The sequence below is a fragment of the Molothrus ater genome, chromosome 35 (assembly GCF_012460135.2).
Source record: "Molothrus ater isolate BHLD 08-10-18 breed brown headed cowbird chromosome 35, BPBGC_Mater_1.1, whole genome shotgun sequence".
Classification (NCBI taxonomy): domain Eukaryota; kingdom Metazoa; phylum Chordata; class Aves; order Passeriformes; family Icteridae; genus Molothrus; species Molothrus ater.
Genome location: NC_071662.1, coordinates 460,459 through 530,929, shown reverse-complemented (window position 1 = coordinate 530,929; position 70,471 = coordinate 460,459). Strand labels below are relative to the sequence as shown.

At 51.9% G+C, this 70,471-nt stretch overlaps 3 protein-coding genes across 3 annotated transcripts in view; 2 read left to right on the top strand and 1 right to left on the bottom strand.

The window, feature by feature from the left end:
* Positions 1-15,880: 15,880 nt before the first annotated feature.
* On the top strand, positions 15,881-21,907 carry LOC118700730 (olfactory receptor 14A16-like). The gene is made up of 2 exons (XM_036405322.2): positions 15,881-16,803; positions 21,877-21,907. The coding sequence occupies exons 1-2, from the start codon at positions 15,896-15,898 to the stop codon at positions 21,905-21,907; spliced, it is 939 nt and encodes a 312-aa protein (XP_036261215.1). The 5' UTR covers positions 15,881-15,895.
* Positions 21,908-31,700: 9,793 nt separating this feature from the next.
* Positions 31,701-32,654, bottom strand: LOC118700707 (olfactory receptor 14A16-like). The gene has a single exon (XM_036405303.1). It carries the CDS (start codon positions 32,652-32,654, stop codon positions 31,701-31,703), a length of 954 nt encoding a protein of 317 aa, XP_036261196.1.
* A 28,357-nt stretch (positions 32,655-61,011) lies between these two features.
* The window catches only part of LOC118700706 (zinc finger protein 268-like), a 260,704-nt gene continuing 251,244 nt past the window's right edge, over positions 61,012-70,471 (top strand). Inside the window, 3 exon segments of the mRNA XM_036405302.1 lie at positions 61,012-61,026; positions 61,449-61,799; positions 61,801-61,861. Of these exon segments, the coding sequence (XP_036261195.1) occupies positions 61,012-61,026; positions 61,449-61,799; positions 61,801-61,861 (427 nt within the window).

Below are 70,471 nucleotides of genomic sequence, written 5' to 3'. Positions count from 1 at the left end.
GGAAATGGTGGGGAGGGGATAAGGACAAAGTGTGATTGATTGTCAGCCATGAAGGGTCTTGATTTTCATATCTGTTCAGAGTGCATGAGGAGGTGCTGGGGGCCAATATCTATTGGACATTGCTGATATCAATCTATAAACAGGAAAAGAAAACTTCAACAGGCAAAACAATTCTCTCCGCATTATTTTCAATATAGCATATTTACTTTGAATACACTTCTGAAATATGTCTATTTAAATACAGAACAATTGAAAACTTCAATTATTCCCATGGGCTTTTCTTGTTCAGGTGTTTCAAACCAATATTTATGAGCTTTTCTCACTGAATTCCTGAAATGAAGAGCTCAAAAAAGACAAGGCCTCTGGAGGAGTAAAATTCATCAGCAGCCTCCGAGTGGCTGAGGATCAATGCCCATCAGAGCAGCAATGAACAGAAATGGGCACAGCTTTGTGGCTGCCCCAGCTCTGGGATGGACCCTGGGCCTGGAGCAGGAGCAGCTCTTGAGGGCCCCAAGGCCGGGGCTCTGGTGCTGCCCTGGGCAGATGGGATGGCAGCAGGTGCTGCAGAGCTCTCAGCACCTCAGGCCGAGGGGAGCAGGGCAGCCAGGGAGCCTCCTTTGGCCTTGGCCAAGCACCTTCCCCCATGGCTGGGGCTGAGTCCTGTGGCAGCTGCAGCTGCTGCTGTGCCCTTGGCAGGGGCTGAGGCCGTGGGGCCAGTGCCCAGAGCAGCCTGGCCTGAGCAGAGCTGTGGGACCAGAGCCGGCTGGGCTGGGCTGGGCTGGGCTCAGAGAGGCCCTTGGTGCTGCCCAGAGCTCAGGGCAGCTGGCAGAGCTTGCAGGGAGCTGGGCTGGGCTCCGAGAGCCTGGCCCAGAAACCATCAGTGTCCATCTCAGCGTGGCTGAGCGTGCAGGGGCAGGACTCAGGCCAGGCCTTGTGGGGCAGGGCCAGCGCCTGTGCAAGGCATTGCAAACAGGCAAGTGGCCCAGAGAGGAGGCTGCTCTGTGCCCTTGGTGGCAGGGACAGAGCAGGGAGGGGGCCCAGGACATTTGTCAGTGCCAGCCTCTGTGCCCATGCGTTGGCAGGCCTGGCTGCTGAGCCCAGCTTTGGCCTGGGCTGAGTTTGGCTGTGGCCCAGCTCCATCCTCCTGCGGGGCTCAGGGCCTGTTCCCGGCCATGGTCAGCCCTGGCTGCCTCTCTGCTGGCCCAGAGGCCGGCAGAGCCCGGGGCAGGGCTGTCTGTGCAGCCCCACAGGTGGCACGGGCTCTGCAGGAGCTAGCAGAGGTTGCCCAGCAGGGAGGCCATGGGGCACAGAGCCCCAAGGCTGCTGTGGGCACCACGGCACAGGGGCCGTTCCCAGCCGCAATGCTCCTGGCCTGGGCTGGGCCTGCACAGGGGCTGGGCCACCATGGCTGGGCCGGCACAGGGCCACAAAGGGGCCACACAGCTGCTGCCGGGGCTGACAGCAAGGCCAGGCACACACAAGCAATTGCTGAGCATGGCCTGCGCTGGCCAGGCCTGACTGTGCCAAAGGCAGAGCTCAGCTGCCCTTGGGGGCTGCAGCAACACTCCAGAGCCCAAAGAGCCTCCATGGCTGGGCTGGAGACCAAGGCTGCAGCAGGGAAATGCAGGGCTGCTGCGGGATGGGGAGGCCATTGAATTCCAGCACACACCTCAGCTCTCTGATGATCCCAGCACCAAGCTGGGCCCTGTTTCAGACTGGAGCAGAGCAGATGTTGATGGGACAGGAGCCCTGTGGGGCTGTCAGGGACCTACAGCTTTCAAGGTGCTCTGCTCTCCCTCAGGTGCTCTCAGAGAGATCCAATCCCAGCTGGGCACCTCAGGGCACAAGTGGCGCTGCCTGTTCATAGGCACACAGCTGATGTCTGCCTGGAAAGGGGCACAGATTTTAATTCCTGTAAATTTCATAATTAAAAAGCAAATCTTTATTATCTGGGTCACTTGAGTATTTTAAGAAATGGCAAAGTATTCCCAGCAGGAACAGGAATTTCCTGGATCTACTGGATCCTTCTACTGATGGCAAGGGAGGAAATACAGATCTTCCCCTCTACCTTTGCCACTGACATTCAGTCTAATATTTAATGATCCCCTTCCTTGAGGTGTTTCCAGCCTCCTGTTTAAATGCCTGTGTCTATGGACATCTCTTCACTTGATCAGCTGGATCTATGTCCTTCCCGCTGCTCCCAGATTTCCTCCTCCAGATGCTCTCTGGTCATTTGAGCGCCTCTCAGCTGACTGGTTTCATGCTTTGAACTTCAGGGAGTGGCCAAATCTTTCAAGTTAAAAAAATATGAATTGAGTATCTCACTGTGGTTATACCTATCACAGAATTTCCATTTCTTATGTATTTGCTTAAAAACTATTCCTGTTCAGAAAGCCGTTGGGGATGGTGGACATGTCAGATGCTGCTGGGACATCCCAGAGAGCTGAGGGAAGAACTGTGATGGTTCTTAAACTGTTCAAATGTTCAACTTGTGTTTGTTGGCAAGAAACCTTTCTGTGCCTCTGAGTGTCACCAGGCCCTGAGCCCAAAGGACACAAACCTGATGAGTTGTGGTTCCCTCTGCAGGGGCTGCACTTGGACCTTGGCTCTGCACAGGAGAGCTCTTCATCTCCTTTCTCTCTTTTCCTCCCTCTGGGCATGGAGGGAGCTCCTGACTTCAGTGTGTGACTCGTGTGTGCAAAGAGCAAATCTGGGCAGAATCGGGGCAGGGAGGGTTTGGGGGGACCTTGGGATCTGTGCTGGGCACAGAAGGTGTTTTCCACTGCTCTGAGACTGTCTGCTGTGCAAAGTGGATTTAATATCCAGCAGAGGAATGACTTTGGCATTTGATGGAGCTGTGCCTTCCCTTGGCTTTGTTGGCTGACAAGAAATGAACATCCCTCTGTGTCTCGGGCAGCTCCTTCTCCAAGGAAAGCAGGTGGGAGTTGGAGCCAAGGAGCTGAAAGCTGCAGGTACAGCCTGGGCTGGAGGGAGCTCAGATTTGCACAAGGCTGCTCTGAGTGCCAGGGCTTGGATGGGGGAAATGGTGGGCTTGGGGTAGGGACAGAGTCTGATTGATTGTCAGCCATGAAGGGTCTTGATTTTCATATCTATTCAAACTGTATGAGGAGGTACTTGGTTTCAGTGTCAATTGGAGATTGCACATATCAATGAATTAACAGGAAAACAAAACTAAACAGGACCTAAAAAATCTTTTCTCACTGTCTTTTTAAATATCATGTATTCAGTTTGAATGCACTACTGAGATCTACTTAACCACAAAGGATTTGAAACTTAAAATCAAATGATTCCCAGAGGCTTGGCTTGTTCAGGTGTTCTGAATGTTCATGAGCCCTGGGACACTGAATTCCTGCACTGAAGAGCTGAAGGCTGAACAAGCCTCTGGAGCAGTGAAATTCAGCAGCAGCCTCCAAGTTGCTGAGGATGTCAGCAGCCCCCAGTGAGGCCATCCCTGCCCAGAGAGCGTGGGGGAATGGGCAGACAAGGAGAGCGTCCCTGGGGCTGGGGCAGCACAACTCAGAGGCACCAGCGGCTCCAGCTGGGCAATGGAGTGTGGAATGTGGCTGGGAAAGCCCTGCCTGGGCTGGGCCAACCAGGACACACAAGCCCTGACCCCCATCCCCCAAACAACTCTCTCAAGGAGACAGTTAGAAGGAATTGCAATTGTTTGTGTCCTCTGAGTTGGATGCACTGGAGAAATACTGACAAGAAATCCTCAAGAGGTCAAAACAACCAAAAAGCCTTTACTGGCAACTTCAGAAAATCAGAGAAACTTGGCAAATGGTTTAATGCCACATTCAATCAGCAGAAAACACTTCTCAAAGCATTACCTTGGCCCATTCAATTTTATAAACTCTAAGCCTGTTCCATTTTAAGTTACTCAAAATTTGCAAGAGGACAGAAATAGAAGAAGACACAGAGAGAGCTAAAGACAGAAAAGATGCAGAGAAGCACACACACAGCTACCAGCTCCTGGATTCCAGCACTGTTCAGATGGAAATTCCAAGAGGATGCAGGGTCAAGATATGTGCTTGCCTTGTGGTCAGCCTTCAATACCCCTTGGTCTCCCTGGGCCCTTCCCCCAGGTGGGGCTTGGGCTCATTTTGTCCCTCAGGAGCTGGGCTGGGGCTGCAGAGGTGGCTGTGGAGCATTGCCTGTGCTGGGCCAGGGACTGGCAGCCACTGCTGGGCTGGGATAGAGGCTCTGGGGGGATTGGGGTTCCAGGGCAGGGCAGGGCTGGTGTTCCAGGGCAGGGCAAGGCTGGACCTGCTCCTTCCTCCCCCACACAAAATCTCCTCCAGTCTGTCACAACAGGCAGTGTTGGAGGCGAAATCCCAATTCTGGCCATGTGTACCTGGCCGAGAAGGACAGTTCTTTTCCATAGGAAGGAAAGCACAGAGCTCCAGTGTTTGGAAGGAGGGTGAGAGCCTCACTAGGCCAAGGCCATTCAGACTTGTCAGAAATGACATGTTTTGTCTGGGAGCTATCATTGGATGTAGGAAATTTAGGAGGTGGAAGTCCAATGTCGGCCATGGGCACCTGGAGAAGCAGGACAGTTCTTTCCCATGGGAAGGAAAGCTCAGAGCCTTTCCCAATGTTTTGGGGACAGATGGGAGGTGACCCTTGTAAAACCAATGCAAGACAGACTTGTCCTGGCAATATTCCTATGGGAACAGTCCCTGGATATAAGGAAATTGGGAAGTGAAATCCCAGTTCTGGCCATGGTTGCCTGGTGGAGAAGGAGAGTTCTTTTCCATTGGGAAGGAAAGCACAGAGCTCCAGTGTTTCAATAGCAGATGAGAAGAGACCCTCAACATTCCAGGGTCATTTGGACCAGTCAGGCAGTCAATGGGAGGCCCGACCAGCCAGACCTGTTCTGTGTTCCCTTGCTTTTATGATGTCCTGCAGTGTCACAATGGTCCCTTGGTTCCATGGGCCCTGTGCTGCTGCATTCCCCCCTCCCCTTCTCAGGCCACCCTGCCAGCTGAGAAATGCTCCTTGGGGCTCGGCCTTGGCCAACAGCCCCTGGGCTCAGCTCCTCTGCAGCTCATCACAAACACTGTCTGCTCCAGGCACTGCTGCTGCCCAACTAGCGCCTGCTTTCTGGAGGAGCAGCCCTGGGAACTGGTTTTGTTCCCTCCCTGGCATAACATCCCTGTTCTCACCCTGCCAAAGAAAGCTGTTGGTGCCAAGTGTGGCCAGGATGAACCATTGCTGGGACTGAAGCCCCTCTCTTGGGGCCCTACAAACAGCGCTCCAAAAGGAGCCCTTGGAGCTCTCCTGGGCCAGCAACTCCCTCTGAGTGGGGCCTCTCCCAGCCGGGAACTCTCCCGTTTGCTGCACTCGGGGATCCCCAACAACGACGGACCTTGGCCGATCCCCCCACTCCTCCAGGCTCAACCCTTCACCCGCTGGGGAGATGCCAAAGGATCCACAGGGAGCATTTCCTGCCCTCAGGGGAATTTCTCCCAGGTGCCTTGCACTGATTCTTTGTGTCTGTGTGCACACAGGAGTGCCTGTGCTGGGGAAATGTGGCAGAAATGCTGCTCTCTGAGGGGTTTGAATGCCTTGGACAGCTGAGTCAGTCAGGCCTGTACGAAATGTTCAGTCATGATGTATGAGCTAAGTTAAATGCTCCTGAGAGTTGTTCTTTTGCTAAGTTGTTATTTTAATGTAAGTTGTTAGGCTAAGTTAAATACTGTTAGGTGTTATTCCTCTGTTAAATTGCAAAGTCATAGGTTATAAGTTAGGTTAAATACTGTTAGCTGCTCTTTTTGCCTGAATTGTTACATTTAAGCTATCAGTTATGGTAAGTCCTTTTAAGTTTGAGCTCCGTTAACCTTTTGGGCTGTATTCCTTTTATCCTTGCCCTCACAGTCCTTGTGTCTCACACACACACACAGGGACAGTTATCACTTGATATCTGGTTTGGTAGCCTGGATTTGGTTTGGTTTTGTTGTTGCTTTGTTTCCTTGGTGTGCCTGAAGTGTCCAGTCAGGAGCAGAGTGACTCTTGCCAAAGAACTTTGTGCTGCTGTCCCTTAATATTAAATCTGGTTTTTGCTGCTCCCTGGCTGGGGATTTTTTCGAGGCTCTCAAGGCCTCATTGGTACCAGGGCAAAGGAGCCCTGGCCCAGGCTCTGGCCCTGGGGGACACGGGGATGCTGCTGGGGGGTCCCTGTCCCCCTGTGCCACCCCCAGGGCCCTGGCCCCCCGTCCCCGTGTCAGGCTCTGGGGTCAATCTCGTGGAACATCCTCTGGGGGAGGCTGTGGGGCCGGGGGCAGGGGGACCCGGGGGGACAGGGGACCCCGCTGGGCACGAGCAGGGTTGGATTGCTCTGGGGGGAACTGTGAGGGGGGCCAGGGCAGAGTGACCTCCCCAGGGACCTCACACAGCCCCTGTGATGTCACACAGCCCCTGTGATGTCACAAAGCCATTTCTGTGATGTCACCCTATGATGTGATTCAGCTGCTCTGTGATGTCACAGAAGCCTCTGTGAGGTCAAAATGTCACCTTATATTTTCACAGTTTGTTCTGTGATGTCACAGCCAGCTCTATGATGTTACACAGCCACTCAGTGATGTCACAACGCACTCACTGATGTCACAGAGCCACCCGCTATGATGGCAGGATTGACTCTATGGCCACACACCCTACTCTGTGATGTCACAGACAGCTGTGTAATGTCAGAACTCCCTCAATGATATCACAAAACCCTATTTGTGATGTCATACTGCCACTCTGTAATGTCACAGCACACACTCTGACCTCACAGTCGCTCTGTGATGTCATACAGCCGTGCCATGATGGGCACAGACTGCCCTGCTATGTCACAGAATCCCCTCTGTGATGCTGTAGCTGCTCAGTGACCTCACACAACAAACTCTGTGGTGTCATAGCCCAATCTGTGACCTCACACAGCCCACTCTCTGCTGTCACACAGCCCCTTGGTGACATCACAGCTTCTCTGTGCCTCCATGACACAGCCACAGAGGAGCTGCTGTGACACAGCCCCCTCTGGGACATGCCACAGTCCCTGCCAGTGCTGAGCCCCTGGGAGCTCTGTCTGTGCCCTGCTGGTGTCCCTGAGGGGCCCTGGCAGTGCCCCAGCCCTGCTGGGCTGTGCACAGGAGCTGCTCCTGGCCAGAGCTGTCTCTCTGCAGCTCTGCTGCCCTTGCCAGGAGCTGCCTCTGGGCCAGGAGCCCGGCCCAGCACAGCAGCACAGGCACAGCACAAGGACTGTAATGACCCTCTGGGGCTTTGGTGCCCTTTGCATCAGACTCCGTCTCTTACAGAGTGCTCAAAGAACTTCTCAGGGACTCAAAAAGAGAGTGAAACAATGAAGTTTCTCATACTTTAAATGGATCCATCTGAGGGACAGGACTAAAGAAATGTCCGTAGGTTCCAGGTCGAGCAGAACACTGGTGGCCGTGATGACAGGTGGGGACAAGCAAGGCAAAGGTGTCTCTGGTGCTGAGCAAACCTGCTCCTCTGTCTCTGCAGGCTGTGGGCATCCCCCGGCTGCCCCACCTGGCTGGGCCCTTCCTTTGCTGACAGCTCTGCCTCCTGCCTGCCCCTGCCTGCCCACACAAAGCCTGGGGCTGCTCCAGGCTCCTGCTGGGGGACGTGGTGCACCACAGCCCTGCCCTGGCAGGGAAATTCCTTTCTCCTGGTGTCCACTCTGGGCCTCCCCAGCTGCCTTTGGTGCTATTATGTCTTCTTCAGGCTCATTCCCACTAGGAAGAAAAGCTCCAGCCTCTCTGAAACCACCCTTCCATCCTTCCCATGCTATTCCTGTTCAGTCTCCACCGCACTGACCCCAGAGCCTGCAGACTCTCCCTGCTGGTTTTGTGATGAGACCTCCAAACCCCATTGTGGGAGATTTTTGGGTCCTCTCCAAGGTCTGTGAAAATGGAAAAATAGTGATCAAAGTTATTTTCTCCCAAATCTTGCAGTCACAGAACAAGGGTCAATATCTCTAAGCTAAATGAGGGCAGATTTACATTTGTTAGAAGAGGAAATATTATACGATTATGAAAGAGGCATGAAACTGCAACTGTTTTTCCTGAAGAGTGGATGCCTCATCCCAGGAATTGTACAAGAGCAGGAGCTTTGTCCAACCTGACCGAGTGAAATCCTCTGCCCTCCCCAAGGATAGAATTCCTGTAGTGTGGGTTCTCTGCTGTGCTGGGTGCCCTCACAACGCTTCTGGCCAGAATGTCTGCTGAGGGCAGCCAGGCTGCTGCAGGGGCAGTGCCCTCACAGCCATCACCATGGCAGCCCTGTCCCCTTGGCCTGGCTCTCCCCTTTCCTCTGCCCCTGCCTTGTCTCTCCTGGCATGAAGAGTTTTGTCTGATATCTTGTCCCCAAGGTGCCGGGGCCAATGGCTTCCCACTCAGGCTCCTGGAGCAGAAGTGGCTTTTCCGAGGCCAGCCAGGAATGAGCCCTGAGGCAGCAGCTCTGCAGTGGTGGCCACCAGGCCGGGCTGCCAAGGGAGGCTTCTGGCCATGGCCTGCAAGCAGCTGCTGCTGCCAAGGTGCCTTTGGTGCCTCAGGCTCTCCCTGGCACAGCTCCCAGCACGGCACTCTGCCCTTGTGCCCGAGGCCTTCCCTGTGCTGGGGCTGGCCTGGGGCTTTTCCTGCAGCGGGACCTGCCCTGCTGATGGCACAGGAAAGGCAGTTCCTGCTGGAGCAGGAGGCTCTGCCTGCAATGGGCTCCAATTACTCCAGCAAGGCCCTGCTGACTTCAAAATTGCTGCCTAGAGGACTATATTTTAATAATTGTTACAGCTCCTGAACTGTGGAGTAAATAACTCTGCTTAAGATCTTTCTGTCTGATCATCATCAGAATCAGTCAGAGCCATATTTATATAAATATATCCAGTATTCTATCCTGGAGGCAAAGATCCTGGGCTGCGAATGCCCCAAATGCCGGAAGAGCTTCATGCACCGCTCCAGCTTCATTCCCCATTTGAGACCCCACGTTGGGAAGAGCCTTGGTGATCCATGTTCCATGAGATTCATGCTGGGAAGACACCTGTACCTTTTCCTGCCCCTGCCAATGATGTGACGTGGGATTGAAGAAAATGACGGTCTGGCCATGGCCCTGTCATTACATTCACTCCCACCTCAGAACACTGCCAGGGGCAGGAAAGGAACTCTCTCTCACACTCCCCATAGAGAAGGGTGTTGTTTTCAGGCAGGGGAAATTGGGGCCGGGAAGACCCAGTGATGTTGTAGTTTTCTCTATAAATAATTTTTCCTTTGCCTTCTTTTATCAATATCCTTTCTGTTTGTTCCTTATCCCATTGCAGTTCCAAATAAATTGTTCTTATCCCAGCCCGGGATCTTTGCCTTTTGTGCTTTCCATGGGAGGCAGGAGGGCAGCGACGGCAGCGCGGTTTTAGCGGGAGCAGAAAATTGGGGAATCCCATTCCTTAAGCCCAGCCCGTGGAAAGCGAGCATCCCAGCTGGTGGCAGCCCTGGTGGCCATGGCAGCAGCCTTGGGAGCGGGTCCCTGGCTGGGGCTGTGGGAACCTCTTCCCTCTGGTGCCCAGGGACAGGAGTGGAGGGAGCGGCTGCAGCTGAGTCGGGGCAGGCTCAGGTTGGTGTCAGGAAAAGGTTTTTGGCCAGAGGCTGCTGGGGCCCTGGCCAGGCTCCCCAGGGAAGGATCCCAGCTCCAGGGCTCTCTGAGCTGCAGCAGCGTTTGGCCAGCGCTGCCAGGCCCAGGCTGGCATTGTTGGGGTGTCCTGTGCAGGGCCAGCAGTTGGACTGGAGGATCCTGATGGGCCCCTCCCAGCTCAGCCAATTCTGTGCTTCTGGGATCCCATCAGCCTGGGGATGGGGCTGCCAATGGTTGCCATGGCAACAGGCTCTGGCTGCAGGCCTGAGCTGGTGTCCATGGCCACCAGCCCTGGCATGGGGTCTCCATGGAGCTGCCAAGGGACTGAGCATAGCAACAGGGGGCTGGGGATGGTTGCCATGGAAACTGACCATAGCAACAGGGGGCTGGGGATGGTTGCCTGCTAAGGATCAGATTTGTCACAGGCCCTCAGAGGGGTTCCATGGGGACTTTCCAAGAGTCTCCAGGCTGTTCCAGAGCTGGAATGTCACAGGCAGAGACAGGGGCTCCATGGAGACCTCCCAGGGCTTTCTGGGATGGTAAAGAGCCCTGTGGTCAGAGGCAGTCACAGCCATTCCATGGTGACATCCCAGGGTATCTTGGGCTGCAAAGGCACTGATCAGTCACAGGCACTCACCGGGGCTCCACGGTGACACCCCAGGAGTCCCCAGGCTGCCAAAGAGCTGGGATGTCCCAGACACTCAAAGGGGTTCCTGTCATGGGCATAGTGGGAGCTTCTGGCAAAAGCTTTTTGTCTTTATTGGAGAAACTCCTGCTGGGTCATGAGGTGGAGAAATGACACCCAGCAGCCACCATGGATCCTCAAACCCCTGCAGGGGCCCTAGACTTCTAAAATTCCTTCTAAGAGAGGAGATGTGAGTGGCTGGATCCAATCCCAGCCCCAGACTTTGTCAAAGGTGTAAACGATTGGACAGGTGGAATTGAACTTTTAAGCAATTTGTCCCACAGGATTAAAGAATGAATACCAGAAAAATTTATTTAAATACAGCTCTGATTTTTTCTGATCGTGATTAGACAGAATGGTTCATTTACACCACAGAGTAAATGAAGAAAAGGAGTTATTGTTGTGGTCCATGGTGGTGGTGGACACAACCTTGTGCCAAGGGGCAGGAACCATGGGAACACCAGCACAAACAGATACACAGCACACAGACACACAGACAGACACACAGACAGACACACAGACACACAGCCACACACAGCCACACACACACACACAGACACACAGAGCAGCCGCTCGGCAGGTGAGACACGGGAGCGTCAGGGCATGGAGTTCTAACGAGGATTTATTTGGGTCAAATGCTCCTGGGTCCAGGGGTTAAAGGCAAAGGAGGGTTTAGAGTATAAATACAGGAAAAGAGGGGGTGGAGGAGTGTAGGAGCATCAGAGGGTAGGACGGTTGGGAGGGACAGAGATGAGAGATCTCTGAAGCCAGGACTCGGAACTTGTGGTTTATTGCAAAGGGTGTGGGTGCAGGGGCCTTGTTTGGAGCTGCCAGCCACAGCTCGGAGCAGGCCCGAGAGAGGAGCTTGAAAGAGGCGCCCAAAATGGATGCCCAAAAGAGGAGGGGAGTTCCCGTTACAATACAATAAATCATCTTCTGTGCTGCATATTCTAATTTTCACTAACCAATTAGGTACAAGATACAAATCTTATAGCATTTACATACAGCCTAGAAGAATCATTACATTACCATACTGTGTTACATTTTAAACCCTAAAAACTCCTCTTTATACTCCTTCTGCCAAGCTAGTAGGGTCTGCTCTGCACCTTGGACCTGTCTGCAAGCAGAGGGTCTTGTTTCATCAAAAGAAGATTACCTTCAGCTGACCATATAATTTTTTCCCTGTTGTTCACTAACTAAGGCTTGGTATCTTAAAGCTTGCTTTCATTTCAATCTCCCTTATAGTTTCCATATTCTCAAAATCTTTTGCCAGGCAATCATATTCATAAGGCTTTCCTGTTTCATCTTCCCCAGCATCTGCTCCTTTTCATTATCCCCACCCTTGCCCTGAAGTTGGGGAACCAGAAAGGTTTCTCACAGCCACCCTCATTGCTACCTTTGGTGCCCGAACAGGTACCCTGACATTCAGTCACGTCAGCTGGGGTTAGCTGATGGATAGGCCAGCACTCCCCGGGATTTTGGATTGTGCCAGGCTGGCAGATTCATCATTGCTTCGAGGGACCTCGGCCAGGATCCACAGGGACAACAACGGTTTCACCTGCGTAGGATTGCAGGTGGTTTTGGGGAAATGCAAGACATTTATTGCCCATTTTGCCACTGTGTTTTTACAATATGCATCTACATCCCATAACTGACTTGGGGTGTTCTGCTGGCTCTTCCCCATAAGGCAGAGAAAGAGAAAAATGGGCAGCCAAATGTCCAAAGTAGACAGGAGCATATATGGATGCTTTAATTCTCACTGATTATGACAAATTATGTTCAAAGAACGAATCAAAATCAATCATGAGGTGGATCATTAAAAATTTTCCAGACACCTCTGCTGATGAAATCCATACCACTGAATTTTGGGAGTCAGTGAGAGTTAAACTGTACAACCTTTTGATCAAAATGGACCCCATTGCACCCCACATGCTCCTCATCTTCCACACCACCCTTGACCAGCAAGCAGTGTGCTGAAAACTCAATCCGGTTGTCACTCCTAACTCAGGAGCTCCCCTCAAACCTGCCTTTCTCAGACCTTCCATGATGATCGAAGATGGCAAGGGCCACGCAGTCTTGGAGCATCATGCCCTGGAGACTCAAGATGGAAGGAGCCCGAATGTGGCTCGGGAGCCCAACCATCCTCCCTCCATCTTGGCTCCTCCACTTCCTCTTACCACAGTCTTCTCTTCCGCCCTGAATGAACCTCCAGACTCCACCCCCACAACTGTGGGTCACGCCCTACTGTCAATCATTCCACCTCCTCCCTGGGCCATGCTCCAGAACTCCAGCCCGGAAGTCTACCGTCCTAAATCAAGGCCCAGAACACCTGACAAAATGGCAGTGCCCTTTTTCTCACCCTCTAGCAACAATATAACCCCATGATCACAGATGCTAAGCCCAACTGTCACACTATTTCTAATCCAAATATTTCTCCCCCAAGTTATTCTTCTTCCCCAGAAAACGGTTTGGAATCCCCAGAGCCACCTGGCCCCTCAACCCCAGAAGATCCCTAGGAAAAGATCCGGAAAGAAGCAGTTAAGGAAGGAGACTGGCGAATAGTCTCAAAACTCCTTGTTGCCCCCGTATGTTATGAAAGAAGGGGGCAGAATACCAGGGATCAGCCATTGGTTTATGGGGAAATCAAGGATCTGTGTAGGGCACATAAAGACCATAGGAAGGACTGACCTTGCTTTAATGGCCTAATAAGGGCCATGTTTACAGCACATGTCTTAACCCCCTATAATTTAAAATATATTATGACCATGTTGTTGTCACCTACAGAATACACCCTGTGGGAAGGGGGATGGAAGTGTTTACTAAATCAATTAATAGCAGACTATGCTAATAATGAGGCAAGGGTGGAATTGACAATCAACCATCTAGCTGGAGAAGGACAACACAGCCTACCAGATGATCAAGCAGCAGGTATCCCCAGAGAAGTATTGGATGATATCAAAGAGATGGTTTTGCAAGCTTTAATCCAGGTATCGGATGGTAGCATCCCAAATTTGGACTACCTTGGGTGGCTGCAGCTAAAGCTTTAGGGCACTCAGACCATCCTGGGTGCCTGTTGAGTAAGCAAACCAATGCTGCCTCCCTCACATTGAGTGGCTGCTCTCAGACACAGAGACCATCAGACACGCCACCTTGCAGAACAGCGATAGAGTTTTTACTCTGGGCACATGGGCATGGCTGTGTAGACTCTGAGGGCATGTGCTGCATGAACCTCTCCAGCCACAGCGAGTCAATCCACAAGAGCATTCAGGTACTGAAGGAAGGCTTCAAGAAGCTTCAAGTGGAAAACAAAGACTGGTTCAATAAACTCTTCCAATCCAAGGGACTAAAGGATTGGATGATGTCGAGCTACAACAGGACTCTTCATTCTCTTAGTGGTTGTTGTTGCATTGTTAATTCTCCCGTGTTTGTTTGGATGCTTCTAGAAAGTCTTACAAAATTCTTTCAATTCCATCTTTGTTGAAAACAAAAAGGGGGAAGATACCCAACACCGGCTCCTCATGGACTCCTTGGAGGAGAGAATTGGAGGCCAGGATGGCACAAAAACCTCTCAGAGACTCAGTGAGGAAAGGAAAATCCTTTAAAGTACCTAAAATATTCTTAAATCCATGAAGTACCTTAAAAACCTAGAGTATCTCAAGGCATTAATGAGCCCCACTGAGTCTGAGTACAAAGCTCTCCAGGGACTCATTAAAGCAGATAATTGGGGCCATGATTGCACAAACCTCTCACAGAGTCTGTATCAAAAGGGAAACACCAAGTACCTTCAAATAACTGAAGTACCCTGAAGCATTAATGAGCCCCACTGAGTGTTGTTACTGACAAAGCCTCTCCAGGGACTAATTACAGCAGATAATTGGAGGCCATGATTGCACAAACCTCTCAGAGACTCCAAGGCAAAAGCCAAAGCCAAAGTCCTTTGAAAAACCTGCAGTCCCTGCAGGGAGCATGAAGGAGCCCCCAGGGCCATTGCTGAGCAAGGCTCCCCAGGGACTCCTTGCAGCAGATCCTTGAGGCCACGGGGATGTGGGCTAGGGGGGGATGCTGAGGGCAGCACAAGGGGCTGACAGTGCCCAGCCTGGCTGGGGCTGTGCCAGGAGGCCCCAGGGCCTCAGGACAAGGTGTCTCCTCCCAGCCCTTGGTGGCACAGACCCTGCTGTGCCCCAGGGCACCAAGACTTGGCTTCTCTTTGTCCCCACCTGTCATCACTGCCTGCAGTTCTCTGCTCTGCCTGGGGCCTGGGGACACTTGCTCAGTCGTGTCCCTCACTGGGACCCATTAAAAGTCCAAGAAACTTTGGAGTTGGATTCTGCCTTGGAGTTCTGGAGAGGTTTCTTCAGCTCCTTCTCAGGGACTGATGTTCAGGGCCTGAGCACAAAGCCCCAGAGGCTCATTAAAGTCCTTGTGCTGTGTCTGTACTGCTGGGCTGGGCTGGGCTCCTGGCACAGAGGCAGCTCGTGGTCACCAAGAAGAGCTTCAAAAGCACATTTCTCTTGATGAGCAGCTCTTGTGCCAGCCCAGCGGGGCTGGGGCACTGCCTGCAGCCAGCCTGGGCACAGCACAGAGGCACAGAGAGCTTCAATCAGTCAGGGCTGGGAAGGGGCTGAGAAGTGCCTGGGGCACAATCACTGCCAGCCCTTGGCACAGGAACCTCTGGCTGCAGGACAATGCAGCTGCAGCTCCTGGAGCCATCTCCTCAAGCTGGAACATGCCAATGCCTGCAGAGCCTGTGAGTACATTCTCTGCTTGTCTCTTGTGCAGAGCACCCAGGGGTGCCCAGGGCTGTCCTGCAGAGCAGGGTCCTGCAGCCCAGGGCGCTGTGCTGGGGCAGGGACTCTGCTGCCTGCCAGGGACAGCTCTCAGCCAGCCCTGGCAGCTGCTCCCAGCACTGGGGGACAAGATCTGGGTGGCAGGAGACAGCTGGTGAGGCTTGGGAGTGTTCTCCTTGTGTGGGGAGGATGCTGCATTGTTCAGGACTGCTCCCAGCATGGCATTTAACTGCAGAACATTTCCAAGTAGATTATACAGGGAGCACAGCAAGGGAGGACCTGAATAAAAGGGCAAATCTGTTTTTTAATCTACTTCTCTGGGTTACATGGTTGGGAAATTGCACATAGATATTCATCTCTCCATTCAGGTGGAAAAAACCAAATTTCTCTCCGATCGGAATAAAGCAGGCAGTTACAAAAATCAGCATAGAGCCCCTTAGAGGCAGCATCAGTTTCACTTTTCCAGCCTCCTCAGGGTTGCTCTGACGTTGCCATCAGAGCCTGCAGAGCCAGAGCTGTCCCTGAGCAGTTCCTGAGCTGGGAGGGCTCTGCAGGGCAGAGCTGAGCCCCCAGGGCTGGGCTGGGCTCTGGCAGCACTGGCAGGGCCCAGCCCTGGGCACAGGGAAGCAGCTGCTGGCAGGGACAGCTCCAGGCAGCAGAGCCCTGGGCAGGCAGTGGGGGGAAAGTGGCCCCAGGCTGTGCTGGGATATTTCAAGTCCTCTCCAAAGCCAACTATTCCATGATTACTTTTCTTACAGATCCCCATGCCAAGGCACAGCAAATGTCCAACAGCAGCTGCATCAGGCACTTCCTCCTGCTGGCATTGGCAGACACGCGGCAGCTGCAGCTCCTGCACTTCTGCCTCTTGCTGGGCATCTCCCTGGCTGCCCTCCTGGGCAACGGCCTCATCATCAGCGCCGTAGCCTGCGGCCACCACCTGCACACGCCCATGTTCTTCTTCCTGCTCAACCTGGCCCTCAGCGACCTGGGCTCCATCTGCACCACTGTCCCCAAGGCCATGCACAATTCCCTCTGGGACACCAGGAACATCTCCTACACTGGATGTGCTGCTCAGCTCTTTTTCTTTGTTTTCTGCGCTACAGCAGAGTATTTCCTCCTGACTGTGATGTGCTACGACCGCTACGTGTCCATCTGCAAACCCCTGCACTACGGGACCCTCCTGGGCAGCAGAGCTTGTGCCCACATGGCAGCAGCTGCCTGGGCCAGTGCCTTTCTTTATTCACTGCTGCACACGGCCAATACATTTTCTTTGCCCCTGTGCCATGGCAATGCCTTGGATCAGTTCTTCTGTGAAATCCCACAGATCCTCAAGCTCTCCTGCTCCAAATCCTACCTCAGGGAACTTGGGCTTCTAGTAGTTACTGCTAGTTTATCATTTGGTTGTTTCATGTTCATTGTTTTCTCCTATGTGCAGATCTTCAGGGCTGTGCTGAGGATTCCCTCTGAGCAGGGACGGCTCAAAGCCTTTTCCACCTGCCTCCCTCACCTGGCTGTGGTCTCCCTGTTCCTCAGCACTATCATATTTGCTCACTTGAAGCCCCCCTCCATGTCCTCCCCATCGCTGGATCCTGCGCTGTCAGTTCTGTACTCAGTGGTGCCTCCAGCCCTGAACCCCCTCATCTACAGCCTGAGGAACCAGGAGCTCAAGGCTGCAGTGAGGAGACTGATGACTGGATGCTTTCAGAAACATTAAACTGCTGGACAGTGTTTGCAAATCACTTGTAATAAAAGTAATTTTTGATATTTCTTGTTGGTTTGGTTGTGGATTTCTTCCCCTTCTTTTTTAGTTTTTTCATATTGTCCACAAACAAATGTCATTGCTTCTGACATTTCTCATTTTGTTTCTCTCCACCTTCCCTATGGCCAAAGACTGTCTCAATGAGGGGCTTCACTCTCCATATATCTATAAATTCCATATATCCAAGGATTCCTCTATGACAAAAGCTACCAAGAAAAACAGGTCAGGCTGACTTGGCCTCCCAGGAGCCACCTCTCTCCTCATCTGCCTTTGAAACACTTGGGCTCTGTGCTTTCCTTCCTTTGGAGAGGAACTGTCCTTATTATCTACACAGAAATGGCCAAAATTGGGGCTGCACCTCCAAAATTCCCTATATCCAAGGGTTGCTCCCAGGCACAATCTGCCAGTACCATCAAGTCTGGCTGGCGTTGGCCTCTGGTGGCTGCCCCTGGAACACTGGGGCTGGGTTCTTCCCTTCCCATGGAGATCCCTGGGACACTGTGGGGACCTCATGGAACCAAGGGGATCCTTGTGGCACCACTGGAGCCCATGGAACCAAGGGGCCATGGTGGCACAGCGGGGCTTCATGGAACCAAGGAGGCCATTGTGAACCAGCGGGCGAACCTGCTGAGACAATTGTGACACTTCAAGGGCCACTGTGGAGCTGCAGGGCCTCGTGGAACCAATGAGACCATTGTGACATGGCACGGCCTCATGGGAGCAAGGGAACATTGTGACACTATGGGGCCTTGTAGAACTGAGGGGCCCTTGTGACCCTGTGTGGCACCATGGAACCAAGGAGAGCACTGTGACACTGCAGGGCTCCGTGGAACTGAGAACTCGTGTGGCAGGGAGGAGCCCAATGGAACCAAGGGGCCATTCCGTACTTCAGGGCTTCAAGGAATCAAGGTGCCGTTGTGATACTGTGGAACCAAAAGAGACCATTGTGACACTGAGGGGCTTCATGGAGCCAATGAGACCATTCTGGCACTCTGAGTCCCCATGGAACCAAGGGGCCATTGTGACACCACAGGGCCTCATAGAACCAAGGCAGCCACTGTGACACTGCAAGGTCTCATGGAAACAAGGGGCCAGTGTGACACTGCAGGTCCCCATGGAAGCAAGGGGCCAGTGTGACACATCCAGGCCTGGTGGAAGCAAGGGGGCATTGCGATCCTCAGGAACCCATAGAAGCAAGGAGCCATTTTAAGACCACGAACTCATGGATCCAATGGGCACATTGTGGCTTTTCCCATGGAAACAAGGAAACCATTTTGACACTGCAAGGCCTCATGGAAGCAAGGGGCCATTGTGCCACTGTGGAGCCAAGGAGACCATTGTTATATCACTGGGCCTCATGGAAACAAAGATCTGTTGTGATCCTACAGATCCTCATGGAACCAAGGGGCCACTGTGATGCTGCAGGGCCCCAAGGATCCACGAACATGGAACAGATCTGGCTGGCTTGGCCTCCTGGGGATATGCCTGACTGGTCCAGCTGACCTTGGTATGTTGAGGATCACTTCTCATCAGCCACTGAAGCCCTGGAGTTCTGTGCTTTCCTTCCTGTGGGAAAGAACTGTCCTTTTCCTCCAGGGGTTCATGGCTGAAATTGGGATTCCTCCTCCAAATTTGATTATATCCAAAGATTATCCCTCTATGTCACCTATCAGGACAGACAGCTCCGGCTGGTCTTGGTTTTTTGGGGGCCAACTCTCATCTGCCTTCAAAAAAGAGGGGGTCTGTCCTTTTCTTCCCATGCAAAAAAACATCTTTTATGTCCAGGCATCCATGGCCAAAACTGAGGATCAACCTCCAAAATTCCTTATATCCAAGGATGGCTCCCAGACAAAAGCTTCCAGGCCTGTCCAGGTTCCCTTGGCTTCCTGAGGGCCAGCTCTCATCATCCTTTGAAACACTGGGGCTCTGCACTTTCCTTCCTATGGAAAATAACTGTCTTTCTTGTCCAGATGCCCATAGACAAAAGTGTGGTTTGGCCTCCCAAATTCTGTCTATCCAAGGATTCTTCCCTGACAACAGGTCTGGCTTGCCTTGGCCCCCTTGGGGCTGCCTCAAATCACCCTTTGAAACACTGGGATCCAACCTTCCTTCCAGGAACCCACGGCTGAAATGGAATTCCACCCCAAATACTCCCCAAATATCCAAAAGTTGCTTTCAGACAAAAGCTGCAAGGACAGGCAATTTGAGGTGTCATGGGACCAAGGGTCCATTGTGAAACTGCAAGGCCCCGTGGATCCAAAGGTCCATTGTGACTTTGCAAGGCCTCATGGAATCATGGAGACACAATTAAGACACATCACAGCCTCATGGAACCAAGGAGACCAATGTGACACTAACGGGACTCATGGAATCACGGAGAGCATTGTGACACTGTGAGGCCTCATGGAACCGGTGAGACCATTGTGACCCTGGGGGTCCCCACAGAACCAAGAGGACCATTGTGATACTGTGGGGCCTCCTGAAACCAAGAGGCCTTTGTGACACTGCAGGGCTGCATGGAACCAAAGCTCCAGGGTGATACAGAGGGGCCTCCTGTCATCAGTGGTCCATTGTGACACTGTGGAGCCAAAGGAGACAATTGTGACACTGCAAACCCCCAGGGTCCAAAGGTCCATTGTGACACTGCAAGGCCTCATGGAATCTTTGGGACCATTGTGACACTGCGGGGCCTTCTGGAGCCTAGGGGCCATCGTGACACTGCTGGACCCCATGGGATCAAGCCACCATTATGGCACGGCGGGGCCCCATGGATCCAAGGCACCATTGTGGCACTGTAGGGCCCCACAAAACCAAGGGAACACAGAACAGATCTGGCTGGTTTGGCCTCCCAGGGGCTGCCTGACTGGTCCAGCTGACCTTGGCATGTTGAGGGTCTCTTCTCATCTGCTGCTGAAGCACTGGGGCTCCGTGCTTTTCTTCCTATGGAAAAGAACTCTCCTCCTCCTCCAGGCATCCATTGCCAGAACTGGGATTCCACCTCCAAATTTCCTTATTATAACAGAGGAAATGTATTGTATTTGAATATCTGTTCATAGGCTTTGCCCGGCAGGTCCCAGTTGTCCTTGATGGGCTGCAGCCTTGATGTCCTTAATTGGGCTGCAGCTGTGACCAATGAAGATAACTGGGATAAAAGGGAGCGGGTTAACCAGACAGGGAGAGCCTTGGGGGTGCCCTGAACTGAGAAAGATGCAGAAGAAGGGGTCTGTGCTGTGAAGATCTGTAGCCATAAGAACACACCAAGGAGGTATGGACTTTAGAAATCTGATAACAACAGTATGGGACTCCAGAAATAGAACAACAACACCTTATATCCAGCGATTGTTCCAATAGGAATATTCCCAGGACAAGTCTGTCTTGCAGTGGTTTTACAAGGGTCACTTTGCATCTATCTCAAAAAACACTGGGGAAGGCGCTGTGATTTCCTTCCTATGGAAAAGAACAGTCTTGCTTCTCCAGGTGCCCATGGCTGAGATTGGGGTTCCACCTCTAATATTCCCTATATCTGAAGTCTGGTCCCAGACAAAATCTTCCATTCCTGACAAGTCTGGCTGGCCTTGGCCTAGTGAGGCTCTCCAAACACTGGGGCTCTGTGCTTTCCTTCCTATAGAAAAGGACTGTCCTTCTCAGCCAGGTGCCCGTGGCCAGAATTTGGGTTCTACCTCCAATATTGCCTGTTGTGACAAATTGGAGGAGATTGTTGGCTGGAAACATTTCATGTGTGGGGGAGGAAGGGGCAGGTCCAGCCTTGCCCTGCCCTGGAAGCCCAGCCCTGCCCTGCCCTGGAACCCCAATCCCCCCAGAGCCTCTATCCCAGCCCAGCAGTGGCTGCCAGTCCCTGGCACAGCACAGGCAATGCTCCACAGCCACCTCTGCAGCCCCAGCCCAGCTCCTGAGGGACCAAATGAGCCCAAGCCCCACCTGGGGGAAGGGCCCAGGGAGACCAAGGGGTATTGAAGGCTGACCACAAGGCAAGCACACATCTTGACCCTGCATCCTCTTGGAATTTCCATCTGAACAGTGCTGGAATCCAGGAGTTGGTAGCTGTGTGTGCCTCTCTGCATCTTTTTTGTCTTTTATCTCTTTCTGTGCCTTCTTCTGTTTCTGTGCTCCTGTAAATTCTTATTAACATTAAATTGAACAGCCTTAGAGTTTGTGAAGATGAATGGGCCAAGTCAATGCTTTGAGAAGTGTTTTTTGTTGATTGAATATCTGTCATAGTTTGACAGATGACATGACAAGAATTTTTAAAAGTAATGTAAAATGTTTTGTGTTACTGACAATCTGTTAAACCACTGAGATACTGAACACGCCTCTGTTAACCACATATGCTAAAGATGAAAAAACCCAGGAGCCTCCTCTTTCTTTTCCAGTCAACAAAGAAGCAGCGGGCCCTGGCCCCAGCCCCCAGCTCAACCAAACTAAACCAAACCAAACCAAACCAAATCAAACCAAACCAAACCAAATCAAACCAAGCAACCCTGCCATGGGCTGAGCCCCTTCCTCCTTCCCCAGGCCACCCCCTCCCCATCGGCCCCACTCTGACCAAACCAAACCCCAACAACTCCCAAACAGGAAAACAAAAGAGGCTACAAAACCCCAACCAGAACAAAGCCAGCCACAGCCATTAAAATCTCACCATCAAGTCCCCTCCCCCCAAGACAACTAAAACAAAAAACCCCTACAACCCACACAAAATAACCCTACAACTAAGATTAAGCACAAAAAACCCCAAATAAACGAACCATAAAACCAATCCTAACACAACCCAGCCACAACTTCCACCACAAGTTACTGGCAGGTCAGGTGTTAACCCTTTCAATACTTCAATCTTCCCACACGTAAAAGAAAAAAACAAAATACAAGCATATAAAAAACGAACATAAAACCATCAAAGTCAGTAAAGAAAAAATTAAATCCCAAATAAAAAAGAAGAAAAAATAGCTTAATCTTAAAACTAAAAACCTCTTAAAAACTATATAGAAAAAATTCATTTTTTATAGCACATACAATTAATAAAAAATAAAAATATTCAAATTATTATCGAACAAAACCTCCATATTAAAAGAAAGAAATGTTAAAATTACTGTAATTTAATCAAAAGTTTAAAAAGGAAAAGAAAAACGTAACCCAGTACCCCCAGGAGAAGATCCCTATTCCCAGAGATAAAAATAATTTTAAAAGTAAGTAATAGAAATTTTTACCTTTAAAGAACTCATCTTTAAAACAATACCCCATAAGTTGACATGGCCCATCAACAAGCTGTAAAAAAGCTTGTAGCAATAAAAACAACAATAACAAAGTTCCCAGACAACTGTAATCCATGACAAAATTAAGAACCACCAATAACCTATTTTTTCCTCTTGGAAAAAAATCTCCATAACCTTAACAAGAAGAACTTCTCTCCCTAAGTAAACTTAAAAACCTATTCTAGAAATAATAAACTAAGTAAAAATTTTAAGTTTACTTTCTCTACATTGTCAGTAAAATGAAAAAGTTGTAAAGACAAAAATAAAAGTGTTTGAAAGAGTTTATTTTAATTTACTATGTTTTCTTTTTAATTTACTTTCAATGAAATTTTCTTAATACCCTTTTAAAATTTTAGGCCTACTTTACCTTTCTTGTAATCCTGTCTCACAACAAAATAAATACATAAATAATTAACCAACAATAAAACCCACCACACTCATCAATACATTAATTAAGAAATCTCAAGAGTAGAAAAATCTTAAATTAACAAACCGAAACCACTTCAATGTCATAATAAATCTTTTGCCAAAGTTTCCCTGATTTTCTAAAGTTCCCAGTAAAGGCTGTTTTATAGTTTGGAGCTCCGGAGAATCTCTTGTTGGTATTTCTCCTGTTCAACCAATTCAGAGTACACAAACAAATTTAATTCCTTTTAAATGTCTCCTTGAGAGAGTTGTTTGGGGGATGGGGGTCAGGGCTTGTGTGTCCTGCTTGGCCCAGCCCAGGCAGGGCTTTCCCAGCCACATTCCACACTCCATTGCCCAGCTGGAGCCGCTGGTGCCTCTGAGTTGTGCTGCCCCAGCCCCAGGGACGCTCTCCTTGTCTGCCCATTCCCCCACGGTCTCTGGGCAGGGATGGCCTCAGTGGGGGCTGCTGACATCCTCAGCAACTTGGAGGCTGCTGCTGAATTTCACTGCTCCAGAGGCTTGTTCAGCCTTCAGCTCTTCAGTGCAGGAATTCAGTGTCCCAGGGCTCATGAACATTCAGAACACCTGAACAAGCCAAGCCTCTGGGAATCATTTGATTTCAGTTTCCAAATAATTTGTAGTTAAATAGATCTCAGTAGTGTATTCAAAGTGAATACATGATATTGAAAAAGACAGTGAGAAAACATTTTTTAGGTCCTGTTTAGTTTTGTTTTCCTGTTAATTTATTGATATGTGCAATCTCCAATTGACACTGAATCCAAGTACCTCCTCATGCAGTTTGAACGGATATGAAAATCAAGACCCTTCATGGCTGACAATCAATCAGACTCTGTCCCTACCCTCACCCCACCATTTCCCCCATCCAAGCCCTGGCACTCAGAGCAGCCTTGTGCAAATCTGAGCTCCCTCCAGCCCAGGCTGCACCTGCAGCTTTCAGCTCCTTGGCTCCAACTCCCACCTGCTTTCCTTGGAGAAGGAGCTGCCTGAGACACAGAGGGATGTTCATTTCTTGTCAGCCAACAAAGCCAAGGGAAGGCACAGCTCCATCAAATGCCAAAGTCATTCCTCTGCTGGATATTAAATCTGCTTTCCACAGCAGACACTCTCAGAGCAATGGAAAACACCTTCTGTGCCCAGCACAGATCCCAAGGTCCCCCCCAAGCCCTCCCTGCCCCGATTCTGCCCAGATTTGCTCTTTGCACACACGAGTCACAGGCTGAAGTCAGGACCTCCCTCCATGCCCAGACGGAGGAAAAGAGAGAAAGGGGATGAAGAGCTCTCCTGTGCAGAGCCAAGGTCCAAGTGCAGCCCCTGCAGTGGGAGCTACAACTCATCAGGTTTGTGTCCTTTGGGCTCAGGGCCTGGTGACACTCAGAGGCACAGAAAGGTATCTTGCCAACAAACACAAGTTGAACATTTGAACAGTTTAAGAACCATCACAGCTCTTCCCTCAGCTGTCTGGGATGTCCCAGCAGCATCTGACATGTCTACCGTACCCAAGGGATTTCTGTATAGGAACAGTTTTTGATAGAGACATAAGAAAAGCTAATTCTGTGATAGATATAAACACAAATAAGATGTTGATTCTTCATATATTTATTTCAACTTCAGAAAGATTGGGCAACTCTGTGAAGTTCAAAACATGAAGACTGGGAAATGAGTGGCACTTGAATGACCAGAGAGCATCTGGATGAGGATATCTGGAAGCAATGGGAAGGACATAGATCCAGCTGGTCTAGTGAAGAGATGTCCTTAGACATGGCCATTTCAACAGGAGAGCTGGAAACACATGAAGTACCAGGGATATGATATAATAAACAGAATATTGGTGATGCAAGCAGAAGGAAAGGTCAGTATTTCTTCTCCTGCCATCAGTACACTTCCAGGAAATTGCTGTTCCTTGTGGAAAAACTTTGACATGTTGTAAAAGTACTCAAATGACCCAGGTAATGAAGATTTGCTTGTATATTATGAAACTTACAGGAATTAAAACCTGTGCCCCTTTCCAGGAAGACATCAGTTTTGTGCCCATGAACAGGCAGTGCCACTTGTGCCTTGAGGTGCCCAGCTGGGATTGGATCTCTCTGAGAGCACCTGAGGGAGAGCAGAGCACCTTGCAAGCTGCAGGTCCCTGACAGCCCCGCAGGGCTCCTGTCCCATCAACATCTGCTCTGCTCCAGTGTGAAACAGGGCCCAGCATGGTGCCGGGATCATCAGAGAGCTGAGGTGTGTGCTGGAATTCAATGGCCTCCCCATCCCGCAGCAGCCCTGCATTTCCCTGCTGCAGCCTTGGTCTCCAGCCCAGCCATGGAGGCTCTTTGGGCTCTGGAGTGTTGCTGCAGCCCCCAAGGGCAGCTGAGCTCTGCCTTTGGCACAGTCAGGCCTGGCCAGCGCAGGCCATGCTCAGCAATTGCTTGTGTGTGCCTGGCCTTGCTGTCAGCCCCGGCAGCAGCTGCGTGGCCCCTTTGTGGCCCTGTGCTGGCCCAGCCATGGTGGCCCAGCCCCTGTGCAGGCCCAGCCCAGGCCAGGAGCATTGCGGCTGGGAACGGCCCCTGTGCCGTGGTGCCCACAGCAGCCTTGGGGCTCTGTGCCCCATGGCCTCCCTGCTGGGCAGCCTCTGCCAGCTCCTGCAGAGCCCCTGGCACCTGTGGGGCTGCACAGACAGCCCTGCCCTGGGCTCTGCCGGTCTCTGGGCCAGCAGAGAGGCAGCCAGGGCTGGCCATGGCCGGGAACAGGCCCTGAGCCCCGCAGGAGGATGGAGCTGGGCCACAGCCAAACTCAGCCCAGGCCAAAGCTGGGCTCAGCAGCCAGGGCTGCCAACGCATGGGCACAGAGGCTGGCGCTGACAAATGTCCTGGGCCCCCTCCCTGCTCTGTCCATGCCACCAAGGGCACAGAGCAGCCTCCTCTCTGGGCCACTTGCCTGTTTGCAATGCCTTGCACAGGCGCTGGCCCTGCCCCACAAGGCCTGGCCTGAGTCCTGCCCCTGCACGCTCAGCCAGGCTGAGATGGACACTGATGGTTTCTGGGCCAGGCTCTCGGAGCCCAGCCCAGCTTCCTGCAAGCTCTGCCAGCTGCCCTGAGCTCTGGGCAGCACCAAGGGCCTCTCTGAGCCCAGCCCACCCCAGCCGGCTCTGGCCCCACAGCTCTGCTCAGGCCAGGCTGCTCTGGGCACTGGCGCCACGGCCTCAGCCCCTGCCAAGGCCACAGCAGCAGCAGCTGCAGCTGCCACAGGACTCAGCCCCAGCCATGGGGGAAGGTGCTGGGCCAAGGCCAAAGGAGGCTCCCTGGCTGCCCTCTTCCCCTCGGCCTGAGGTGCTGAGAGCTCTGCAGCCCCTGCTGCCATCCCATCTGCCCAGGGCAGCACCAGAGCCCCGGCCTTGGGGCCCTCAAGAGCTGCTCCTGCTCCAGGCCCAGGGCCCATGCCAAAGCTGGGGCAGCAGCCACAAACCTGTGCCCATTTCTGTTCATTGCTACTCTCATGGGCATGGATCCTCAGCCACTTGGAGTTGATGATGAATTTAATTACTCCAGAGGCCTCTTCTTTCTGGAGCTCTTCAGTTCAGGAATTCAGTGAGAAAAGCTCATAAATATTTGTTCGAAACACCTTAACAAGAAAAGCCCCTGGGAAAATTGAAGTTTTCAATTATTCTCTGGTTAGTTAGACAAATATCAGAAATGCATTCTAATGTCCAAATGATATTGACCCCCAGCACCTTCTAATGCAGTCTGAACAGATATTAAAATCAAGACCCTTCATGGCTGACATTTAATCAGACTTTGTCCCCACCCCCTCTCCACCATTTGCCTCATCCAACCCCTGGCACTCCTGTGGATCAGGAATGGTGTGGTCAGCAGGAGCAGGGCAGGGATTCTTTTCCTGTGCTCAGCACTGCTTGGGCAGCACCTCGAGTGCTGTGTCCAGTTCTGGGCCCCCAATTTAGGAAGGACCTGGAGGGGCTGGAGTGTGTCCAGAGAAGGGCAACAAGGCTGGGGAGGGGTCTGGAGCACAAGTCCTGTAAGGAGCAGCTGAGGGAGCTGGGGTTGTTTATCCTGGAGAAGAGGAGGCTCAGGAGAGACCTCATCACTCTCTACAACTCCCTGACAGGAGGGAGCCGCCAGGTGGGGGTCGGGCTCTTTTCCCAGGGAACAGGGACAGGACAAGAGGACACAGCCTTCAGCTGCACCAGGGGATTTTTAGACTGGACATTAGGAAATATTCTCCACACAAAGGGTGGTTGGGCGTTGGAATGCGTTGGGAGGGTAGATAGCTGAGTCACCGTCCCTGGAGGTTTTTAAGGAAAGACTGAGTGCCATGGTCTGGGTGAGAAGGTGGTGTTAGGTCCCAGATTGGACTTGATGCTCTCCAAGGTCATTTCCAGCCTGGTTGATTCTCTGATGATTGTGACACTGCAGGGCCTGGGGAAGCAAGGGGCCATTGTGACAGTGCGGGGCCTGGTGGCACTAAGAGGACCATGGTGACACTGTGTACGACATGGCAGCACAGAGCCAAGGGGTCATGGTGACACTGTGGGGCTGAATGGAAGCAAGGAGTCCATGGTGACAGTCTGGGTCCTGGTGGAACCACAGAGGCCACTGTGAAACTGCAGGGCCTTGTGGAACCAAGGGGCCATTGTGACACTGCAGAACCAAGGAGGGCCTTGGGAGAGCCTGGGGACAATGGAATCAAGGGGCCATTGCTCCATTGCAAGGACTCTGGAAACTGAGGGAACAACTGTGAAACTGTGGTGCCCCATGGAACCAAGGGTCCCTGGTGACACTGCAGGATCTTGTGTCACCAGGGCTCCATTGTGACACTGCGGCACCAAGGAATTCATTGTGGCACTCTGAGGCCTCATGGAGCCAAGAGGCCACTGTGACCCTGCAGGGCCCTGTGGAACCATGCAGAGCATTGTGACAGAGCAGGACCTGGTGTCATGATGGGGCCATTGTGAACCTGCAGGACCCCATGGAACCAAGGGGCCAGGCCTGGTCCTCAGGGACTCCTGGAATGAAGGAAACATGTTTGACACCGTGGTGGCCCTTGGGACCAAGAGGCCATTGTGACACCGTGGAACCAAGGAGAGCATTGCTACACTGCCAGACCTCATGGAACCAAGGATCCATTGGAGGGGCTGGAGTGTGTCCAGAGAAGGGCAACAAGGCTGGGGAGGGGTCTGGAGCCCAAGTCCTGTGAGGAGTGGATGACGGAGCTGGGTTTGTTTATCCTGGAGAAGAGGAGGCTCAGGAGAGACAATATTTGTTCGAAACACCTGAACAAGAAAAGGCCCTGGGAATAAATTAAGTTTTCCATCCTTTTCTGGTTATTTAGACAAATTTCTGAAGTGCATTCTAATGTCCAATTGATATTGACCCCCAGCACCTTCTAATGCAGTCTGAACAGGTATGAAAATCAAGACCCTGCATAGCTGACAATCAATAACTATCAATCAGACTTTGTACCCACCCCCTTCCCACCATTTCCCTCATCCAACCCCTGGCACTCCTATGGATCAGGAATGGTGTGGCCAGCAGGAGCAGGGCAGGGATTCTTCCCCTGTGCTCAGCACTGGTTGGGCAGCACCTCGAGTGATGTGACCAGTTCTGGGCCCCCCAGTTTAGGAAGGACATGGAGAGGCTGCAGTATGTCCAGAGAAGGGCAACAAGGCTGGGGAGGGGTATGGAACACAAGTCCTGTGAGGAGCAGCTGAGGGAGCTGGGGTTGTTTATCCTGAAGAAGAGCAGGCTCAGGGGAGACCTCATCACTCTCTACAACTCCCTGACAGGAGGGTGCAGCCAGGTGGGGGTCAGGCTCTTCTCCCAGGGAACACTCGAAGGACAAGAGGACGCAGCCTTCAGCTGCACCAGGGGACATTTAGGCTGGACATTAGGAAATATTCTTCACACAAAGGGACGTTTGGCATTGGAATGGGCTGCCCAGGGAGGTGGGTGAGTCACCATCCCTGGAGGTGTTTAAGGAAAGACTGGATGTGGCACTCAGTGCCATGGTCTGGGTGACAAGGTGGTGTCGGGTGCCAGGTTGGACTTGATGCTCTCCAAGGTCTTTTCCAGCCTGGCTGATTCTCTGATTATTGTGGCACCGCAGGGCCCTGGGGAAGCAAGGGGCCATTGTGACACTGCGGGGCCTGGTGGCACTAAGAGGACCATGGTGACACTGTGTATGACAGGACAGCACAGAGCCAAGGGGCCATTGTGACACTGTGGGGCTGAATGGAAGCAAGGGTTCCATTTTGACAGTCTGGGTCCTGCTGGAACCACAGAGGCCACTGTGAAACTGCAGGGCCCTGAGGAACCAAGGGGCCATTGTGCCACTGTGGAACCAAGGAGAGCATTGGCAGAGCCTGGGGACAATGGAATCAAGGGGCCATTGCTCCATTGCAAGGACTCTGGGAACTGAGGGAACAATTTTGTTCAAAAACAAAATTGTGACACTGTGGTGCCCCATGGAACCAAGGGTTCCTGGTGACACTGCAGGATCTTGTGTCACCAGGGCTCCATTGTGACACTGCAGCACCAAGGAATTCATTGTGGCACTCTGAGGCCTCATGGAGCCAAGAGGCCACTGTGACCCTGCAGGGCCTTGTGGAACCATGCAGAGCATTGTGACAGAGCAGGACCTGGTGTCATGATGGGGCCATTGTGACACTGCAGGGCCCCATGGAACCAAGGGTTCCTCAGGGAGTCCTGGAATGAAGGAAACATGTTTGACACCGTGGTGGCCCTTGGGTCCAAGAGGCCATTGTGACACTGTGGAACCAAGGAGAGCATTGCTGCACTGCCAGACCTCATGGAACCAAGGATCCATTGTGACACTGTGGGGCCCAAGGATCCAAGGGACTTTGTGACACCAAGGGTTCACATGGAACCAAAGGGACATAGTGACACTGGGAGGCCTCATGGAATCATGGTGACAGCATTGGGACACTCTGGGGTCTCATGGAACCATGGTGACACCAAGTTGTCTGAGAGTGTGGATCTGCTGGAGAGTAGGAGGGCTCTGCACAGGGCCCTGGACAGGCTGGATCCAGGGCCCAAATCCAACAAGGTGAGGTTTAACAAGTCCCAGTGCCAGGTCCTGCACTTTGGCCACAACAACCCCTGCAGCACTACAGGCTGGGGACAGAGTGGCTGGAGAGCAGCCAGGCAGAAAGGGACCTGCAGGGACTGATGGACAGCAGGCTGGACATGAGGCAGCAGTGTGCCCAGGTGGCCAAGAAGGCCAATGGCTCCTGGCCTGGATCAGGAATGGTGTGGCCAGCAGGAGCAGGGCAGGGATTCTTCCCCTGTGCTTGGCACTGGTTGGGCAGCACCTCGAGTGCTGTGTCCAGTTCCGGGCCCCCAATTTAGGAAGGCCATGGAGGGGCTGGAGCGTGTCCAGAGAAGGGCAACAAGGCTGGGGAGGTGTCTGGAGCACAAGTCTTGTCAGGAGCAGCTGAGGGAGCTGCTGGGGTTGTTCATCCTGGAGAAGAGGAGGCTCACAGCAGACAAGGCAGTGTCAGGGCACAGGTTGGACTTGATGATCACCAAGGTCTTTTCCAAACTTGCTGATTTTGGGATTCCCTGAAACCACCCTTGGAGCAGTTGATTGATGAGCCCTGGACCTCCTCTTCAGCAGCTCCAGCAGCCCAGGTCCCTCAGCTTCTCCTGGCAGCCCCAAAGCCCATCCTGTCAGTCCTGCAGAGCCTCTGCAGCTCCTCCTCATTGCCCAGAACAGGGAGCCCCAGAGGCAGACACAGCAGCCCAGAGGTGCCCCCCTGGCCTGGGGTGCCTCTGGCAAGGGAGCAGCAGCAGGCACTGCAGGAGCCTGCAGACAATTCCTGCAGCACTTGTAGGATGATGCTGCTGCCCAAGGGACGTTCCCATGGGGCCAAGTCAGGAACTGCAATGGGGAGTGGGGCCAGAGCCGAAAGGGCAAAAAAATATAGGCTGTTTGCAGGGGAGGGAACAGGAGTAGGCTAGGGGAAGAAATTTGTAGCAGGAAGAGTAAAGAAAGCAAAGGTGAAGCCAAGGAAATGCTGAGGACAGTTTGGGGGTGGCTGCCAGGCAGCCCTGGCTCTGAGCAACAGCGTCTGCAGTGGCACAGGAAACTCCCAGCTGATGGGAACAAACTTTCTGGCTGAGTGCAGAGGCCAGGACAAAGCTGAGTGGTTTCCCTGGTGTCCCCCAGGCCTTGCTGGCCACAGGGGCTGATGGCATTTGTGCTCCCTCAGGTTCATGTCCCCACAGCAACAGCATGGGGGTGCTGCCCCTGCTGTGTGCAATGCAAACAGGGGCTGCTGAGGCAGTGCTGCCGTGTCTGTGCCTGCAAGGATGGGGCACCTGTGTGAGCTGGGGGAGAGGCCAGGGCTGCAGAGGGGGGATGTTGTTGGCAGCTGCATGAGGACACTCTGGGACGCTGCCCTGGGCTGTGCAGCGCACTGGGCATGGATCAGCCCCTGCTCTGCTGCTCCTTCCCGTCTGCCCCAGGGCCCTTGCAGAGCCCCAGCCATGCTGTTTGCCCCCAGCCTGCCCACGGCCAGCCTGGGGCTGCTGACGGGGGTTTCTGTGCTGAGCATTGGCCTGGCCGTGTTCTTGAGAGAGCCTGGGCAAGGAGTCTGGAGCTCCCAGGGCCTGGCCTGAGGCATCAGCGCTGCCCCAGCAGTGCCCATGGCCTGTCCCTGCTGCAGCCCCGGCACTGCCACCCCCAGGGCTGTGCCCGGCCCCGAGAGCACTCAGGCCCTGCAGCAACACCAGGGCCACCAGGGCAGCGGGGCAGGGCCACGGCAGCAGCACTGGCAACACCAAGTGCTGCTGCTGCTGCTGCTGGGCACAGCTGCTGGGCCAGCCCTGATCTGCCCCAGCTCTGCACACAGACATTGCTGCTGCAGCTCCAGAGAAGGCAACAAAAGGGCATCTCTGCAGAAAACTCTGCTCGGAGATCCTTTAGTTCCTTTAAAGCCACTGAGAATGCAGCCCCTCACGGACACAGTCCGTGGCCACAGGGAAGGTGGAGAGAAACAAAAAGAGAAATGGCACAATGACATTTCTTTGCGGAAAATATGAAAAACCTGAAACAAAGAAATAGAACCTCTGAAACCAAGAAGAAATATCAAAGTTTACTTTTATTACAATCTATTTACAGATATTCGCTATCAGTTTAATGTTTCTGAAACCAGTCATCAGTCTCCTCACTGCAGCCTTGAGCTCCTGGTTCCTCAGGCTGTAGATGAGGGGGTTCAGGGCTGGAGGCACCACTGAGTACAGAACTGACAGGCCCAGATCCAGGGATGGGGAGGACATGGAGGGGGGCTTCAGGTAGGCAAACATGACAGTGCTGACAAACAGGGAGACCACAGCCAGGTGAGGGAGGCAGGTGGAAAAGGCTTTGTGCCGTCCCTGCTCAGAGGGGATCCTCAGCACAGCTCTGAAGATCTGCGCATAGGAGAAAACAATGAACACAAAACAACTGAGTCCTAAAAAGGCACTGACAGCCATGAGCCCAAGTTCCCTGAGGTGGGATTCTGAGCAGGAGAGCTTGAGGATCTGTGGGATTTCACAGAAGAACTGGCCCAGGGCATTGCCATGGCACAGGGGCAGGGAAAATGTATTGGCTGTGTGCATGAGAGCATTGAGAAAGGCACTGGCCCAGGCAGCTGCTGCCATGTGGGCACAAGCTCTGCTGCCCAGGAGGGTCCCGTAGTGCAGGGGTTTGCAGATGGACACGTAGCGGTCGTAGCACATAGTAGTGAGGAGAAAATATTCTGCTCCCGTGAAGAAGATCAGGAAAAAAACCTGAGTAGCACATCCTGAGTAGGAGATGTTTCTGGTGTCCCAGAGGGAATTGTGCATGGCTTTGGGGACAGTGGTGCAGATGGAGCCCAGGTCAGCGAGGGCCAGGTTGAGCAGGAAGAAGAACATGGGCGTGTGCAGGTGGTGGCCGCAGGCTACGGCGCTGATGATGAGGCCGTTGCCCAGGAGGGCAGCCAGGGAGATGCCCAGCAAGAGGCAGAAGTGCAGGAGCTGCAGCTGCCGCGTGTCTGCCAATGCCAGCAGGAGGAAGTGCCTGATGGAGCTGCTGTTGGACATTTGCTGGGGCTGCACATGGGCACCTGTTCATGGAGAAAGGACAGTGAAGAGTTAGAGGAGATACCTGTCAACAAAATCAAAGCCTTTTCTCATACACCTACCCTGGAACACACATAGATACACTTGTGTTTTTAAGAATTCTGGTGTTTACTTTAAAGCTTCCCCATACCTCTGCTGGTGTTCTTGAATATCAGAAACCCTCACCATTTCTACTGCCCTTAGGGAATAGAGAGAATGTTCTGAGAGGCAAAGTGATAAGTGGAGAGCTAGTGGAGATTGTCTGTCATTCTGACCTGTTCAGAATTTCGCTGGGCTTTAACCTTTGTCAGTTGGAGGGTGATCACCTCCCCATGTTTCCCTTTAAAATTCCCCAGGTACTGCTGAGAGCAGATGTTTCCACCACAGCCCAGCTCCACATTTCTAGCCAAGGACTCACGTTGCTCATTTCACCAACCCAGTAGCATTTTCAGTGTCACAACACCTCTGCCTTTGCCCATCAATCTCATATCTCAGAGATGCTCTGGGACAGGTTTGCACCCTGGATTGAAGCTCCCAGCTTGGACTGAAATCTCAGGGAGACTTCCAAGTGTCCTTCTGATGACATTGGATGAAGGGAGATGCAGCTCCTTCCCTGGCTGCACTGACAGCATTGCCCAGAGCCGGGCACTGGGGACAGCGTCACCCTGAGCCAGCTGTGCCCCCTGCCAGAGCCCCCAGGGCCGGGCAGCTGCTCCCAGCCCTGTGCTCTGCAGAGGGAACTGGGCCTGGGGCTGCAGAGCTGCCCCACGGCTCTGCTGCAGCTCTGCCTGCACAGCAGGGGCTGCACGCCTTGGAGCCCCGGCCCTGAGGGCAGAGGCTTGGCTGGGGCACAGGAGGGAGGGGGCTTGTTCAGAGGGAGGGGCTGCACTGGAGGGGCTCCTGTGGGCATCTCTAAACTCTCCCTGCCACAGCATTGCTGGGCTTTGTTTTCTCTCCTTCCCTGATCTTCTCTCTGCTTCCTGCAGATTTCCCTCCTGCAGGTGTTTCCCTGTGCCTGATCTCTCCCTGCCAGCACTCACAGACCCCAAATCTCTGTGCACTCTCCTTGGCCGTACAGAACCCTGCCTGTTTGCAGGGCACTGGCTGGGGGCAGGTTCTGTTTGCAGCTTGGAGCAAGGACAGCTCAGACTGAGCCTGATGGCTCCAGCAAAGGTGATGCTGCTGCTGTGCATGGGCAGAGTGGCTGAAAGCACATTAGGGATCTCCTGTGAACCTATTGATAACTAAAAGGAGCACTTCAGATGTCTGAAACTCCTGTCAAAATCCATAATTAATAATTCAGAATTAACCTTTAATATGTATCCCCTCCTCCCTGCCATTCTCCAGTAGTAGTAAACTGAATACCTAGTCTTAGGAAATTTCCTCATTTTGAACAAAACCCTTGCCCTGGAAATATTATATGACTGATCAGAACCCCTCAGCATGTCAGAGCTCCATGAGCATTTCACCTCCCCGGCACCAGAAATACCCAGAGTTGTACTCACAAGGTCTGGAGGCATTGGGATGTTCCAGCTTGAGGAGATGGCTCCAGGAGCTGCAGCTGCACTGTCCTGCAGCCAGAGGTTCCTGTGCCAAGGGCTGGCAGTGATTGTGCCCCAGGCACTTCTCAGCCCCTTCCCAGCCCTGACTGATTGAAGCTCTCTGTGCCTCTGTGCTGTGCCCGGGCTGGCTGCAGGCAGTGCCCCAGCCCTGCTGGGCTGGCACAAGAGCTGCTCATCCAGAGAAATGTGCTTTTGAAGCTCTTCTTGGTGACCAGGAGCTGCCTCTGTGCCAGGAGCCCAGCCCAGCTCAGCAGCACAGACACAGCACAAGGACTTTAATCAGCCTCTGGGGCTTTGTGCTCAGGCCCTGAACATCAGTCCCTGAGAGGGAGCTGAAGAAACCTCTGCAGAACTCCAAGGCAGAATCCAACTCCAAACTTTCTTGGACTTTTAATGGCTCCCAGAGAGGGACACAACTAAGCAAGTGTCCCCAGGCCCCAGGCAGAGCAGAGAACTGCAGGCAGTGATGACAGGTGGGGACACAGAGAAGCCAAGTCTTGGTGCCCTGGGGCACAGCAGGGTCTGTGCCAGCAAGGGCTGGGAGGAGACACCTTGTCCTGAGGCCCTGGGGCCTCCTGGCACAGCCCCAGCCAGGCTGGGCACTGTCAGCCCCTTGTGCTGCCCTCAGCATCCCCCCCTAGCCCACATCCCAGTGGCCTCAAGTATCTGCTGCAAGGAGTCCCTGGGGAGCCTGGCTCAGCAATGGCCCTGGGGGCTCCTTCATGCTCCCTGCAGGTACTGCAGGTTTTTCAAAGGACTTTGGGTTTGTCTTTTGCCTTGGAGTCTCTGAGAGGTTTGTGGAATCCTGGCCTCCAATTATCTGCTGTAATTAGTCCCTGGAGAGGCTTTGTTAGTAACAACACTCACTTGGGCTCATTAATACTTCAGGGTACTCCAGTTATTTGAAGGTACTTGGTGTTTCCCTTTTGATGCAGACTCTGTGAGAGGTTTGTGCAATCATGGCCCCAATTATCTGCTTTAATGAGTCCCTTGAGAGCTTTGTACTGACACTCAGTGGGGCTCATTAATGCCTTGAGATACTCAAGTTGTTTAAGGTAGTTTGGAATTTCCTTTCTACATTGAGACTCTGAGAGGTTTTTGGTCAATCCTGGCCTCCAATTCTCTCCTCTAAGGAGTCCATGAGCAGCCTGTGTTGGGGATGGACCTCAGTGGGACCCATTCATGCTTTGAGACACTTTGGGGTTTTCTTCTGACTTTCACTCCTGGAAAGGTTTGTGCAATCTCCTCTCAGGCCCTGAGGTTCAAGGGCTCAGCTCCAAATGCACCACAGGGTTCATCAGGATGCAGCAAGTCCTGACAAACCATGGCTCTGCCTTGATTTCCCTCTGCTCTAATGCAGTTTATCAGGAATGTATCTGTAGTGATTTTGGTTTGCTAATTTGAGATTTCTCAGCCAATGCATCTATTAATGCAGTGGGATCAGTGTTGGCTAATTACCATTGCACTCACTGGAATATATTTACTCATTTCCTGCTGTGAGATAGGATTAGGAGAAAGGCAAAGTAGGCTCAAAATTTTAAAAGTGTATATAGAAAAGTTTATTACCAGTAAATAGAAGAAAGAGTAATAAGAATCTGAACACTTCTCCTCTCCCTACAAACTTTTCTTTCTTACTGACAATGCAAGGAGACAAATCCTGAAAGTTTCAGTCAGTTTACGCCATCTAGAACAGTCTTTCTTCAGTTCACTTCGGGAGAGGAGTCTCTCTTTCATGCTATGGAGACTTCATAAGAAAAAAGTTCTCTCGTGGCTCTCAATTCCCACGATTAGCAGCTGCCAGAAAATCTGCAATCATGAAGTCCCTCCCATTTTTCATAGCTTTTCCCACAGCTGTTTTTATGGGCCATGTCAACTTATGGGGTATGAGTTTAAAGATGAGCTGTTCAAGAGCAAAGATTCTCTTCATCTATTTCTGAAATCATCTTCATCTCCGAGAACAGAGATCTTCTTCTTCTCTCCCTGAGGGCACAGGGTCTCACCACTCTTCTCTCTTTCTCTGTTAAAACTTCTCATAGGATCACAGCTACTTCAACATTTGCCTACTTTAGCATGGAGGTTTTTGCTGAACAAGTAATCTCCCCATATTTTCAATTACATATAGGGAAAAAGAGAGTCTGACATATTAATTACATCCTTCCCCATAGCTTTTCAAGAGGATTTCAGTCCCAAGATCAAGGCATCTCCTCATCCCTCCCATCTGGGACTCAACTATCACTTCACTGACCTCGGGATCTTCATGTTGCTCCTCTGTGTGCCGGCACTTTGTCCTTTTCTCTCACTGGAGGGAGGATGGAAGCACTGAAAGAGTTCATATTTCACCCAGGGCCTGCAGATGGTTCCGTGCCCCTGGCTGGGCTCGGTGCTTGTGGCCAGAGCTGTTTTACGATGGAGGTTTCTGCAGCGGCTGCGCTGGGGCTGTGTCAGGATGGGCCGCGCTGGGGCAGGGCAAGGATCTCAGCAGCCAGGCCAGAGCACAGCAGCAGCACGGCCGGGGGCCGATGGCTTCTCCTGCCCCTGCCCGGGGCTTGCGGCTGAAGCCCAAGGGTGGCAGAATCTTGGCTGAGCCGGCCCGGCCCGGGGCTGCTCCTGGGGCCCGGCGGATCCTGGCTGGGCCCGGGCTGGCGGCGGGGCAGGGCTCAGCAGTGCCCAGATGTTCCCAACTGCAGCCATGGCCCGGCCCGGCCTCGGCCCCGCAGCCTCCCCTGCCCTGCCCGGCAGCCGATGGGGCCTGGCGGGGTCCCTGGGAAGGGGCCCAGCCCCACGGCAGGAGCCGCCCGGCCCGGCCTGGCTGAGACGGTGCCGCGTCAGCCTTGTTACCTCTGTGCCAGCCAGAAGGGAAAGAGACCCTCCCAGGCTTTCTCATCTTTAACATGTGTCTTCACAGAGGCATGTACAGTTTCCTTCATGGTTTAACAGATTGTCAATTCTCAAAGCTAATTACTGGTTGTTTTTTTTTCAGACATGGAGGAAACTGCTAGCAGCTTCTCCTAAAACATCACTTCCGTGATGCAAAACCACCACAACTGCACAGAGCACAGAGTTCCTTTGTCCATATTGTGACATACAAAGCTGTGTTTCGTGTCAGGTACAAACAGGCAACGTGTGTATTTGTGAATGCAAAATGTGTGGACCCCGACAATGGGAGAGCTGTGAATTCTAATAATAACTTAGGAAAATAAAGCATGGAAAAAGGCCTTTGAACCTATCTTTTGTTTGCAATTAACCCTGGTTGATTTAGGAGCATTGGAATTAAGGTGTTAAGGATGTTGCTTTTTGCTTGCATTTAATCCATAAAGAGCTCTGCAATAATAACCTTTTGAAGTATAATTTTAGAATATTGCTTGTATCCTCGAAACTAGAGCTTTGGAATATATAGAAAGGAAACATGCTTATCTCACGCCTTAATAAAGCAGAGAAAAACAGCTTGAGAAAGGAAGATGACCATCACCTCAAGGATTTATGGTTTCGACCAAAGGGAAGCTGGAAATCACTGTTGTTAGATTTATAGTCTTTGCAATTAAAAGGAGGACACATCTGGGGAGCTGGACCTCACCAGATGGGATTCTCTTTCTTCTTTCGGAAACTGGACCGCCATCATCTGGGATCCTCCTTTTGAGATACATCCTGAGAAACTAAATCACAATAGTGTATAGAATTGTGATGTAATAATTTGGAATAAAAATTGCTGATGAGTAAAAAAATTGGACATAGAAACTGCTGAAAAAACTGATGAGTACCCCTGTAAATACCTGTAAGCCTCAACTATGGGTGTACAGTTGGAGGGAAAACTTCCCCCACTGTACCCAGCGCTGTATTGCTCATACTTGACCATATTAAATAATAAATTGATTGCTGCTTGAATATTGGCCTAGTCAAGCTTCTTATTCATAACAGATTTGGTGCGTTGGCCGGGAATTTCCAAATCCATTGAGGGAGACTCCTGATCTCGGGGAGGTTCCCCACCTGGGAGGCTTCTGCCTCCGGTGGCCCTGAGTGACGGGTGAATCTCTCGGCAAAGAGGAAATCCATAAGGTAAATTATGAGCAAAGAGTTTTGAGCTCCTGGAGTAGACTGCAGTAAATTCACCTGTAAAAACTCGTGCACAAAGACCCAGGCGAGAAAAGGAGGCTGTGAGTATCGCTTGGTTTGGGGAATAAGAACAGGTGTAGGTGTGTGAGAGTGTGAATGGTGTGTGAATGAGACGTGACCTACTCACGACACGAGAGTGGAGAGTTCTCCTAACCTCAGTTTTGCTACCCTGCAAGGGGAGCGGCAGGTGAAGGAACGAAGCGTGTGGAGAAGGATTTTCTGTATATAAAAGGTCGGAGTGGGGGGTGAGATAATAGTACAGAGAGGATTTCTTTTTTTTTCCTGGTAAAGAGTCAGAGGCAAGAGGCATTAGAAGGGACTTTTTATTAAGGAAATTCTTGACAAGAAGGGACTAAGGTCTGAATAAGTGAGGTTAAAGCAAGTAAGGGAACACCCGTTCGGGAAAAATTGGTCAATGCCAAAGCAAAAACCCAGGAGCTGGTATAAACCAGCAGGAAAAGAAAGGTACTGAAAGTACTGGAAAAAGAGGGAGCATTTTGCCAGATATACCCCAGGACAGCCCCCTTGGGGTAATGTTAAAATTGTGGGACAAATGTGAATCCAGGAGAGGAAAAAGTAAAGAGAAAATGATACAATATTTTATGGTAGAATGGACTAAGGAAATGATACGACCTGATAATTTATACTGGCCAATGTACAGGTCATCTGAAGGGTGGATCTGTAAGGCTTGAATGCCGATGTAAACAAAAAGGACCCTATTAACCAAGAAGAAAGCGATTATGCTGCTTTATGGCATGGGTCCTGGCCTACTCCCCTGTATGCATTAAAAACCAAAAAGGAAAAGAATCAGTGGGACCCCTTAGATAACCTTCCCCCCACTTATCTACCACAGCCAGCTGCACTGGCAGAGGTGCCTCATCTAGCACCTAACCCAGCACCCTTTGAACCCATTCCAGCACCCCTAGCACCCAATCCAGCACCCCCTGCACCACAAGCCCCGGTGGCTCCGTTTCTGCTGCCACAAGCCCCAGTGGCTCCGCTCCCAGTACTTGATTCACCACCAGCACACAGCCAGGAAAGGGTACGAGCAGAAAGCAGTGGGGATAGCAATAAACAAGGGAAGGGGGGCAGCTGTACCCATTGAGGGAAGTACCATTAGTAGGAAATCAAGGGAGACCAGTCATCGGGTATATGTCAGCACCCCTGAACACCGGGGATGTAAGGGCTTTTAAAAAAGAAATAGGAAGGTTACTTGAAGATCCCCTGGGGTATCTGAAAGGTTAGATCAGTTTCTATGTCCCAGTATTTACACCTGGATGGAGATTCAGTCAATTTTATTCACAGTAGAGGAGAGGCAGCTGATAAGGCAGCCTGGCATGAGAATTTGGGATAGAGATCAACAGAAGGGACCTTAGGGAGAAATGAAATGGCCCCTGGCAGCCCCTAACTGGGACCATAACAATGACCAGGTAAGGCAGAATATGGTGGATCTCAGGAATATAATTATTCAGGGAATCCGAGAAGCAGTCCCCAGAGGGCAAAATATTAGCAAGGCCCTGAATGAACGTCAGGGGAAAGATGAGTCACCCACAGATTGGTTAGAAAGAATAAGGAAGAGCATACAAATGTATTCGGGATTAGATCCTGATACAGCAGTGGGGGAAGCATTAATCAAAACTCAGTTTGTGGCCAAGTCCTGGGAGGATATAAGAAGGAAACTTGAAAAGTTAGACGGTTGGCAGGAGAGAGGTTTGCAAGAATTGTTAAGGGAAGCACAGAGAATTTATATTCGCAGAGATGAAGAAAAGGCCAAAGCCAAAGCTAAGGTCTTTGTGGCTGCGGTAAAGGAGGTACAGAACGGTGGTGCATCTTCAGGGAATGCTAAAACCATGAGAAAAGTAACAGGTGAGGGTTCTAAAAAACCTACCTGCTTTTACTGTGGTAAGGAAGGACATGTTAAAAGGTTTTGCAAGAAATGGGAGGCAGATCAAAAACTGTTTGACCAGGATTAATGGTGTCAAGGGCTCTATTTATTAGGGACCAGACCATCGCAAGAGCCCTTGATAAAATTAAGAATAGGTCCCGAAGGTGAAGAATTCACCTTTTTATTAGATAGAGGTGCTGAAAGATCAACAGTGCAAAGATTACCAAAAGGATGCAAAATCAGCAGGAAAACAGCTCAAGTAATTGGAGCAAAAGGGGAGGCCTTTAAGGTTCCCATTATTGAACAAGTATTAATTGAAGCAAAGGGAAAAGTGGATATTGTGATCTATTCCTAGTTTCAGAAGCAGAATGCAATCTTTTGGGGAGAGACCTGATTCTTTTGTTAAAAATTGGCATCCAACCCCAAAATGATCAACTAACGGTACAGCTGTACAAATTGACAGAGCAGGATGAGAGTAAAATATGTCCTGATGTCTGGTCCATTCCTGGGGAGATCGGTAAATTGGATCTAGAGCCCTTAAAAATCACCATTGTAAACCCTGAGTTTCCTATAAGAGTGAGACAATACCCTATTCCACTAGATGGGAGGCCAGGGCTGAAGCCAGTAATTGAAGAACTCTCAAAGCAGGGCAAGTTAGAAGAATGTCTGTCACCCCACAATACTCCCATAATCCCTGTGATGAAAAGTGATGGTAGCTCCCGTGTAGTCCAAGACCTAAGGGCTGTTAATCAACGAACAGCCACAAGATTTCCTGTGGGAGCTAACCCGTATACATTACTAAGTCAGGTTTCCTCTGACTATACTTGGTATAGTGTAGTGGATTTGAAAGATGCCTTTTGGTCCTGTCCTTTAGAGGAGGGATGCAGGGACTATTTTGCCTTTGAGTGGCAATGCAAGCCCCTTGCTTCCATTGTCCCCAGGCTCTCCCAAGGCTCTCCTTGGTTCCGCCGTGTCACAATGGCCCCTTGGTTCCACAGGGCCCTGCAGGGTCACAGTGGCCTCTGTGGTTCCACCAGGACCCAGACTGTCACCATGGACTCCTTGCTTCCTTTCAGCCCCACAGTGTCACCATGGCCCCTTGGCTCTGTGCTGCCATGTCGTACACAGTGTCACCATGGTCCTCTTAGTGCCACCAGGCCCCGCAGTGTCACAATGGCCCCTTGCTTCCCCAGGGCCCTGCAGTGTCACAATCATCAGAGAATCAACCAGGCTGGAAATGACCTTGGAGAGCATCAAGTCCAACATGAGACCCAACACCACTTTGTCACCCAGACCATGGCACTCAGTCTTTCCTTAAAAACCTCCAGGGACAGTGACTCACCCACCTTCCTGGGCAGCCCATTCCAATGCCCAATCACCCTTTGTGTGAGGAATATTTCCTAATGTCCAGTCTAAAAATCCCCTGGTGCAGCTGAAGGCTGTGTCCTCTTGTCCTGTCCCAATTCCCTGGGAGAAGAGCCTGACCCCCACCTGGCGGCTCCCTCCTGTCAGGGAGTTGTAGAGAGTGATGAGGTCTCTCCTGAGCCTCCTCTTCTCCAGGATAAACAACCCCAGCTCCCTCAGCTGCTCCTCACAGGACTTGTGCTCCAGACCCCTCCCCAGCCTTATTTCCCTTCTCTGGACACGCTCCAGCCCCTCCATGGCCTTCCTAAATTGGGGGCCCAGAACTGGACACAGCACTCAAGGTGCTGCCCAACCAGTGCTGAGCACAGGGGAAGAATCACTGCCCTGCTCCTGCTGGCCACACCATTCTTGATCCATAGGAGTGCCAGGGGTTGGATGAGGCAAAAGGTGGAGAGGGGGTGGGGACAAAGTCTGATTAATTGTCAGCCATGAAGGGTCTTGATTTTAATATCTGTTCAGACTGCATTAGAAGGTGCTGGGGGTCAATATCATTTGGACATTAGAATGCACTTCTGAAATTAGTCTAACTAACCAGAGAATAATTGAAAACTTCAGTTATTCCCAGGGGCTTTTCTTGTTCAGGTGTTTCGAACAAATATTTAGGAGCTTTTCTCACTGAATTCCTGAACTGAAGAGCTCAAGAAAGAAGAGGCCTCTGGAGTAATAAAATTCATTAGCAACATCCAAATGGCTGAGGATCCATGCCCATGAGAGCAGCAATGAACAAAAATGGGCACAGCTTTGTGGCTGCCCCAGCTTTGGCATGGGCCCTGGGCCTGGAGAAGGAGCAGCTCTGGAGGGCCCCAAGGCCCGGGCTCTTGTGCTGCCCTGGGCAGATGGGATGGCAGCAGGGGCTGCAGAGCTTTCAGCACCTCAGGCCGAGGGGAGCAGGGCAGCCAGGGAGCCTCCTTTGGCCTTGGCCCAGCACCTTCCCCCATGTGTTGCAGTGTGTCACCATTTCCTGTCTCACCTATCCCAACCCCCTCAAGGACGCCAACCTTCCCCCTCCCCTTTTGCCCTCCTGCCTGGCACCTTCCAGCAAGGCGTCGTGTGATTGGCAGACCCCCCCAGGCCTGGGCTCACTGGTTTGTTATAGCGTCCACATCCCCTGACCCTTCCCCTGCTCACACCTGGTTGGCCCTCACCTGTCCATCCCCTCCCCCTGTCCCTGGGGATTAAAAAGAACACGAGACCATGCGGTCAGGGTCTCTGCCGTTGTCTCTGTCGTGGTTCGGTCTCTCCCTGTCTGGCTGAAGCTGGTACCACATTCAGAGGTCTACCATGCTACAATAAACTCTGGATCTAAGCTACACGGCAGAACCCGCTCCTTTTCTCTTCACCGTCTGAACCTTTTCCACCAAAGGTAAACTGAGTTCCTATTTTGCCTGGACTTGTTCTGAGCGCCCAGCTGCAGCACCCAGCCAGCCAAAGGCATCTCTGGGGTAAAAAACGCCACAGCTGCCGCCTTTGGTCCAACAGCGAGGCCAGACGAAGCCAGGCAGGACACACCTCGAAACATTCGGGGCTTAATATTTAATACCCATGGCTGGGGCTGAGTCCTGTGGCAGCTGCAGCTGCTGCTGCTGTGCCTTTGGCAGGGGCTGAGGCTGTGGGGCCAGTGCCCAGAGCAGCCTGGGCTGAGCAGAGCTGTGGGGCCAGAGCCGGCTGGGCTGGGCTGGGCTCAGAGAGGCCCTTGGTGCTGCCCAGAGCTCAGGGCAGCTGGCAGAGCTTGCAGGGAGCTGGGCCGGGCTCCGAGAGCCTGGCCCAGAAACCATCAGTGTCCATCTCAGCCTGGCTGAGCGTGCAGGGGCAGGACTCAGGCCAGGCCTTGTGGGGCAGGGCCAGCGCCTGTGCAAGGCATTGCAAACAGGCAAGTGGCCCAGAGAGGAGGCTGCTCTGTGCCCTTGGTGGCATGGACAGAGCAGGGAGAGGGCCCAGGACATTTGTCAGTGCCAGCCTCTGTGCCCATGCATTGGCAGCCCTGGCTGCTGAGCCCAGCTTTGGCCTGGGCTGAGTTTGGCTGTGGCCCAGCCCCATCCTCCTGCGGGGCTCAGGGCCTGTTCCCGGCCATGGCCAGCCCTGGATGCCTCTCTGCTGGCCCAGAGGCCAGCAGAGCCCGGGGCAGGGCTGTCTGTGCAGCCCCACAGGTGCCAGGGGCTCTGCAGGAGCTGGCAGAGGCTGCCCAGCAGGGAGGCCATGGGGCACAGAGCCCCAAGGCTGCTGTGGGCACCACGGCACAGGGGCCGTTCCCAGCCACAATGCTCCTGGCCTGGGCTGGGCCTGCACAGGGGCTGGGCCACCATGGCTGGGCCAGCACAGGGCCACAAAGGGGCCACGCAGCCGCTGCCAGGGCTGACAGCAAGGCCAGGCACACACAAGCAATTGCTGAGCATGGCCTGCGCTGGCCAGGCCTGACTGTGCCAAAGGCACAGCTCAGCTGCCCTTGGAGGCTGCAGCAACACTCCAGAGCCCAAAGAGCCTCCATGGCTGGGCTGGAGACCAAGGCTGCAGCAGGGAAATGCAGGGCTGCTGCGGGATGGGCAGGCCATTGAATTCCAGCACACACCTCAGCTCTCTGATGATCCCAGCACCATGCTGGGCCCTGTTTCAGACTGGAGCAGAGCAGATGTTGATGGGACAGGAACCCTGCGGGGCTGTCAGGGACCTGCAGCTTGCAACGTGCTCTGCTCTCCCTCAGGTGCTCTCGGAGAGATCCAATCCCAGCTGGGCACCTTAGGGCACAAGTGGCACAGCCTGTCCATGGGCACACAGCTGATGTCTGCCTGGAAAGGGGCACAGGTGTTAATACTTTTTGGTTTGATAATATACAAGCAAATCTTTATTATCTGGGTCATTTGATTACTTTTTAAGAAATGGCCAAGTTTTCCCACAAGGAACAGGAATTTCCTGCAGGTGTACTGATGGCAGGGGGAGAAACATTGATCTTGCCTTCTACTGGTGTCACCAATATTCTGTTCATTGTTTTCTCTCCCTCTTCCTTCAGGTATTTACAGGTCTCTTGTTTAAATGTCAATGTCAAAGGACATCTCTTCATTTAGAGTAGGTGGATCTATGTGCTTCCTACTGCTCTTTGATTTCCTTCTCCGGGTGCTCTCTTGTAATTCTTATGCTTCTCAACCAACTGGTTTCATGCTATGAGCAACAGGAAGTTGCCCAGTTTCCTGATGTTCAAAAAAAACTTTATTAGTCAACATCTTATTTGCATTTCCATCTTATACACAATTACCTTTTCCTTTATCTTTGTGTGAAGTTGTTCGTGTATGGACATCCCTTGAGGATGGGAGACATGTCAGATGCTGCTGGGACATCTCAGAGAGCTGAGGGAAGGGCTTTGATGGCTATTAAACTGTTCAAATGTTCTTCTTGTGTTTGTTGGCAAGAAACCTTTCTGTGCCTCTGAGTGTCACCAGGCCCTGAGCCCAAAGGACACAAACCTGATGAGTTGTGGTTCCCACTGCAGGGGCTGCACTTGGACCTTGGCTCTGCACAGGAGAGCTCTTCATCCCCTTTCTCTCCTTTTCTCCCTCTGGGCATGGAGGGAGCTCCTGTCTTCAGCCTGTGACTCGTGTGTGCAAAGAGCAAATCTGGGCAGAATCGGGGCAGGGAGGCTTTGGGGGGACCTTGGGATCTGTGCTGGGCACAGAAGGTGTTTTCCATTGCTCTGAGACTGTCTGCTGTGCAAAGTGGATTTAATATCCATCAGAGGAATGACTTTTGCATTTGATGGAGCTGTGCCTTCCCTTGGCTTTGTTGGCTGACAAGAAATGAACATCCCTCTGTGTCTCGGGCAGCTCCTTCTCCAAGGAACGCAGGTGGGAGTTGGAGCCAAGGAGCTGAAAGCTGCAGGTGCAGCCTGGGCTGGAGGGAGCTGAGATTTGCACAAGGCTGCTCTGAGTGCCAGGGCTTGGATGGGGGAAATGGTGGGGTGGGGGTGGGGACAGAGTCTAATTGATTGTCAGCCATGAAGGGTCTTGATTTTCATATCCATTCAAACTGCATGAGGAGGTACTTGGATTCAGTGTCAATTGGAGAGTGCACATATTGATTTATGAACAGGAAAAACTCCTAAAGAGGACCTAAAAAATCTATTCTTACTGTCTTTTTAAATATAATGCATTAACTATGGATATACTACTGAGATCGGTTTAATTAGCCACAAAGTATTTGAAAATTAAAATCAAATGATTCCCAGAGGCTTGGCTTGTTCAGGTGTTCTGAATGTTAATGAGCCCTGGGACACTGAATTCCTGCACTGAAGAGCTGAAGGCTGAACAAGCCTCTGGAGCAGTGAAATTCAGCAGCAGCCTCCAAGTTGCTGAGGATGTCAGCAGCCCCCAGTGAGGCCATCCCTGCCCAGAGAGCGTGGGGGAATGGGCAGACAAGGAGAGCGTCCCTGGGCCTGGGGCAGCACAACTCAGAGGCAGCAGCGGCTCCAGCTGGGCAATGGAGTGTGGAATGTGGCTGGGAAAGCCCTGCCTGGGCTGGGCCAAGCAGCACAGACAAGCCCTGACCCCCATCCACTAAAAAACTCTCTCAAGGAGACATTTAAGTGGAATTACAATTGTTTGTGTACCCTAAGTTGGATACACTGGAGAAATACTGACAGGAAATCCTCAAGAGCTCAAAACAACCAAACAGCCTTTACTGGCAGCTTTAGAAAATCAAAGAAATTTTCGCAAAAGTTTATATGGGATATTCAGTCAACAAAAAACACTTCTCAAAACATTAATTTGGGCCATTCAACTTCACAAACTCTAAGCCTGTGCAATTTCATGTTAATCAAAATTTGCAAGAGGACAAAAATAGAAGAAGCATTTTTCTTCCTCTTTCTCAGAGCGAGAGAAAGAAAAATAAGATTGAGAGAAGCACACACAGAGCTTGCAACTCCTGGATTCCAGCACTGTTCAGATGGAAATTCCAAGAGGATGCAGGGTCAAGATGTGTGCTTGCCTTGTGGTCAGCCTTCAATACCCCTTGGTCTCCCTGGGCCCTTCCCCCAGGTGGGGCTTGGGCTCATTTGGTCCCTCAGGAGCTGGGCTGGGGCTGCAGAGTTGGCTGTGGAGCATTGCCTGTGCTGTGCCAGGGACTGGCAGCCACTGCTGGGCTGGGATAGAGGCTCTGGGGGGATTGGGGTTCCAGGGCAGGGCAGGGCTGGGCTTCCAGGGCAGGGCAAGGCTGAACCTGCCCCTTCCTCCCCCAAACATAAACTCCTTTGAGCCACAATCTCCATCAGTCTGTCACAACAGGCAATATTGGAGGTGAAATCCCAAATCTGGCCATGTGCACCTGGACAAGAAGGGCAGTTCTTTTCCATAGGAAGGAAAGCACAGAGCTCCAGTGTTTGGAAGGCAGGTGAGAGCCTCAGTACGCCAAGGCCATCCAGACTTGTCAGAAATGACATATTTTGTCTGGGAGCTATCTTTGGATTTAGGGAATTATAAATGTGGAAGTCCAATCTCAGCCATGGGCACCTGGAGAAGCAGGACAGTTCTTTCCCATTTGAAGGAAAGCTCAGAGCCTTGCCCAATGTTTTGGGGACAGATGGGTGGTGACCCTTGTAATACCACTGCCAGCCAGACCTGTCCTGGCAATATTCCTATGGGAACAATCCCTGGATATAGGGAAATTTGGAGGTGATATCCCAATTCTGGCCATGGGTACCTGGCGGAGAAGGAGAGTTCTTTTCCATTGGGAAGGAAAGCACAGAGCCCCAGTGTTTCAGCAGCTGATAAGAAGAGACCCCCAACATGCCAAGGTCAGTTGGACCAGTCAGGCAGTCCATGGGAGGCCAAACAAGCCAGACCTGTTCCATGTTCCATTGGTTTTATGATGCCCTGCATTATCACCGTGGTCCCCTTGGTTCAATGGGGTCCCAGAGTGTCACAATTACTCCTAGGTTCCAGAAGGCCACAAAGTATCACAAGTGGTTCCCCAGGACCTACAGTGTCAGATGACTCCTCTGTTCCATGAGCCCTGCAATGTCACAATGGACCTTTGGACCCTGGGGGTTTGCAGTGTCACAATGGTCTCCTTTGGCTCCACAGTGTCACAATAGACCATTGATGACAGGAGGCTCCTCTGTGTCACCGTGGAGCTAAGGTTCCATGAAGCCCTGCAGTGTGACAATGGTCTCCTTTGGTTCCACAAGGTCACAATGGACCATTGATGACATCAGACCCGGCAATGTCACCCTGGACCTTTGGTTCCATGCAGCCCTGCAGTATCAAAAGGCCTCTTGGTTTCATGAGGCCCCGCAGAATCACAATGGTCCTCTTGGTTCTGTGGGGACCCCCAGGGTCACAATGGTCTCACTGGTTCCATGAGACCTCACAGTGTCACAGTGCTTTGCTTATTCCATGGGACCTCATAGTGTCACAATGGTCTCCATGATCTCATGAGTCCCCTCAGTGTCACAATGGCCCCTTGGTTCCATGAGGCTGTCAAGTGTCTTAATGGTGTCTCCATTGTTCCATGAGGCCTTGCAATGTCACAATGAACCTTTGGCTCCATGGGGTCTTGCAGTGTCACAATGGCCCCTTGGTTCCATGACACCCCAAAGTGTCACAATGGTCTCCACAGCTCCATGAGGCCCTGTGGTGTCACAATGGACCCTTGGTTTGATGGGGCCACTCAGTGTCACAATGATCCCTACATTCCATGGAACCACACAGTGTCAGTATGGTCCCCTTGGTTCCATGAGGCCCAGCAATGTCACAGTGCTCTCCATGATTCCATGAGGCCCCACAGTGTCACAATGGTCCCTTGGTGTCACAAGGCCCCACAGTGTCACAATGGTCACCTTGGTTCCATGGTGCCCCACAGTGTCACAATGGTCCCTTGGTCTCACAGGGCCCCACAGTGTCACAATGCTCCCTTGGTTCCATGGTGCCCCACAGTGTCACAATGGTCCCTTGGTCTCACAGGGCCCCACAGTGTCACAATGCTCCCTTGGTTCCATGGGCCCTGTGCTGCTGCATTCCCCCCTCCCCTTCTCAGGCCACCCTGCCAGCTGAGAAATGCTCCTTGGGGCTCGGCCTTGGCCAACAGCCCCTGGGCTCAGCTCCTCTGCAGCTCATCACAAACACTGTCTGCTCCAGGCACTGCTGCTGCCCAACCAGCTCCTGCTTTCTGGAGGAGCAGCCCTGGGAACTGCTTTTGTTCCCTCCGTGGCACAACATCCCTGTTCTCACACTGCCAAAGAAAGCTGTTGGTGCCAAGTGTGGCCAGGATGAACCATTGCTGGGACTGAAGCCCCTCTCTTGGGGCCCTGCAAACAGCGCTCCAAAAGGAGCCCTTGGAGCTCTCCTGGGCCAGCGACTCCCTCTGAGTGGGGCCTCTCCCAGCCGGGAATTCTCCCATTTGCTGCACTCGGGGATCCCCAACAATGACAGAGCCTGGGCCGATCCCCCCACTCCTCCAGGCTCAACCCTTCACCCGCTGGGGAGATGCCAAAGGATCCACAGGGAGCATTTCCTGCCCTCAGGGGAATTTCTGCCAGGTGCCTTGCACTGACTCTTTGTGTCTGTGTGCACACAGGAGTGCCTGTGCTGGGGAAATGTGGCAGAAATGCTGCTCTCTGAGGGGTTTGAGTGCCTTGGATAGCTGAGTAAGTCAGGCCTGTAAGTGAGGTTAAGTCATGTGGTTTAAGCAAAGTTCAATGCTGCTAAGAGTTGTTCTTTTGCTAAGTTCTTAAGTTTAATACAAGTTATTAGCTAAGTTGAATATTGGTATGTGTTATTCCACTAGTGAATCATTAAGTTATAAGTTAGGTTAAGTATATATAAGTTAGGTTAAGTACTGTTAAGTGCTGTTCTTTTGCGTAATTGTGAACTTGAAGGTATCAGTTAAGGTTAAGGTGTAAGTTAAGCCCTGTTAAGTTTGAGCTCTGCTAAGCTTTTATCTCTTTATTCATTTTATCCTTGCCCTCACTGTTCTTTGTCACACACACAGGTACAGTTCTGGGTTCATTTCTGGTTTGATTGCCTGGATTTCCTTTGGTTTTGTCGTTGCTTTGTTTCCCTGCTGTGCCTGAAGTGTCCAGTCAGGAGCAGAGTGACTCTTGCCAAGGAACTTTGTGCTGCTGTCCCTTAATATTAAATCTGGTTTTTGCTGATCCCTTGCTGGGGATTTTTTCAGCGCTCTCAAGGCCTCGTTGGTACCAGGGTGAAGGAGCCCTGGCCCAGGCTCTGGCCCTGGAGGACACGGGGACGCTGCCGGGGGGTCCCTGTCCCCCTGTGCCACTCCCAGGGCCCCGGCCCCGCGTCCCCGTGTCAGGCTCTGGGGTCGATCTCGTGGAACATCCTCTGGGGGAGGCTGCAGTGCCGGGGGCGGGGGGACCCGGGGGGACAGGGGACCCTGCTGTGCATGAGCAGGGTTGGACTGCTCTGGGGGGAACTGTGAGGGGGGCCGGGGCAGAGTGACCTCCGCAGTGACCTCACACAGCCCCTGTGATGTCACACAGCTACTCTGTGATGTCACACAGTCCCCTGTGATGTCACACAGTCCCCTGTGATGTTACACAGCTGCTCTATGATGTCACAGAATACTCTGATGTCAAAGAGTCACGCTGCGATGTCACAGTTTGTTCTGTGATGTCACAGCCTGCTCTATGATGTTACACAGCCACCTGGTGATGTCACAACCAACTCTCTCATGTCACAGAGCCTTTCTCTATGAAGGCAAGATCTGCTCTATGGCCTCACACTATGATGTCACAGACAGATGTGTGATGACACAGCCCCCTCAGTGATGCCACAAAACCCTCTCTGTGATGTCATACTGCCACTCTGTAATGTCACAGCACACACTTTGACCTCACAGCAAGCTCTATGATGTCATACAGCCATGCCTTGATGTAACAATCTGCTCTGTGATGTCACACAGTCCCCTCTATGTTGCTCAGTCACCACAATGACCTCACAAAACAAACACAGTGATGTCAGAGCCCAATCTGTGACCTCACACAGCCCACTCTGTGCTGTCACACAGCCCCTTGCTGACATCACAGCTGCTGCAGCTCAGAGAGCCCTGGAGCTGGGACCCTTCCCTGGGGAGCCTGGCCAGGGCCCCAGCAGCCTCTGGCCAAAAACCTTTTCCTGACATCCAACCTGAGCCTGCTCCGACTCAGCTGCAGCCGCTCCCTCCACTCCTGTCCCTGGGCACCAGAGGGAAGAGGTTCCCACAGCCCCAGCCAGAGACCCGCTCCCAAGGCTGCTGCCATGGCCACCAGGGCTGGCACCAGCTGGGATGCTCGGTTTCCACGGGCCGCGCTTCAGGAATGGGATTCCCCAATTTCCTGCTCCCGCTAAAACCGCGCTGCCCTTGCTGCCCTCCCGCCTCCCATGGAAAGCACAAAAGGCAAAGATCCCGGGCTGGGATAAGAACAATTCATTGGGAACAGCAACCAGATAAGGAAACAAACAGGATTAAAAACAATATTGTCAACAGAAAGGATAAATAAAACTATTTACAGGGAAAAATACAACATCAACAACTGTCTCTGCCTGGCCACGTATTTCATCCTGTCTGGAAAGGACACCCTTCTCCTCAGGGGGAGAGAGAGAGAGTCCCTTTTCTGCCCCTGGCAATGAACTGCGGTAGGAGTGAATGGAATGACAGGGCCATGGCCAGACCCTCACGTTCTTCCATCCCACATCATGTCATTGGCAGGGGCAGGAAAAGGGACAGGAGTCTTCCCAGCATGGATCACAGGGAACATGGATCACCAGGGCTCTTCCCAATGTGGCTTCTCCCATGAGGGATGAAGCTGGAGTGGTGCATGAAGCTGTTCCTGCAATCGAGGCATTTGCAGGGCTTCCCTTACTGGTGGCTCCGTTGGTGTTTTGTCAAATGAGAGCTGCTTGTGAAGCTCTTCCCACTCTGGGGACACTCGTAGGGCCTCTCCCCACTGTGGATGCGCCGGTGGGTGATGAGGGTGGAGTTGTGCTTGAAGCCCTTCCCACAGTCTGGGCAGTGGAAGGGCCTCTCCTCTGAGTGAATCCGCTGGTGTTGGAGGAGCTGGAAGCTGGTGGGAAACCTCTTCTGACACTGGGGACACTCGTAGGGCCTCTCCCCAGTGTGGATGCGCTAGGGCCTGATGAGGTGGGATTTCCGCTTGAAGCCCTTCCCACAGTCAGGGCAGAGGAAGGGCCTCTTCTCTGAGTGAATTCGCTCATGCAGGTGGAGACTGGATCTGGTCTGAAACCTCTTCTGACACTGGGGACACTCGTAGGGCCTCTCCCCAGTGTGGATACATTGGTGGATGATGAGGGCAGAGCTGCAGCTGAAGCCCTTCCCACACTCCCCACACTCGTAGGGCCATTCCCCAGTGTGGATCATCTGGTGGCTGATCAGGGTGCTGCTCTTCCTGAAGCTCTTCCCACACTCCAAGCACTTGTGGGGCTTCTCCCCTTTGTGAAGCTGCCCATGGACCACCAGCTCTGAGCTCTGGCTGAAGCTCTCTCCACCTTCCTGGCTCAGGGTGGGTCTTTCCTCCTCACAGCCCCCTGGGCTGGCTCTGGAGACCCTCCTCCTGTGGGATCTCTGGGGATTTTCCTCCACGTTGGAATGCTGCACCATGGAGCCACTCAAAATGGCCTCTTCCACATGGTTCTGCTGTGGGGATTTGTCCTCCCTGGTCTCCATCCTCAGCTCCTTCTCTGGGGGAGGAAGGACAAGGAGAGGATGGGATTTGCCTCTGAACCAGAGGGAAGGGGAAGGAGATCCCCCCAGTGCATCCCCGGCAGGACGGGGTTGGCAGCAGGGTTGTCCTGCAGCTGGGGGCTGTGCTGGGCTGGGAGATGGAGCAGGAGAGAGGGGGAAAGGGGCTCTGACTTCCTCCTCACCTGCCTGGGTATCCCAGGGCTTCTTCCTGTTTCTCGCGGCCTCCTCCTCTTTTGAGTCAGGGTTTGGGAATGGGAAATCCTGTTTTGGGAACCAAAGAAAGGGTGCACACATTGTCTTTTTACAGGATTTAGAGGAAACCTGGGGGAGAGTCTAAGCCAGAATTACAATTTGTGGAGAGCTAGGGATCTGTGTGCGGAAGATCTCGGGCTGTACGGGTAGATAAGAAGGCCCCCCTCACCCTGCAGTCTGACCATTGCTCCTTACCCGGCCACACCCGGCCGGACGTGAGCAGAGGGAAGTGACACAGACTGCCCAAGCCATAAATACCCCTGAGACCCCTCAATAAACACCATTTGCTGTCCACCACGTTGGTGTATGTAGCATTGGACCGAGTGACCCTGGGCCTTGGGTCACCGTGCCGGACCTCCCGAACCAGGTCGCCACGCCGTAATGGCAACATCTGGTGCTGAAACCTGGGAAAGTTGCAGCGCCCGGAGTTCGGGATTTTGCCTGGACAGGGGACCGGCGGCTGCACAGCAGGCCTAGTGCAGCGGGGGGGACGCCCCCGGACCAGCGTGGACCATGGAAGTCATAGCAAAGGTCGTAACTCAGATGCCTGCTCAATGGGGGATTGATTGTAAGCTAAAAGATTTATGTCTTGCTATACCGAGACTTATTAAGCTGGGGGCGATAGACAGCCCGGTGGATATTCTCCATTCGGAGATATGGGATACTTGTACAAAGGTTTTAGCTGAGGAAACTATGTCCTCAGGCTCAGGGAAAGCTCTAAAGTCATGGGGCAGAGTCGTACAGGCTCTGCAGAAAGCTAGAGAACAGCAGGAGGCCTGGAAAGCCGCGCAGGCTTGGTTATTAGCCACGCCGCAGTTGGGGGTGGGCGCAGCAACGCAGACCGTGGAGGGCTTCGATCAGATCGGCACCGCGGAACTGCGAACGCTGGATTCCCCCGAGCAGACCGCTTCACCATCAGAGGGGGGGGAACACGCGCGGGCGTTTTGGCGGGGGGTAACAGAGGAAGCGCGGGAGGCGGCGAAATTGCCGGACCCCGAAGGGGTGGATAAAAGCGCACCCCCTCCGTATGCGTTTGAAAATGGCGCCGAACCGCGTGTTCAGGGCGGAAAGGGAAACATGGGGGGCAGAAATGCAGTCAGCCTGCTTAACAACGCATGCGCGGGCGAGCGGGGGGACGGGGCGGCCCCCGCGGAGGAGCATAAGGCCAATCAGAGCGCTCAGTTCACTTTAGGTCCTTATAGGGCAAGGACCTCCCCCAGTAGGAGGCGGGGGGACCCCAGGGGGAGGGAACGGCCCAACCCCCGCAAGAAGGGGTGGGGTCGGAGCCCGAGAAAAAGGCAGAGCAGCCCGGAAACGTCCGGGCAGTCGACTTCCGACTCGGACTCGGACTCGAGCTCCGACCTCGAGAGGGGATCGGGGAGTTCCGACTCGGATTTGGGTTTTAACAGAAGGAGAGCAGCGGCATACAAGGTCACTAGCCACAGCGCTCCTGCATGGGTGAAGGGGATATCGGAGAAAGATCGAACTCCGCTTACAGACTGGCGGAAAATAAAAATAGCGTGTGCTGAATGGACTCCGTCGGCGAAACTGGTGTTCCCCGTTTGGGTGGGAGGAGCCGGCGGGAATCAAAGGACCTATTTCCCGGTAAACCCGAAAGACGTGCAGGCAATTATTAAAGCAATTGCAGATAGGGGAATTAATTCTGCCATGGTTTCCACACTCATTGACAGCGTTTTTGGAGGGGATGACATGTTACCTTTTGATATTAAGCAGACTTGCAGAATGATTTTTGATGGGGCAGGGATGATTGTTTTTAAGCAGGAATGGGAGGATAACTGTATTAAGCAGCTGGCCCTGGTAACAGGGGCAGACCATCCACTGCACGGCTCCAGCATACAGAGGCTAATGGGCACAGACCCTACAATGATCACCCCTCAGGCACAGGCTGAGGGCTTGCGGGCACATGAGGTTATGACAACAACCCGTGCTGCCCGAGAAGCCATCCGTGTTGCTTCCAAAGTAATAGCCAAACCGTCGCCTTGGTCCACAATAAAGCAGAGTGAGAGTGAAAGCTTCACTCAGTTTGTGGATCATTTACAGGCTGCCTTGGACTCCTCAACATTACCCTCAGAGGCAAAGGGTCCTGTGCTGGCAGAGTGCCTACGCCAGCAATGCAACTCAGCCACCAAGGACATTTTAAGATCACTGCCGCAAGGGTCTAATCTAGCTGCCATGATCAGACACGTTGCAAAGGAAGAACACCTAGCTCCCATTCAAGCAGCAGTTCACACTGCAATAACGAGTGTCATGGCATGCTTTAAGTCTGGCCAAGCTGGGCACGTGGCAACAAACTGCCCCCAGTCAGGGCACCCACCAGCAGCTGCTCCACCATGCCAGGGGAGACCTAGGGGACCATGCTGGGCATGTGGAAAGAAAGGGCATTTAGCTAAGGAATGCAGATCCAGGCATCAGGGAAACGGGAGAGGGAGGGGGCAGCCGGGCCGTATCCAGCCTCCTCCCACCTGGAACATGCAGCGGCCCAGCTACAGCAACCCCCAATGGGGCACAGGGCTTTCATGCCCACCACCTCCACCCCCTCAGGGAATGACCAACTTTGTCGCCCAGCCAATGGCTCAATCGAACCCATCTGCACCTCAGGAATACCAAGAACCGCTCCCTGGGGCCGAGGCCCCTGGGTGGCTTTGGCCATGAAAGCATGGGAACGGGACCCATGGGTGGCCTTCGCCGTGAAGGTGGGGAAACACCCACTGATCGTGTGGGCAGTGTGTCGTCTCCACAACCGCTCCGACGACTCGGCCATCTGCCTTCCCTTTTGGGTGGACACAGGGTCAGATGTCATCGTCATCCCAGACATACATTGGCCTCGACCATGGAAGCTAGAAGTAGCCCCCATGGTGGGCGGAGTCGGAGGGCTGTCCCGAGCCTACAAGAGCACCCAACCAGTGGCAATAACCCTCTGCACCGAGAGAGGACCGGGAAGAACTATCACCCTCACTGCATATGTGATGTCGGACTGCCCACCCTTGCTAGGGAGGGATGCCCTAGCCCTGCTGGATGTTAGGGTGACAAATTTATTCTAAGGGCCACTGTTGCGTACCCACCATTACCCATCAAGCTGACTTGGAAATCAGCTGACCCAGTGTGGGTCGAACAGTGGCCCTTGTCAACGCCTCGAATGACTGCCCTCATTGAGTTAGTTAGCCGTGAATTACACAAGAATCATATAGAACCCTCCACAAGTCCATGGAACACTCCGATCTTCGTAATACCTAAGCGGTCTGGTGAAGGCTTTCGACTCCTGCATGACTTGCGAGAAGTGAACAAGAGAATCCAGCCTATGGGCCCTGTGCAAACTTCGCTGCCCATGAACTCTGTGATACCGAAAGGACAACCCTGTGCAGTGCTCGACATCAAAGACTGCTTCTTTTCTATTCCCCTGCACGAAGACGACAAGGAGCGTTTTGCCTTCTCCATCATCTTCCCAAACAGCCAGCGGCCCAACCTACGCTTCCAATAGAAGATGCTTCCACAAGGAATGCTCAACTCCCTGACTATCTGCCAGATCACTGTGGACCGAGCGCTAGCACCAGTCCGGCAGAGCAATCCGACTGTAACCATCGTGCAGTACACGGACGACATCCTGATCGCCGCACCATCCACGAGACAAGTGGACCAGCTGGTGTCTACCATCTCCGAGACCTTAAGGACAAATGGCTTTGAGGTAGCAAGTGCAAAAATAAAAAAGGGACCGTGCGTGACCTTCCTAGGAGTGGGAATCACAAGCTCCTACATAACTCCTCCCCAGATGAAAATCCGCCGAGACATCAAGACGCTCCACGACATGCAACAGCTGGTAGGGTCCTTACAGTGGCTCCGCAACATCATCCTGATTCCTCCCGAGGTCATGGACCCTCTGAATGACCTCTTGAAAGGGAAGAACCCATGGGAGCAAAAAACCCTGACACCGGAAGCGGTAAGCTCGCTCAACTTCATCGAACGTCAGATGTCAGAGAGCATGCTCACCAGATGGGACTCAAGTGCTCCAGTCGATCTGTATGTCCACTTTACAAAAAAGGGGGGAGTGGGAGCCTTAGCCCAAGGACCCCCCGACAAGGCCCAACCAATACTATGGGTGGTCTTGGGGAAACCGTCATGTGCCTTTTCCCCGGGAGTCGAGTGCCTCTGCAGCCTCATCATGAAAGGCAGGAAACTCGCCCTAAGACATCTGGGCATCGAACCTTCCAGGATAAGCTTGCCTCTCCGCAAACAGCTCTCTGCGCAGTCAACAACAATATCGGAATATCTAGCCATGGCCCTTACAGGCTTTGGAGGAGAGATTCGCTACGCGGAAAAACCCCCTTGGACTTGGCTGCTCACGGTCATCGATATCGACCTCCCACCAAAAGTACTTGACCGACCGCAGGCGGGACCAACCATCTTCACGGACGCATCATCACAGACCTCCACCGCGGCGGCAGTATGGCAGTCAGGAGAACAGTGGCAATGTGTCAAGGCAACCGACCCCACGCTTTCGGTCCAACAGCTTGAAGCAGCAGCTGTAGTGCTAGCATGCGGACTGTTCCCAGAAGAACACCTTAATATTGTGACTGATTCCATATTTGTGGCCAAGCTCTGCCTAGCCATGTCCGGACCAGGTGTGTCAGTGTCCACAGTGGCAACGATGCTGGAGGAAGCACTCTATTCACGGAAAGGCACCATATCAGTCATCCACGTCAACAGCCACGACCCGGTCAGAGGATTCTACCAAATAGGCAACGACAAGGCTGACACCGCCGCAAAGGGCGTATGGACACTGAAAGAAGCTCGTCAGTTGCACGAATCCCTTCACATCGGAGCTAAAGCGCTTGCGAAAAGGTGCGGGATTTCTACTGTGGACGCAAAGCACGTCGTCGCTACGTGCCCCCACTGCCAGAAGTCGCCACTGTGGTCGAGTGGCGTCAACCCCAGAGGCCTCAAAGCCTCAGAAATATGGCAAACAGACTTTACACAATGCCAGCTGTTGAAACCCCGAGCGTGGCTAGCAGTTACCGTAGATATGTACAGCGGCATGATTGTGGCCACACAGCATCTCAAGACCGATTCCAAAGCGACCATCCAACATTGGCTAACAGCCATGGCATGGCTTGGAGTTCCAAAACAGATCAAAACAGATAACGGCCCAAACTTCATCTCAAAGGTAATCCAAGCATTCGCCTCGAAATGGAACATCGCCTTGGTGCATGGCATCCCATACAACAGCACCGGGCAAGCCATCGTCGAAAGAGCAAACCAGACTCTGAAAACTAAGCTGGAAGTGCTAGCAAAGGCAGAAGGCTTCACCAATGCCATTCCCCCGGGTGACCAGGCGCGCATGCTGGCAACTGCGCTGCTAGCGTTAAATCAATTCCCTAGGGGGGATGAAACAAACAGTCCTGCTCAGAGACACTGGGCCACTCGGGCGCTAGAGGAAGGCCCACGGGTGGTGATCAAAAATGAACCAGGGGAGTGGGAACAGGGTTGGAGATTAGTGCTCACGGGGCGAGGGTACGCAGCTGTCAAAAAGGACGGCAAAATTAGGTGGTGTCCACTTAGGTCAATCAAGCCCGACCTTCACAGTGGGCGGGACAAGACTGATGAGAATTGTGAGTTTCTATTTACAGGACATGCTTATGGGTCGTCCCTAGGATGCGTACATTCCCCTTCCAGAGGAAAGTGACAGTCCACCAAGCCGCCGGACAGCGCCCGAGAGACCCGCACGGGTGAGACCCAAGCAACAACGGTGTTTCTGTGTGATTATGCTGTTGGGGCTTGTCGCCAGAGGGCAAGCCAGCCCAGACTACTACCCTCATCAGCCCTTCAGGTGGGTCATGCAACATCTTACTGGTGACAAGATGATCAGAGATATCACCACGCCGAACGCCCCGTCCTTCGTGCTTAGCGTCACCGACCTGTTTCCGGGACAACCAAAAGTAGACCCCTATCCTTCACATGCCACACACATGTACCTATCCTACTGGTGCCCAGCCTCAAACCCAGGAAAAAGTTATTGCAATCGCCCAGGGTGGGGATACTGTGGGCACTGGGGCTGTGAAACAATAGTTACAGACGCCAGGCCGTCAGGACCTGGGTGGGACCCACAAGAGCCCGACAGATTCCTGCAGTTCACCTGGGCACCCGCAGGCTGCAAAACACCCGTCTTCCTTCAGGGCAGTTTCTATCGAAACCACCATAAAGTCCCCGAGTCCCGGAAATACACTCACTATAACATGACAGTTTTGCAGCCGAATCACCCTAGCTGGGCCGTGGGCAAAGCATGGACAGTAGTCCTTCAAGGGTCAGGAAAGTGGGTGAATGTGCGAATTACCAGACTCCAATCATCAGCACCCAGAGCAGTTGGGCCCAACAAAGTGATCAAAAGCACACAGAAAGGGAGAAACATGACCTACCCCAAAGCCTTGCCCACAAGGGTCACCGACGTCCCGACTGGCGATGAGGAAGCCTTCCACATACGCCGCTCAGCCAGGTCAGGCTCGGACCCAATCCTTCGCATGTTAGAAGCTACCTTTCTATCCCTGAATGAATCTAACCCTAACCTAACCGACTCCTGCTGGCTTTGCTACGATGTTAAACCCCCCTTTTACGAAGGAGTCGCTTTAGATACCCCCTTCAGCTATTCCACAGCCGATGCCCCTCGCCAGTGCAGATGGGACACACCCCGCAAAGGAATTACCCTGAGTCAAGTCACAGGTCAGGGCAGATGCTTTGGCAATGCAACCCTAGCTAAGCGGAAAGGCGACGTCTGCACCGAAGTAGTTGAGCCTGACAGGAAGAATAATAAGTGGGTAGTCCCATCTGCATCTGGGATGTGGGTTTGCCAGAGATCTGGAGTGAGTCCCTGTGCGTTTCTTGCCAAATTCGATAACTCTAAAGACTTTTGTCTTCAAGTTCTGATCGTCCCTAGGGTCCTGTACCACTCAGACGAAGAGGTGTACCACCTTTTCAAGGAAAACAGCCGACTCCACAAGAGAGAAATATTAACAGGTATAACTATCGCAATGCTGCTCGGCCTAGGGGCGGCTGGAACGGCAACAGGTGTCTCAGCCCTAGCAACTCAACACCAAGGACTGTCCCAGCTGCAGATGACCATCGATGAGGACCTGCAGAGGATCGAGAAATCCATTTCCTTTCTAGAAAAGTCAGTCTCCTCGCTCTCAGAAGTGGTCCTGCAGAACAGGCGAGGACTGGACCTCCTGTTCATGCAGCAAGGAGGCCTGTGTGCTGCCTTGAAAGAGGAATGTTGTTTCTACGCTGACCACACAGGAGTCGTTAGAGACTCCATGGCAGAACTCCGAAACAGACTGGCTCAGAGACAGAAAGACAGGGAAGCCCAACAGGGCTGGTTCGAGTCGTGGTTCAATCGATCTCCATGGCTCACCACCCTGATTTCTACCCTAATAGGCCCAGTCACTTTAATCTTACTAACCCTAATCTTCGGGCCTTGCATACTAAACAAACTGGTGCAATGCGTTAAAAGGTGTTTGGAAACGGCTAACATTTTGTTTCTCGAGTGCCGACAATTACTTTAAGGCACGCCACTTACTAACACACTTACGATTTTACGCTAATTCTACTAACCCATGAAATTTTGTAACCTTTACATTTTATAAGATTTTTACTAATCATGAGGGGGGGAAATGTGGAGAGCTAGGGATCTGCGTGCGGAAGATCTCGGGCTGTACAGGTAGATAAGAAAGCCCCCCTCACCCTGCAGTCTGACCGTTGCTCCATACCCGGCCACACCCGGCCGGACGTGAGCAGAGGGAAGTGACACAGACTGCCCAAGCCATAAATACCCCTGAGACCCCTCAATAAACGCCATTTGCTGTCCACCACATTGGTGTATGTAGCATTGGACCGAGTGACCCTGGGCCTTGGGTCACCGTGCCGGACCTCCCGAACCAGGTCGCCAGGCCGTAACGGCAACACATCATCCCATTGTGGGATGCTCCGCCCAGGGGGAGGATCCAAGCATTCCTACCTGGATGTAAACTGAGGCTTGCAACACCAGGAGCAGGTTGCCTACTGGATTCCCAGAGGACAAGAGCTCCAGAACCACCACTGGACCTCCAGAGGAAGACCAGACCCTTCTACAGGATCACTGCTAGGACAGAATTACGTTCAACACTCCAACAGGACTGCAGCCAATATTTAATGGGACTGCTGCCACCACCCTGAGCAACAGGGTGTCAGGTTATATCCTGACTCTTGTCAGTTTAAGGCAGTATTTCTGTATCATTGCCTTGATCTTCATTTTCTTTTTAAATTGTAATTCTGACTTAGACTCTCCCCCAGGTTTGCCTTCAAACCAGAAAAGACAACAATGTGCGCACCCTTTGTTTTCTTCCTAGACCAGGATTTCCCATTCCCAAGTCTTGATTGGATGGAGGAGGAGGCTGCGAGGGAGAGGAAGGAGCCCTGGGACACGCAGGCAGGTGAGGAGGAAGTCAGTGCCCCTTTCCCCCTCTCTCCTGCTCCATCTCTCAGCCCAGCACGTCCCCTGGCTGCAGGACAACCCTGCTGCAACCCCATCCTGCCAGGGATGCACTGGGGGGATCTCCTTCCCCTTCCCTCTGGCACGGAGGCAAATTCCATCCTCTCCTTGTCCTTCCTCCCTCAGAGAAGGAGCTGAGGATGGAGACCAGGGAGGACAAATCCCCAGAGCAGAGCCACGTGGAAGAGGCCATTTTAAATGGCTCCACGGTGCAGAATTCCAACGTGGAGGAAAAGCCCCAGAGATCCCAAAGAAGGAGAGGCTCAAAACCCAGCCCAGTGTGCTCTGAGGAGGAAAGACCCACCCTGAGCCAGGAAGGTGGACAGAGCTTCGGCCAGAGCTCAGAGCTGGTGGTCCATGGGCAGCTTCACAATGGGGAGAAGCCCCACAAGTGCTTGGAGTGTGGGGAGAGCTTCAGGCAGAGCAGCACCCTGATCAGCCACCAGATGATCCACACTGGGGAATGGCCCTACGAGTGTGGGGAGTGTGGGAAGGGCTTCAGCTGCAGCTCTGCCCTCATCATCCACCAACGCATCCACACTGGGGAGAGGCCCTATGAGTGTCCCCAGTGTCAGAAGAGGTTCCACACCAGCTTCCAGCTCCTCCAACACCAGTGGACTCACTCAGAGGAGAGGGCCTTCCTCTGCCCAGACTGTGGGAAGGGCTTCAAGCACAAACTCCACCCTCATCACCCACCGGCGCATCCACACTGGGGAGAGGCCCTACGAGTGTCCCCAGTGTGGGAAGAGCTTCACCAGCAGCTCTCACTTGAGAAAACACCAATGGAGCCACCAGTAAGGGAAGGCCTGTTATTAAATATTAGACCCCAAGGTTTCCGGGTGTGGGGGGGCCTGGCTTCTTCTGGCCCTCGCTGCTGGACCAAAGGCTGCACCTGTGGTGTTTTCACCCCAGAGATACCTTTGGCCAGCTGGGTGCTGCAGCTGGGCACTCAGAACAAATCCAGGCAAAGTAGGAACTCAGTTTACCTTTGGTGGAAAAGGTTCAAGCAGCAGTGAAGAGAAAAGGACCAGGTTCTGTCATAGAGTCTTTAATCCAGAGTTTTGTTGCAGCATGGTAGGCCTCTGAATGTGGTAACAGCTCCAGACAGACACCCCGGCCGCATGGTCTCGTGTCCTTTTAAGCCCTGGGGACAGGGGGAGTGGACGGACAGGTGAGGGCCAAACAGGTGGGAGGAGGGGGAGGCTCCCGGGATACAGACACTTGGACAGGCCAATGAGCCCAGACCAGAGGAGCGTCTGCCAACCACACGATGCCATGCTGGAATGTTAAGATTGATGGACAGCTCTTAGGCAGAAGGGCAAAAGGGGAGGGGGAAAGGTTGGCGCACCTGAGGGGTTTGAGATAGGTGAGACAGGAAACCACTGCAACAGCCTGCAAATGCCTCGATTGCAGGAACAGCTTCATGCACCATTCCAGTTTCATCCCCCATGGGAGAACCTACACTGGGAAGAGCCCTGAGGATCCATGTTCCCCATGACCCATGCTGGGAAGACACCCGTACCTTTTCCTGCCCCTGCCAATGACCTGATGTGGGATGGAAGAACGTGAGGGTCTGGCCATGGCCCTGTCATCACATTCACTCCCACCTCAGAACATTGCCAGGGGCAGGGAAGGGACTCTCTCTCTCTCTCTCTCCCTGAGGAGAAGGGTGTCCTTTCCAGGCAGAGGAAATTGTGGCCAGGCAGACCCAGTGAGTTGTGTTGTAGTTTTCCCTGTAAACAGTTATATTTATCCCTTCTGTTATCAATATAATTTCTGCTCCTGTTTGTTTCCTTATCTCGTTGCTGTTCCCAATAAATTATTCTTATCCCAGCCCGGGATCTTTGCCTTTTGTGATTTCCATGGGAGGAGGGAGGGCAGCGAGGGCAGTGCGGTTTTAGCGGGAGCAGGAAATTGGGGAATCCCATTCCTGAAGCCCGGCCTGTGGAAACCGAGCATCCCAGCTGGTGGCAGCCCTGGTGGCCATGGCAGCAGCCTTGGGAGCGGGTCCCTGGCTGGGGCTGTGGGAACCTCTTCCCTCTGGTGCCCAGGGACAGGAGTGGAGGGAACGGCTGCAGCTCAGTCGGGGCAGGCTCAGGTTGGATGTCAGAAAAAGGTTTTTGGCCAGAGGCTGCTGGGGCCCTGGCCAGGCTCCCCAGGGCAGGGTCCCAGCTCCAGGGCTCTCTGAGCTGCAGCAGCGTTTGGCCAGCGCTGCCAGGCCCAGGCTGGCATTGTTGGGGTGTCCTGTGCAGGGCCAGCAGTTGGACTGGAGGATCCGGATGGGTCCCTCCCAGCTCAGCCAATTCTGTGCTTCTGGGATCCCATCAGCCTGGGGATGGGGGCTGCCAATGGTTGCCATGGCAACGGGCTCTGGCTGCAGGCCTGAGCTGGTGTCCATGGCAACCACCCCTGGCATGGGGTCTCCATGGAGCTGCCAAGGGACTGAGCATAGCAACAGGGAGCTGGTGATGGTTGCCATGGAAACTGACCATAGCAACAGGAGGCTGGTGATGGTTACCATGGAAAGTGACCATAGCAACAGGGGGCTGGGGATGGTTGCCTGCTAAGGATCTGATTTGTCCCAGGCCCTCAGAGGGGTTCCATGGGGACTTTCCAAGAGTCTCCAGGCTGTTCCAGAGCTGGAATGTCACACACAGAGACTGGGGCTCCATGGAGACCTCCCAGTGCTTTCTGGGGATGGTAAAGAGCCCTGTGGTCAGAGGCAGTCACAGCCATTCCATGGTGACATCCCAGGGCACCTTGGGCTGCAAAGGCACCCATCTGTCACAGGCACTCACGGGGGCTCCACGGTGACATCCCAGGAGTCCCCAGGCTGCCAAAGAGCCGGGATGGCCCAGACACTCAAAGGGGTTCCTGTCATGGGCACAGTGGGAGCTTCAGGCAACGTTTAATATTAGAGAAGCTCCTGTTGGGTCACGAGGTGCAGAAAGGAGCCCCAATAGCCCCCACAGATCCCCAAATGTCACCTTTGAGTCAGAGATGACACAGACCCAGATCAGAAGGCTGAGGGCTAAAAGCCACCTCTTTTTTCAATCCTCTTCTTTTATATCTTGGTTTGCTACAGGTGGACCTCACTGGTCATTTAATCAACACATTTCACATGATTGGCCAATTAAGACAACACCCTTCAGTAAACAACTTTATGGAAAAAAGTCAACCTATTTCAAACATTGTCAGGGCACCAGTTATCGATGTTTGTTTTATGTTGGGCCTTTCTGGGGGCTCCCTGGATGGGGGAAACCCTCCTGTAGCAGTTCTGTGCCAGGTAAAAAGAGATGCATGGGACTTTTTCAGTCTTCAGCTTCTTGTTTATTTTCATCTTTTCTAAAGTTTTGCATTGCTGTCCACACCAGGCTCAGCATGCTGGAAAAGCACCGCAAAATGGCCCCAAAATATATGGTTTCAACATCTTTTATAGTTGTCTCATTGAATTAACTCTTAAAACATACATTATTTCTACTTATCTACCAATACCTCTCCCCTTGACTGTCCACATGACCTCTGCACTGTGCTTTCCTTGACCAATCACCCTGTGAATTAAGAGTTTAAAGAAACTGCAAGTGTTAAAATCTAAAGGAAGGCTAATATAGTCGGGGGGGAGAGTATTGCGAGAGAAGTAGAAATAAGAAGGGATAGTTAATTATTAGCAGATAAAGTAGTTAAGTCCAGGGCAATATCTCTGCCTGTCAGAAATCACCTGCCTGTCTTTACTATGTTTCAAGAAGCAGGGTGGGATGTGGATTGAATTGTGGAAGAGGACTGTGGCCTGCACCTGGGCCCTGAAACTTGAGCTGTAGCCATGGGTTTGGAAAGCCTGCCAACAAGTCATAAGTAAAGAGGTCAAATTGAGGAAGACATCTTTGCCTTCATCTGAAGGAGACCACTCCCATTTTAAAACCTCCCGACCCATTTGAAGTGAAAGACTGCACAAGCGTGAAGGAACTTTGGACCCAATTATTATACTTTTTACTATGAAGTGGGGATAGGCAGGGTTAGGTAATGAATATGTATTAGGCACTTTGGAAATTATATGAATATATAAGACTTTTTCAGATAAATAGAGAGCCAGAGCCTGTAATTCTTTGCACATGCCTTTGGGAGATTACTCTGCTTGTATCTGGTGCTGTCAATACGCACACCACTTTCTAACTTTAACTGCTTGGGGAGTTCTATTCCACACCTCATTTGATGACCGTGGCAGGACACTTCTCTGCCCCGGCGAGAGCAGCCAGGCTGAGCACGTCTCTGGGCACCCCCAGGACATTCCTTTCCTGGAGGGACCTACACTCTCGGCTGTTCATTGCAGGGACAGACAAGAACTGCTGGGACTGCGGATAATGGGTACGTTTAAATCTGTGTAAAGTAACCCACAAGCTGCACGCAGGGGAAGGGCTGTTGGTAAGCCACACAGAGACATCCTGCACACAACGTGAGCCTGTACAGTTTCCCTTTGGGTTTGTTGCCGGCAGAAGGATTTTCTGTGTTGATAAGGACCCGCTAGCAATTCTGGGGGTGAATTGAGCAAATTCTGGTTTATTGCTGCTATTTGATTGTGTGTTGTTATTTTGATCGTGTTTTGATTTTGATGTGTTTGTGTGAGCTGATTGGTGAGGTGAATGTGGGTGAATGCTAAGGTGCTGTATGCTGTGTGTTGAGAGGAGGTGAACACTTTATCCCTTGAGATACCCCTCCCCAGTGATTCTGTGTGTGGACTTTTTAGTTGCAGGGGATGGTATTCCCTTTAGCACCTGGTGGTTGGGTTTAACTGGTCCCTGCCAATGTTTTGGGTTTGGGTTTCACCAATGCCCTGCCTCTGGAACTTGAGAGGCAAGGGTCGGATGCTGTAACACGGTGTCTTTGTGGTCCCTTTTTGCGGGGTTTGTGAAGCTGTAATGCCTTTATTTTCTTGGGTTTATTTGGTGTGGTTTGGGGTTTTGAGGGTTAGTGTGTATTTTTAGTACAATACTGCCATACTGCCATCTTGTGTCAAAAGTTATAATGGCAAAAACCTGGTAATTTTTGCTTTGTGCAGCTGTGATTGTTGGCTATAGCTGTGTGTTGTTGGATGTCTTGTGGTGGCAGTTGAAGCTTGAGCCCGGGTTGAAATGGTTCAGCCCTTTAGGCCACCCCTTTTAGGATGGCTTTAGCTTGAACCAGTGTTTGTGGGTTGTTAGAGCTGTAACAGGGACAGCTTTTGTATGGGAATAGTGGGGTGAGTTGACTCCTGGGATTTGAGCTATGGAAAGGGTTGCCAAGAACTATCAGAGTGATCTGATAGGCACTGCTAAATGATTAAAATATATGATGAAACAACACAACCCAGATTGGACTGACATTCAATTCCTGTTGGATGCTTTAACTGAGATGGAAAAGCAGTTAATTTTGAAAATTAACAGGAACTTCGTGGAAGACACTTGTAGACCAGCTGAACTTGATGCTAAGGAATTTTTCCCCCTTTGAGATCCATGATGGGATCGAACTAAACCAGAAGATTTGGCCAAACTGGAGGATTATCAGGAGATTATAATAAAGGGAATGGAAAGGTCAATCCCTAAAACCATAAACTGGGCTGCCCTATATGCAGTGAGACAAGGCCCTTCTGAAAGTCCTGAATTTTTAGACCACTTGTGGGAGGAAATGCATCATCATACATCTTTAGATCCTGATTCCCAGGATGGGATACAGCAGTTAGTAAATTTGGCTTTGGGAAACAGGAGACATTAGGTGTAAGGTGTAGAAGATTTGGGGGCCTGTGGGGTGAAATTTAGAAGCCTTATTAGAAGAGGCATGGAGGGGTTTTAGCAGTTGAGAGGAAGGATACAAACAAGGGATGAGAAAATTAATAGCAGTAGTAAGAGAAGAGGAAAAAGGGAGATGGCATATTCAAATTGCTTCCACAGGAGGTCATCAGCAGTGGAATTATAGGGCATGGATGGATGGCTGGTCCAAAAAGGGAATGAAGCTCATGTTCTGCAAGTCAAGGCATTTTCAGAGATGGCACCACAGAAACGGACTGTGGGATCTTGGCTCCGAAATGGTCATTAGTATTGTTGATGCATTCAGTCTTTAAGCTGTGACAGTGCAACAAGGTCACTGAATTATTATCTTTGTTATATGCATGTAACAGTGTCTAAAGTTGGACCCTTGGCTGAAATACCAATCCTGACATAAGTTTAGACAAAAAGTCCTTGTATTCAGTGGGACAGAAGAGGAAGAACTCCTTAAAATAGGAGCCAAGAAAGGTAACGAAGGGAAGTGGAAATTAGCAGATGGGAGGAAAATGTTGAATAAACCCTTTGCCAAGAAAATGCTAGAAGGCATACATGGAACAACACATTGGGGTACACAAGTACTAAGTGATCAATTTCTAAGGGATTTGGGATGCATAGGAATTTTTGGGATAGCTAAGCAGGTGACTGAACTGCTTGTGATATGTCAACAAGGAATAAGAAGATCATGAGGAAAACACCCAGGGGAGGGTGAGAACTAACCTTAGGGCCCTTTCAAAACATCCAAGGAGACTTTACTGAGCTTCCCCAGGTACAAGAGTGGAAGTTTTTGCCAGTGATTGTAGATCACTTGACTCACTGGGTAGAGGTGGTACCCACTGTGAAAGCCAATGCCAATGCTGTGATTAAAACACTTCCAGAATCAATCATTCCCCAATATGGGATGGCAAACATGATTGATTCAGACCGGGGAACTCATTTCACATCAAAGATGTTGCAGAAAGTTGTTCAGGCCTGGGAATAAAATGGGAATTACACACTCCATGGCATCCACAGAGTTCCCGTTGGGTTGAGAGGATGAATCCAAATCTTAAAAGAGCTCTAGTTAAGCTAATGATTGAAACCCAAATGTCATGGATAATATGTCTCCCTTTGGCCTTATCAAGAATTAGAACCCAACCCCAGTCAGATCTGGGGCTGTCACCCTATGAAATGATGTTTGGGTTTCCCTTCCTGACCTCACCCCAGAAGGTTGCCACCTATGAGGAAGGGGAAGCCAATGCCAAGAAATAAGTGATGTCTATAGCACAAACCTCAGAAGGGCTAAGACATAAAGGGGCAATTCCTCAAACTACCACCCTGGATTTCAGAATCCATAATATTAATCCCAGGAATTGGGTGATGATCACGTCATGGAGAGATCAGCCTCTAACTCCTCAGTGGGAAGGTCCCTTTCAGGCCCTGCTCACCACCAAATTGGCCGTGTGAGCTGCAGAGCGGGGATGGACTCATGGCAACAGAGTCAAAGGCCCAGGAGAAGAACCCAAAGAGTGGACTGTAACATCCAGGCTGGGTGAAACAAGATTGATTCTCAAGCAGACACTGAGAGACAACCAGGAAAACACCAAGATGCCCAAAAAGTAGAGTCAAGCTTCCACCAGCCAGCTCAAGAACTGTCTTGCTGTTTTCATGGGTGAGAATTACCAGCATCTGTTGAGGGGAAACACACAAGGGACTGTAAAAGGTAATGGGACAGCTTCTTCAAGAAAATAAGACAAAGGAAGGAAGGCAAGACCGGGTTGGCCCCTTTGTTTGCTACCAAGAAGGCTCCATAGCCCTGCTGTGGGTAGCAACCCTGTAGGCATGGTAAGGTAGGGACAAAAGGCCATTCCAGACCTCTGTCATTCCTCAGTTGTCTTTTAATTCAACAGGGACTGGAGGGCAGGACCGAGTTGGCCTCTGTACTCACCCCTAAGATGCACCAACTATGGGTAGCAGCCACAGAGGCACGGTAGATGGGAGTCAAAGCCACACTGGACCTCTGGGATGCCCTTTTGCCCATTCCAAATGAGTGTGTCTAAGGAAAACCTGAGATTTTTTTCTCCTGTTTCCACTGTCCTTGCCCACATCAACAGATGCTGGTATGACTCATTCAAGAGACAGGGAAATTTTTTACTTAACTGTTTGAGCAAAATGACTTATAGAAAAAGAAAAAGGGGGCTTGTTATAGATGAGTAATCCTATGGTTGACTCTCACAATTAAGGGCTGGATATTCAATACATGTTAGGAGAAGTTTTTGTAGATGTATAGTTATCCTTCCCCTCCCCCTTGCATTGTTATCACAGGATGGCTTCAGTAGTTGGGGCATTTGGGAGGGTTGGCTTGTTCCTATGGCAGCACCTGACTGTGGTGTTTGGGTTTGGGTTCTAATTCTGATGTTCACAGGGGTTCTTGGATGAGGGAAGAGATGAGAATTGTTCAGAAGGTTTATTTATTATTTTATGATATATATTACATTAAAACTATACTAAAAGAATAGAAGAAAAGTTTTCATCAGAAGGCTGGCTAAGCTAAGAATAGAATGGAATGATAACAAAAGCTTCTGTCTCAGACAGAGAGTCCAAGCCAGCTGACCGTGATTGGCAATTTAATTAGAAACAACTCTATGAGACCAATCACAGATCCACCTGTTGCATTCCACAGAAACAGATAACCATTGTTTACATTTTGTTCCTGAGGCCTCTCAGCTTCTCAGGAGGAAACATCCTAAAGAAAGGATTTTTCATGAAAAGATGTCTGTGACACCTGACCTCCAATCAAGGTGTGAGACAGTGATCTCCACCACTGGACAGTGAAGAAGGAGTCGATTGACAAGACTTTGGGAGGGCCCAGAGGTATAAAAGACAGAGCATCCACTTTGTAGATGAGCACATCCTGACTGAATCCTTTGCTCCTGGCACTGTGTTTTTTCTTTATTCAGTCTTCTGTTGTATTTTGATAAGATCTTAATATTTTAAATTTTTGAAAGTGAAAATGGTTTCTCACATGAGGTTGGGGAATGTGGGGCAAGGTTGTCCACACTGGGTCAACTCTCAAGGTAAAACTTACCTGACAAGGTGAGACCTCCTTAGGAGCGGCCCTACATCAACATAAATCACAGAAAGCTGCAATCAGCTCTTCTCTAAAGAGAACAGTAATAAAATACACCCTTTAAAATAGGATTACATATTTCTTAGAAGCTCATTGAAATATTTCTTCACAACTGTAAAAGGAAATCTGCCTAATAAACGCTCCAGAGCCGAGGGACATCAAGGCAGAGCCATGGTGTGTCAGGACTTGCTTGACCCTAATGAGCCCCGTGGTGCATTTGGAGCTGAGCCCTGGAACCTCAGGGCCTGAGATTGCACAAACCTTTCCAGGAGTCAAAGTCAGAGGAAAAACTCAGAGTATCTCAAAGCATGAATGGGTCTCACTGAGGTCCATCCCCAACACAGGCTCCTCATGGACTCCTTGGAGGGGAGAATTGGAGGCCAGAATTGGAAAAAACACCTCTCAGAGATTCAGAGTCGAAAGGAAAATCCAAAGTACCTTAAAAACC

Coding starts and splice junctions, on each gene's coding strand:
- LOC118700730 (XM_036405322.2), top strand. CDS start 15,896: ATGTCCAACAGCAGCTGCATCAGGCACTTCCTCCTGCTGGCATTGGCA. Junction 16,804..21,876: donor GCTGCAGTGAGGAGACTGAT/GACTGGATGCTT, acceptor AACTATATAGAA/AAAATTCATTTTTTATAGCA.
- LOC118700707 (XM_036405303.1), bottom strand. CDS start 32,654: ATGTCCAACAGCAGCTCCATCAGGCACTTCCTCCTGCTGGCATTGGCA.